The sequence below is a fragment of the Lampetra planeri genome, chromosome 22 (assembly GCF_965212315.1).
Source record: "Lampetra planeri chromosome 22, kcLamPlan1.2.h2, whole genome shotgun sequence".
NCBI classification, from domain to species: domain Eukaryota; kingdom Metazoa; phylum Chordata; class Hyperoartia; order Petromyzontiformes; family Petromyzontidae; genus Lampetra; species Lampetra planeri.
The window spans coordinates 1,703,793-1,764,740 of record NC_136128.1 but is presented as its reverse complement, the minus strand read 5'-3'; the positions used below and the strand labels follow the sequence as shown (position 1 = coordinate 1,764,740).

Sequence of the window (60,948 nt, the reverse complement as noted above, 5' to 3'; positions counted from 1 at the left end):
GCCCCCCTATATTCAGTTTCATTTATTAGGTAATATAGCCCTGTGAGCCATGCGGCTCTTGACTCGGGTGCAACCGCAACAAACAAAACATGAACAAAGAACATTTTAAAAGTGACGCGCAACAAAAACATCCAGGAAAAATAACAGCAAAAATATTCCAGAAAAAAGCACCATATATCAATTATGTGTGCAAAAATCCCAATGGGATCCAAGTCAAACAATAACAACCATAAGACAATTTAGATTAAGTTATCAAGCTAACTCCATACTTCAACAAACATGGCTTAACCATACGTTTTCGAAATAACCAAAATAAAGCTATAAAAATAATATAACAAAAGTGATCATAGGAACTGTGATTCAAATTTAACAATAAACGATATAAATAGTACGTACAATAAACTTTGTAGCCATAGCCACTAGCAGAGGTGTGGACTCGAGTCATGTGACTTGGACTCGAGTCAGACTCGAGTCATGGATTTGATGACTTGCGACTCGACTTGGACTTGCATAACAATGACTTTGTCCCACCTATGAGATGTGGACTCGAGTCATGTGACTTGGACTCGAGTCAGACTCGAGTCATGAATTTGATGACTTGCGACTCGACTTGGACTTGCATAACAATGACTTTGTCCCACCTCTGGCCACTAGCATGAGTTACTCCATAATAGCACAAATATCAGCAGTAGTATCGTACTATATCAATGCACCTTTTTAAATCAGCACACTATAATCAAAACTTGTAAGTCATACTTTGCAGAAATGCAGTGGACATCCGGAGCGATGCATTTAATTTCAGGCCACTCAGCATAGCAGTGGCAGCTAGGAGTGTACAGCTCCTCAAGAGCAGTTTTGAGTGCAGATCTCACAGGGAGTGATCCAAGTTTCAGTTTATTGGCGATAGCCTTCCAGACCCTTGGGGCATCGACAGCAAAGGCCCTTCCTCCAGTATTTGTACGGCAATAAGGAATGTGAAGCTGGTAAATGAGCGAAGACCTTAGGTCACATTTGTTCTTCGAAACAGTGAGGAGATCCAGCAGGTTGTCTGCTGATTTTTTTTATAAGTACATCAAGAATAAATAAGATCTGATGCACAAGCCGTCGATCATTAAGACATGGCAAGTTTCACCCAATGTAAAGATCGCAGTGGTGGGTCCTATATGGGCAATCTTAATTTTGGAGCTTTCGTGACTGCAGGAATTATTCTTTGGTTCTTTCTATGGGCAGTTCAATGCACATCTTAAGGCCGAATGATACATTGGGTCAAGCTTCTTCAGTACAGTACTGGGGGCTGATTTATATACGATGTCATAGTAATCAAGTAGAGGAAGTATGGTAGCTTTGATCAATTCCAAATGGAACAGTGGGGAAGCAATGCTTTTGTCGATACAGAAAACCATTTTTTATTGTCTTTTTACCAATATAACTAATGTGATCTTGAAAAATGTGTTTTGAATCAAAGATGACACCAAAATACTTATAGATCCTGACTTGCTCTATTTGATAATTATTTAAGGAATGTAATTGGGGAAAAATAATTTCCTGCTTGAGTCCTGGTGAGAAGCACCTTGGGGATTTGGAGGTATTCAGGACTAGTTTAAGAGCAACTAGCTGATGTTGTAGTTTGTTTAAATCACACTGGAGCTTAGCAATCATATCATGTGGAGAGCGGCCAGCAGTAATCAGTATCGTCTCATCTGAAAACAGATTTAACCTGGAATGATCCAGGTCAGTGCCCAAGTCATTGCCATAAAAAGATAACAAGAGAGGGCCAAGGATGGAACCCTGTGAAACCCCTTTTTTATCGTAACACTGTTTGACCTCCAACTATCTATGAATAGTTTGGGTGCGAGAAGAGAGGTAATTTTTTAACCATTCCACTGTGTTTGTAGAAACGGAAGCAACTTAGTTTACTAAGCAGGATGTTGTGGTCGACTGTATCAAAAGCTTTGGACAAGTCCAGAAAAAGACTGGTGCAGTACTGCTTATTATCCATGCTACTGTAAATGTGATTTAGAGAGCCTAGTGCAGAAAATGTGGTGCTGTATTTTTTCCAGAACCCAGATTAGTTTCAATGTAAAAGATTGTTGTCGGACAGGAAACTGCTAATTTGGTAGTTCAGTGATTTTTCGAAAAAATCCATCAACGGGGACAAAATTGAGATTGGTCGGTAGTTATTTGGATCATCTTTAGGACCCCCTTTATGAATTGGATGAATATAGCAATGTTTTCATTCTAGAGGTACCGATGCTTCATTGATGGACAGGTCAAGAATATGGGTTATAGGTTTGTATATTAGGTGACCAACAGTTATCAGAGCAAATAAGGAATACAATCCGCTCCGGAAGAGTAGGACCCTTTGAGGTAGGACAGATGTTTCAGAACGTTATTTTTGTGGATAGGCTGGAAACTAAATTTGTTTAATGTTTGTACAGGGGTGTCAGAAATTGCATTAGCAGGGTTTACTCCCTGTAAGAGCCATGAGACAGAAAGTGAATGTATTATTTCTGTGTATACATTTGTTGTACATCTGTCATACATTTGTTGACAGACTGGGCATACTGTTTAGAACTCCCCTGTGGTTAGACGCTCAGTAGATTGAACCCATGTCATCACTTCCGGTCTGACAGTATAAACGGGAAGCCAGGAGAAGAGCCAGGCGGGAGCGAGTGGACAGTCTTTGACCGTGCGATAACGTGATAAAGTACGTGGACAGGTGAAGATATAACTTTGGAAATCGCTCGTTTTTTTACAACTAAGAAATAAAGAAAGTTTGATTTAAGACACGCGTCAGACTTCTTGCTCCCAAAGGTTAAGGCGTAGCTTATTTTTTGGTACAAGATAGCTGCGCCAACACTCCTAATACATTATTATTAAAAAGGTCACCAGCTTCAGAAAAATGAAGGTTAAAATGGAGGCTCTGAAAAAGTCTCCATTTTGGTTAAGTGCAACTGGAAGATTTTCTGTATTAGATGCCTTTTCAATACATTTTACTGTTTTCCAGAAGATCCTTTGCCACGTGATTCCAGGAGAGTGTAGGAAAAGTAATAATTGTTTGCATGCCGAAATTTTTTTACATCTATTTTTCAAAATCCTGTACTCTAGCTAGTCAATGACCAATATACTTTTCTGAGCACATGCCCAAGCCTTGTCTCTAGTTTTCATGAGCTTAGTAATCAAAGGATCAAACCATGGTGGACGGTTGCCTTTAATTTTAAATCTAACCATCGAAGCATGTTTGTCAAGAATTTGCAGAAAAGTGTACCTGAAGGTCTCCCAAGCCGTAGTCTGGCTGACGATCTCACCCCAAATATGAAGGAGTGATCACTAAGGTTATTACCCAGAACACCAGTCAGTGGGAAATTGTGAGGAGCATTAATCAACAGGATGTCAAGAGAGATGACGGTCCCAGGTTTTTTAGGTTGGCTCTTGTGGGGACATTTATTAATTTAAATAGGTTAAATTCATTAGCAAAATTTGTGACCACGGCAGGTGGGTTTAGCAAATTCCAATTCAGATCACCCACAAACTATTTCACCATTAGGGAGGCCTCCAAGAAGCTCCCTCAATGCAGTCCCAGCTTCAACATCTTACCACTAGGTGGTCTATAGCAGCAGACTACCAATATCTGTTGATTATTAGGGAGAGTGATTCTGAGAGCCAGACCTTCAAAGCAACATTTTTTCAACACCGAATGAGCTGGTGAACATGCAATAGTACTACGAACATAGATGGCAATTCCACCTCCTTTAGATCCTCGGTCAAGCCGAAAAAGGTTGTAGTTGTCAATCATAATCTGCAAGTCATTGACAGCAGAGTGTTTCTGTGAGGCAAAAAAATTCCGGGTCCAGATTTGCTACTTCTAGTTTTCGTTGGCTAAATTGAATCACCATCCCTCTGATGTTGACGTGTAGAACACCAACACCTTTTCTACCAGAAAAATCTACATAATTACATGAGTTCTTTACATTTGGACCAGGGTGAAGCTCAATACCTCCCAGAAATAAGAAAAGTAGAATTAATAGTTTGCACTGATACTTTCTGTAAAAGGATGAAGAGCGGCGAACCTTGGACGAATAGCAGCAGCTCGCAGTTGTCGACATTTTTAAGAGCAGAATGAAGTTTGGAAGGCGAGCTGGTGAAGTAATGAGACAGAGATAGGGTTTTAAAGGATCCAATGATGGAGTGTAGAAGTGGCTATGAGCTGTTTTCCTAGCAGATGTAATAGCAAACGGAGCATCAAGTATGGACGAGAAATAATGAGCGTAGTCGGTGGTAGAGTTGAGTGTGGCACTTCATATGGCCGGGAGGGACAGTAGTTGGATACACAATAGAAGGACTGCCCTCTTTAAAATATCACGGGTACACACAGTTAAACACGCAAGTGAAAAAGTACATATTAGCGGAGCGCGAGTAGTTTAACTTTTTGCTGCATACGCCGCAGGCGTAGGGCAGGTCGCCCTTGTCGAAACGCGTGTGCTGTGCCAGGCACTGGGGCCAGAAGGCGATGTGTCTGCCATGTGGTGCATGGTGAGTTCGCCCAACTTGGAGAATGCCGCTCCTGCCGCTGAGAATATATCAGCGACTTTTGTAGATGTGGACATCACTGATGCGGTTGCCGAGAATTGCGCAGGGCCCTGCAGGCGCAGCAGCGCGACGTCGTAGTTGGACGACTGGGTGTCGTAGAGCGAGTGGAAGTAGACCTTGTCCACCATCAGGTAGGGGGTGATCATGGACGGCTGCTCCACCAGGCCAGCATACGCCTTCCACAGGCCCAGCAACGTGTTGAGCAGGACGCAGTGAGTGGCCGTCACCACCCATGAGGGCGCCACGATGAACCTGCCGCACACAAGCGACGCGTCGTAGTGCAGCGACACCTGCCACGGCCAGCAGCCCCCCGCCGCCGGGCGACCCCCCACCACTCGCTGTCGTAGCCCATTGAGCGGCAGCTGAAGCGGGAGAGGGCGTCGCTCCAGCAGTCCGAGCAGGCGAACCCCCACGGCCCATGGGGCCCCGACACGAACACCTGGAGCACGCGGGCAGGGCTCCACACTCGCATGCAAGATGAAGCTACTGTGTTCCGTGTGCCATCACAGCTCACAGCCGTCTGCTTCTCGTTGAGGTAGTAGACGGCGAGGAAGATGCCGATGCCGACGGCCGCCATGGAGAGCATGATGGCAGCACAGGAGAGGTGGCGTTGCAGGGCGTGCTCCTGGCGGCACGCTATTAAGCTGGAGAGACTCGTGTCTTTGGGCGCAGTCCTTTGTGTGGAGCCAGGAGCAGCCACAGCATGGTCAGACCGGCGTGGGGTTTGAATGGAACAGATCGGCTCTACAGTACAGTAGTTGCCATATATTCACAACAGTGGGCGAAGTTTGATGTTGATTGGCGTGGCTCTGCAATCCACTTCATGGGCCGAGTCTTCTGCGCGAGAGTAGGTGTTATCACTGAGCACATGCATCGATAGGTCGATTCTTAATTACAAATGTTTGTTTTGTTCATTAAAAAACTCATGTATATCCACAAAAAAAGGATATTTTGGATTATCCGCAATTTTTTATGATCCTCCGCTGCCACCTCACCCCCTCAATTGGCATGGATAATCGAGAGTCGACTATACTGGCATTGCAAGTGTAATGAGAGCGCCATCTCCTGTATTATTGTGGGGCATACATTAATGTATACAGTCCACGGTTTATCCATAGTGGGGATTAAATCTGGGGTAAAGGTGATGGGCGGATCTACCAGGGAGGCCTCTAGAACGCTCCCGAAAGTTCCAGGAGGGGCGTGGCCAGAGGCGGGGCTTAGCCTCCGGGGAGCGAATATAAGCCGGGGGCAGAGTAACGTGAGGGGTCGGTGTTGAAGATTAAGAGGAGCTCCCCGTCGCTGCTGCCCCGCCATCTCCATCGGCCACATGGCGGCTCGAAACTCCAGCCGCTCAGCCGCTCCCTAGCGCACCGCCAGCCAGCGGCGTTTTGGTGAGCGGGTGAGTGCCACGTGGCGCGGGGCAGCGCAATCACAAGAGCGGCAGACATCCGCGAAGAGAGAAGAGAGACGTGGCTGTACCAAGCTTTATTAATAAATAACCTGAAGTCATTTTCCGTGCCGGAGCCACTCATTACACAAGTAATTAATGAGCAAAATTCGTCAAGTGTAAAAATACGTTGGAAGGTAAAAAGGAAGACGACGTCTATGTGCTTGTTGCCTTTGTAACCAGGTAATTTAGCTTCAAGATAAACGGTTCCATTGGCCTTGACAGACAGGGCCAGGTAGCTTCTGAAAAAAGCTAAAAAGCTCAGTTTAGTTTTAAATAGTTAACATTTTTTGTGATTTGCTTACCCTTCCAATATCTTTCTTATACTTTGTTGATTGTTAACTTTTTATCCCACCCCTATTGGACATCTGTACAAAGAACTTCATAGCTCATCAGATTTCTCCAGGATAAAGAAATATTGTGATTGTGACGGTGGGTATGGGATGTAGATGTACCCCCTATTGTCTTGTCTTGATGACCTAACAACGTAGTATGTTGTATGATCAAAGTGTCACAGGTATCTGTTTGATGAGAACCCTCATCATCGAGATGGCCCCCGAGGAGGACCTGGAGGGCGGAGGTCTGCCTTGTTCCGCCCCGCTCATCCCGAACCTTGCCTTTGTCCCGGCCCGTACTCAGTCCGTGATGGTCTTGGGACTGAAGTGCCAGGTCGCTGCAACACTGTTAGGCCGCAGTGTCTCTAAGCACTACCACAGCTGTGCTGGCGATCACATCAGTATGTTGTTCCATTTCATGGTGAGCGCTTTGGAGAGGCAATGCCGGGTGGTTGGAGGCAGCCTTGCGAAGGTCCTCTTTTTGCCTGGGAATGTGGGAGCATGCAATGACAAGGACAGGAGAGCAGTCGTTTATGGGTTGGCTGGGGGTCAACCCAAAATAAAGCCAACACGAATAGATGAATGTTACAAAATTCGCCCTTCTGTTCCCCACATATGTACGGCCGTGTATACAATAGAGCATGTTTGTTAAATCTTGACTTAAAGCTTTCGTGACTGCAGGAATTCATACTCTTTGGATCTTTCGGTAAAGTCACGTAGATAAAAAATGTATAAAAAAATCACGAAGTTTCGATCGCAACACAAGCAATCGTCATCAGGTGAAAAAATATAGCAAGAGAGCTGCTGAAGCAGGGTGTTATATAGGCCTGAGATGGGTGCAGCCCAAGGGTAAGTGGGCGGGGATAGAGAAGGAAGATCGATGGCACCCCAAAGCTGTTGGGCTGAGATGGGTGCAGCCAAAATGGCTGCACCCATCTCAGGCCTCGATGTGGCGGTAGCTACATTGACATGCCAATCTCTCACAATACAATGGCCAGACAGACAGGGCCAGGTGCGGGGAGAGTGTTCGGGAAGAGGGGCGTGGCCGGATCGTGAGAGGGATAAAAGCCGGCGTGGAACAGGGCTCTGAGCTGCTGTTGTGGGGGAACCAATGGACTGCCGTCGCCATCGTTATCTTGGAGCAGGTCGTCTTCATCGTCCTGGAATGGGCACCTTGTAGTCTTGGAAGGCTGGAGTTATATTGTCTCCGTGACTGCTACGCGTCCGCTCCTGTGTAGCTAGCCAACTACACAGCGAGCGTTGCGGAGAGTCACATAAGTTACCCAAGCGTATAAAGTCACTCGCGGTTACTCGTTAAGTTATCAGTGAGTCGGCCAACTTCATTCATAATAAATATAACTGAACAAGAAGGTGTCTCTGAGAGCTATATTAAACTTGTGTAGTGACTTGTTAGGTCACTACCGTGTGGGCCTACACACACACACGTGACGTCACTATGTGGGAGAGCGTCACTACCTCGCGCGGGTCTGCACGCACACACACATGACGTCACTACATCTGTATGCTGGAATGACGTCACGGCCGGATGGGGGGGGGGGCTCTGGAGGCCGTGGGTGAGTACCGCGGGGGTTGTGTGAGGCCGTGGCACTCTGGATGAACCTGGCTGGACACGTGACCGGATCAAGGTCCGAGCACAAGGCAGATCTGAAACACGACAGGACTAATACCTCCGCCGTGGCTGACCATTGCTATAACGCTGTGGGCTCTCATGATATTGTTTTTTACGAGACCAAGGTGCTCTGCAAACCTTCGGGCTACTATCAAAGGTTTGTTCATGAAGTCATCCAGATATATAAACATAGACATAACTTCAACCGAGAAGATGAATACAAATTGAGCAATCATTGGAAGGATGTTATTAACCAGGTAAAATCTTAACTGCTTTATAGTTTGCATTCATATCCGCATCTCCAGTTTCTTCAGCCTCCTACCCCCCAGCCCCACTCACTTCCCAGCCCCGGCATTTTGTTGTACTCGTGTTGGAGCTTGCACTTCTCCACTCCCCCTACCCCACAACCGCACCCTCTCTATCTCTCCTCCCTGGCTCCTCCCCCCACCTCTCTGACTTATATAGCCTCTTGTTACAAGCAGCCACCTTTTGCCCACTTCAGCAATTGTTTCCTTCTGTGGTTGTCCCACCTGATGACGGGCACTTGAGTTGCGCCCGAAACGTCGTGATTTAATTTATTTTATTTTATACCTACGTGACTTTACCGAAAGAACCAAAGAGTATGCATCCCTGCAGTCATGAAAACTTGAGTCAAGCCTCAAGTCAGCGTGGCCAACCAGTAGCCCTACTGGCTTGTCCACGCTTGTTATATCAGAACGTCAGTGTTAGCGAGTGTTGTGTTAGCAAGGATAGGTCGGTGGTCACCACCCTATGTTAAGAGTTACCCATTGTGTTAATAATAGTGTTGCCTCCCAAATTCTGTGTGTGCGCCTCTATCGAACCATTTCACTTGTAATAATAAAAAATACGAACCTATAGCTCTTTGTAAATTCCTTGCCGGATGAAGGACTCCCCACACTGTGTGAATGAGTTACCCATGATTCACCACACTGGTCAGGGCACATTGGTGAAGTGAGGGGGCAGGACCAGTTCATGGTCTCAGCCATTGTTGGGAATCAAACTCAGGATGCAAGGTTTAAACCACAGGGCGCAAACAGCCGTTCCACCACTACTCACGCCAAAGCAGCAGCCCCGGCAGGACGGTGTAAATCGCCCGGTGCTGGCTCAGCTTGCTGTGGAAGGCGCTGTAGCAGAGGCACGACACGGCGTCACGGTCCATCTGGGGCAGCTGCCCGCGCCCTGCGGAAGCGGTGCCACGGTGATTGGTATCTCCACATGGTCCGCGAGCGTCACACTTCAGCCGCCAATACCTGGGTTCTCACGAGCGGAGACTTCCGCAGCCCTCCTGCCCCTCACGGAATCAATGCTCCCCTTTGCCAATTGATGAGTCGGTGGGTTCAGAGTTAAGCCTCAAGCTAGGTGAGGATGCACAGTGATGCAAACGTGGAATTTATATGCGAAAAGACAATGCTTGTTTAATTTAACAATGGGAAGAACAAAACATGTATTTTAATCTCAAATTTGCTTGTAAAATAGGTATATATATTACTTCGCACGAAAATGTAGCCAGCCTAAGATTACCAAAATTACTTAAAAATTTTGTTTAACCGCACATGGCTGCCCAGATTCAAATTGAGGCTCAGAAATAACGTATCTTGTGGCACACACAGCCTTCTCCCCAATAGCATCTTCAGTCACCCACACGTTGTCGTGATGGCATTTCCCTATGAGTGGTTGGTGTCATTACCTCCCCGTGTAGGATTCACCAGCTCAGATGCATGCTTGACCTGCCCGTAGTACTCTGTGGGGTTAATGCATAAATACGCGCACGTGCGAAGCATTACGTGTGTGTAGACCAGGGGTCCTCAAACTACGGCCCACGGGCCACATGCGGCCCACCGAGGGCATTTATCCGGCCCATGGTCACTAATTGGGCTGCGCTTGTGAGCACTAATTGGGCTGCGCTGGTGAGCACTAATTGGGCTGCGCTGGTGAGCACTCATTGGGCTGCGGTGGTGGGCACTGATTGGGCTGCGGTGGCGAGCACTGATTTGGCTGCGCTGGTGAGCACTGATTGAGCTGCGCGGTGGGCACTAATTGGGCTGCGCTGGTGAATGGTTCAATGGGCCAATTGACTGGACTTGCCCCCCAGGCGTAAGGCTGCCAGCCCTCCCCTGGCTGCGCTTGACTGGCTTTCCCTCCCTCAGCTCCCTCACTTGCCCCTCGGCTCCACTCCCAGTGATATTCCCGTGTGCTGAGTAAATGATAGAGGGGTAATAACAGAGTGATCTCTGATCTCTGGAGGGGCTGCCTGCTGTTTTCCCGTGCTGGTCAGTGACAGACAGCCGAGGAGTAGGAAACCCAATTTAAATGATAGTAAGTGCATTTATATTCTGATCGCTATTCAATTATATGAGGTTATATGTTGTATGTTGTGTAAGCCCCGGTTCATACTGTTGCGATCTCTGAGCAGTGCGAGTTCAGCCATGTGCTTGTATGGCTGAACTTGCATTAGATTCGGAAGAAAAAAGGCACATGTGCCTTCTTTTTTCCTGCAGTGGAATCGGATCGCATGGGTCTTCTCCCCCATGCGATCAGATTCCTATGCGAGTTCGCAGATCGCACTGCGATCTGTGAACAAAACTGCAGGTGTAATTAATTTTTTAATGGCACCCGCACCAGTGTGAGCCTGGGGTAAAAGCGGAGTTCCCCCAATCAGACTGCATTGATGGGCAGTGCAGTCTGTATGTCTCTGTGTGGGCAAAGTTATTGCTGGTATATTGTTTTTGTAGCGCTGTATATATATTGGTATTTTACTAATAGCAATTTTGACTCCCTAGGAAACAATGATGTCAAGAAAGAAAAAAAATTACTCGGAGTGTAGGATATTCAAAAAACAGTGGCCTTATGATTACTTTTTCATGCAGTACAAGGAAAGAGCTGTGTCTGATATGCCAGAATATAGTGTCTGTGTTCAAAGAATACAATTTACGTCAACACTATGAAACTCAACATAAAGATAAATATGATTGTTTGGTCGGAGAAGTGAGAAAAGATAAAATATTAAAACTGAAAAATACATTAACAACTCAGCAAAATACTTTTGTGAAGCAGAAGCAGCTAAATATTTCATCACTGCGAGCAAGTTTTCAAGTTGCCAAGCTAATAGTGTGCACTGGCAGACCATTCGTTGAGGGAGAATTTGTTAAAGAATGACTTCTTTCTGTTGCCAAAGAGATGTGTCCAGAGAAGGCCGATTTATTTAGTACAGTGAGTCTTTCAGGACCTACAATTACACGGAGGATTGAAGAAATGGGAGACAATTTGCATCAGCATTTGCAAAACTCCACAAAAAAACTTTATTATTTTTCCTTGGCACTCGACGAAAGCAATGATGTTCGTGATTCTGCACAACTTCTAATTTTTATTCGTGGGACGAATGACTATTTCGAAGTCACAGAAGAGCTTGCTGCACTGCAAAGCATCAAAGGAACAACTACAGGAGAGGATGTCTATGAAAAGGTTTGCCAAACTGTGAATGGTTTGGAGCTGAACTGGGCTAAACTAGCCAGTGTGACAACTGATGGTGCTCCTAGCATGGTGGGGTCTAAGAAAGGAGTAATTGCTCGCATTAACCAAGAGATGGACAAACATAACCATTCTCATCCAATAGCCATACACTGCCTCATCCACCAACAAGCGCTGTGTAGTAAATCACTGAAGTGGGACTCTGTTAACTTCATTAGAGCTCATGCACTAATCCACAGACAATTTCAGGAATTTCTGTCTGAGCTAAATGTTGACTATGAAGATGTTCTGTACCACACAGAAGTCCGTTGGCTGAGTCGAGGGAGAGTTTTGAAACGTTTCTATGACTTACTTCCACAGATTACAGCTTTTCTGTTTTCAAAAAACAAAGAAGTACCAGAGCTCAATGATGCAGAATGGAAATGGCACCTTGCCTTTCTGACAGATGTAACAGAGCTACTCAACAGTTTCAATGTGCAATTTCAAGGAAAGGGGAAGCTCATCTGTGATATGCAATCACATGTCAAAGCATTTGAAGTAAAATTAGGCCTCCTCATCAAACAAGTGGAGGAGGAAAACTTCTGCCATCTCCCCACAACTCAAAATCTGTTAGCGGAAAAAACCATTGGTTGCATTCCCAAACAAAACATGTGTGGATTCACTGGAAAAATTGCAAAAGGAGTTCCAATTTAGATTTAAAGAGCTTCATCTCCATGAACAGGACATACAGCTTTTCCGTAACCCATTTTCTATTGACATTGAAAATGTGGATACAATTTACCAAATGGAACTGGCTGAACTGCAGAATTGTGACTCTCTGAAAGACGCATTCAAGTCAAGCAGCCTTCATAATTTCTATGCATTTCTCCCCTCTGAGACATATCCTCATCTCAGGAACCATGCACTCAAAATGGCAACTATCTTTGGCAGCGCTTATGTCTGTGAACAAACTTTTTCCAGAATGAAACATTTGAAATCTCAAACCAGATCTAGACTAACGGATGCACACTTGCATCACTTGTTACGACTAGCAGTGACAAATATGGAACCGGACATTGACCATCTCATTAGCCAAAAGCAGGCCCATAGTTCCCATTGAAATACTGGCAAGTTTGTTGATTTAACTTTACTGTTCTTCATTTTAAATATTGTATTTGTTCCCGTTTTGTTTCTTCACTTCAAAAAAAGATATATGCAGTGTGCATAAGAATTTGTTCATAGTTTTTTTTAACTATAGTCTGGCCCTCCAACGGTCTGAGGGACAGTGAACTGGCCCCCTGTTTAAAACGTTTGAGGACCCCTGGTGTAGACGGCAAGAAAACATAATGCAAAATTGCATAGTGAGACACACTTGCACTGGGGCTGAACTGACTCTCTAACAACTGTCTCATTTATATCCTTAACAACTGTTACATTTGTGTTAAGAGACACAACACCAGAACTAAACTAAACGATTACCACTTGCCCAATGCACAGCTGACCTCTGAAAAAATTGTTGTGACGTTAATACAAGTCACAGGGATGTAAATAATACACACACTCAATATAAGAGGCTTCAATAAGCCATTGTCCCAATCCAAGAAGCTAGGCAACAATTACTCGGGTGCTTCCACTAACAGCAAATATTTTACAGACGAGTTTTAGTTTATTATTTACAAGATGTCACTGCAAGGACGTCTTGGAGCAATAGTGCAATTGGTAGCTCGCTGCGCTACGAACCCGAAAACCCAAATAGCGAACATAAGTGACGATTATCTGAACCAGTCCTGGGTTTTCCTAGGTCGACTCAGCCTCAAATGACCACCTGGTGCGATGTGTAAACATCGCCACTCAGGAGACAAAGTTAGCTGGGCATGGTGCTGGCCACCCACCCCCTCATGTGTTCTGCCGGCCTTCAGAGGTGCTCGCTAACAGCACATGTCCATACAGTCTATTAAGGCCATACGGGGGATCTTGTGAGTTAAAGTGCAGTTGAACAGAGCTACTTGAACATCCCATGTGGCCCCGTTCAGGAGAGGCTTCCCCCACCCCTACTCTACAATTTCTTGGTGGGGTGGGGGGTGGCATGGCACAAACACCGAGGTGGCCGCTCGCTCACCTTTGTTGTGTTTGAGAAGCAGTGCAGAGACGCAGGTGGCCGTCTCCTCGACAACGGACAGCAGGAAACCGGGGTTATTGCCAGCCTTTCCGAACAACGGCAGCCGGCGCACGCACGCGTGGAACCTGGCCGGGGAGACAAACACCGCCGCGTCACGCTGCCGACACGCGCGGGAACGTGCGCCTTGACACGTGTCCAAGCAGGCACACATAAAGATCCTCGTGTAGCCTTAACAGACTGTTGGGGTAAGTCCTATTAGCGATGTTTACATACTGCACCAGTCACTTACGGGATGCCCAGGATGGGTTGCGATATACGTCTCTGCTATTCACCGTGAGCGAGAATCGAACTCAGGTAGCCAGGCTCTTAGTGGAGTGGGCAAACTACTGCCCTGCTGCTCTCGAACAACAACAGCCGCCATTCGCCACGATGTGGCGGTGATGTCATCATGGCACTTGTGCCAGGCAAGGTATACCTTGAGGCCACGTGAAGTGAGGAATGCTCACTGGCAGGACATCACAGGAATAGACCAAAGTGCCATGGGTTGACTGACTGAGATGACTGGCAGATGCACCAACTGTGCTCCCCACTGAGACAACTTGCTGCACGTTAGTGTGAACATCGCACCGTTGCCCTCTACTGTTCTTGGAGGGTGACTGCCTCCAGATGCCCCGTCTCATCTCTTAACGGGCCTCCTCCATAGAGGCCAATCTTGACACTATTGGTACCGGTCCCCGGTCCTCGGCAATTCCACTCAGCTCTACATCCTTCTGTAATTACATCTGCCCATCTCTTATCTAGCCCGTGCCATGCCCGTGTAGGCCCCTCTATCTGAGAAAGCAAAAGCTGCTTGGGTAGCTTCCACACAGGGTTACGCAGCTCATGAAAAGATAATGCCGCTCAATTGATCCTGAGCGACCGAGTGAGCCTCATACCAGAACAGCCTCACCTGTAAGCCTGAAGCTGTAGCGTGTGGTACAGGTTTATCACCACTATGAAGAAGCTGTTTATCTATGGGCGCACACGCAGAGCAGACCACGCGTGCGAGAGAAGACACTTAGCTGGTGGGTCATAATGTCTGTCGGCACTTAACCATGTATGTGAATCAATCGCAACACCAACATATTCAAAACTGGACTCCAGTAAAATGTACAATGCATAATTTGACATTGCATTCATAGAGCCGAGAAGATCAGAACTGGACTATCTGCTGTTCTGTGCACACAGTTCTCCGTGAACCTTTCTATGTACACCACCCCTATTACACATGGCCAGCGCATGAGCCACATGCAGTAATAGCAACTGTTGGTGGATAGACTCAGCCCATCATCCCCCTGGATAGTTAAAAGTGAGTACCACTTTGTGGGGAAGTCAACAGTGGTTGTCCTCATGGGAAAGACTCACCCCTGCCAAGGAAATGTGAGATTTCCACCACTGGCTCAAGGCTATAAACATGAGATGAGCACCTCCTCAAACCGTGGCAAATACGTTCACAACGGGATCACACGGCCAAGGCAACAAGGTTTTGGCAGTTTCGCCAACGCGTGAACCGGCCCCGCTGACTTTCCTTTGGCCGCATCGCCTTTTAAATTGGCAACACGTCCTCCATCGTCATCGGGGTCACGCACGACTGCCCTCACCTGCAGGTCCAGGAGGATAGGCTGACACTTGAGACGCAGCACGTGCATGAGCTTGGTGCGCATGGTTTGCCCCGGCTGGGAGGCGAAGCAAAGGCTCATGGTCCAACTGACCTGCACCTTGCTGTAGCTGCAAACGGAAAAGCATTGACGTGTTAGCTCCGTCTTTCTGTAAACATCTGGGCATGAGCAACATTGCAGTTTGTGCCTCGTCACACGGAGGGCGACCTTTCCGGTGGGTCGAAGCTCGTGGAGGTATCATCTCGCATTGCCTCGCACCCACCTAGAGTAGTTTCCCAGCACCTCCAGTGTGCGGGTGTTGAGCAGGAGGCCGCACCATGGCAGGAGCCAGTGAAGAGGCAGCTGCATGAAGCCGCCGCTGCCGTCGCCGATCTCTGGCGCGAAGTTCACCACCGTCTTGTTGCGACTCACCGTGCAGCCATACGTAGGCATGCCGCCAAGCAGCAGCCTACACAAGACAGCACGGTACCGTGGTGTGCGGGGAGGGTAAGCAGGGCTACCGGGAGATAGGGCAACAGTGACGGCTTATACGGGAGAACTCCATGGGCTGGTGTTCGTTTCTCTAAATCAGTCATTACATCCACATTACAATGTTATAACGATAATGGTCTACATTGTCAGCAGAAGGCAGTGCTGCGACATCTATTGTGCCGATCCATGTACCTCAACAGACCACGCTCCACCAATTTAATGTCTCAAACCCGCACTGACCACCGTGAAGTATGGTCAAATATCCCCCACAACCCGCATGCCAAGGGAAGGCCCTCATCCAGCAGGGGACTAACAAAAGAGCGGTTGATTTACAAGAACAATAACGATGATGTTGTTGTCCAGGAAAGCCTCACCGCGTCTCACACTGAACACGCAGCACACACACACACACACAAGGAGAACATTCAGGCACACCACTCCAACGTCCGCAGACAGGTTAATGAGCCCACTTGTTGTGCTGCCATCACCTGGCCACCTCACAGCCAAGCGGTTGGTGGGGTTTTGCAAATCTGCACCATTGACCAACCCTTGCCTCCAAAATGGAACAAATAAGTTGGTGATGTTACTGGGGCAATGGGCATGATGCACAAGCTAAAATAACACAAAAAACTCGTTCGTCAATAACACTGTGGCCTTGAAAGGAAGTATTTATAATAGGCGACGTTTCGGACAATGGCCCTTCTTCAAAACACATCGCGGCACATTCCTCCAAAGTGCTGGCTCATGGGCGTGGTACCAGAAAACAGGGAGACAAAGGCGGAGTGGAGTTGAGTGCTGCACATTTTGCCTGTCACTCACTGAACTGGGTGTTGAACCTACCAGACTACATATGTCAGCATGTGCTAGGAATCAATTTCATCTTGCTGTTGGCAACAGTCAACACCCCTCGCTCTGATCAGCCACAAAACTGTTCAGTGCCCAGGCTAACCTATCGCAATCACCAGGGCTTACCGCTGATATCACCAATAAAACCTCTCAGAAGCGACACATCTCCTAGGATGAGTGTAACGTGTTCCTCATAGTTATTACTACTACTATAATTGTTTAACCAAGAAACCCTCACTGATTCTCAAGCCTAATTTTCAGGAAGGTCCTGCCAAATTTTATATGTGGGTATGTGGAACTTCTTCTGCACTATACATAGCCAACTACGATAATTCGAGCTGCGGGCTAATCAGAGGTGCAGGGGGTGACGTTGCTGCTGTGTGTAATCCCAACTGAGTAAGTAGGTACTGTACCTTTTTAGCATGGGAATGTTTGGCCAATATCAGTTACATTGAATGTGTTTATATCTGCTGCTGGGATGTGTGTTTGTGTGTTTATATCTGCGGCTGTTTGTGTGAAACACGGAACCGGCGTTCTGCTGCCAGGGTGCACCTGTACACCCAGGTGTACGCGCTGGGTTTGTCGTGAAGTCGGGGAGCGGAGGCGCTCACCGGAGGAAGTGGTTTGCCTTGTCCAAGTGAGGAGTCACCAGCAGGAAATCATCGGTGAATCTCATGAGCAGACTGGACAGGCATGGCGGACACACGCATACAAATCATTATTTATCTCGGCATTTAAATGGCGCTGCTTAAATGCCTCAGTAACTCAAAGCACCTTACAATATTTGAAGGGCACCCCCAGTCGCAGCTGTCCCTGTGCGGCACAACGTGATGATTCAGCACCGGGCATGCTTGTATGGGTGCGATGCTGCTACGTGTAAATCCCGATTTAGTCATGTGTGGGTATTTTATCAAATTTGGACCACGCCACCGGCCAACAATGGACGACTCTTTTCAAATGAGGTGGGGATATCCTTAACGTCCACTGTGAAGCAGCAGGTGGTGCGTATATTATGGGTAATACCCACCAGAGTAAAACCTCGGGTGAACGCGCGACCGCTTTTTCACGTCGCCACCCCAGATCTGTGGTGACGAGGAAATGTTGTCACCCTCACCTGGTATGCAGGAGACCATGGGTTTCGATCCTGGACACTTACGATGCCTGTTGTATATTCTGAGGCTGCGTGTTCTCTCTCCCGGTAGTGGTCGCATGTATTTTTTCTGCGGGTCCTCCGGTTTTTCCCTCCAGATTTAAAAACATGCGTTTAGATTATTTGGCTGTAACTATAATCCCTACATATGATGATAAGCAACTTCGATGAGCTATATCATGTGTGGCAAGGTCGCCTTTTAAAAAGAGCTAATAGCTTAGCGGGCTTTACAGAGTAAATAAAATTGTCTATAGTTTACAGATCCAGCATTAAACCTACTGCTGCTGCTCCAGGAGGAGGCACATCTGGCTGTGTTGTTGTAAAGTTATGAGCCACCCTTAAATAAATTGTCTGATTCTGTGTATAGGCTGGGCGAGTTGAGGTTGGAGGGAGGACACACCCTTCCTGCTGCACGGTGGACAGCATCGACCTCTCCATGTGGGCGTAGCACAGGTTGCACAGCAGCGAGGACAAGGGGCTGCCCTGGGAAATCCCACGGCGCTGCCAATAGTACCTGTGGCGACAGCAGCGGCAACGCCACTTGAGAGCCGTGGCAACCACGGCGGTGCCACTCATACGGCGCAACCGTGAGCACCGTAGCACTCATGGCGGTGGCCCTCACGGCAGCAGGTGCAGCTGCAACAAACGCGTGCAATCTGTTTCCGGTAGTGAAGTGCCTTTCGAGGGTGAACACAGCCGCAAAGACACACGGTCACAACGTCACTGTGCCTGCAGGAGTGGCAGTGGATGAAAGAGAAACAATCCTGAAGGGGGCGGTTGGTGTAACAGGTATCATCAGCACTACACTGGTGCCTGCACACGATGCGAGGTTGCCGAGTGGCGGTGTGAAGCCAGGAGGGAGCGGTGCTGGCTGCTCATTAACAATAGGCTATAGATTCACCTCAGACTAAAGGAGGAATCCGATGAGCTATAAAGCTCTGTCCAGTAGGGCCGGGTCAGCAAGTTCCACGTGAAGGTTTAGATATAAATAGATAAACACTGTGCATTTACCGGCAATGGTTACGATGGGGATATATGTTAAGGGGTGTAGCGCTCACGCTTTACAACATGTAGGGGCGGCATGTGGATGGGCTTGGGCCCACGCTCCTCCTGGCCTGTAGTAGCACGTAGCTTATAGTATTCCACCATTGGCCAGATTGTTCATCTTAAAATGTCACCTTTGGTCAATGATGATCACGTTGTTGAGGAGCAGTCGCTCGAGGGTCTCGTAGACCGTAACAGATGTCAGCGTTGTATCCAGCCACTGCAAAGACACGTCACGCAAGGACACGATGTGTGCACATATTTCCTTGACAGCACAAAACATGCATATCCATACACTGTCAACACAAAGACTTTCCCCTATAGCCTTTAACAGACTTTTGGGGCAAGCGCTGTTAGTGAGCACCTATTGAGGCACACACAGCGGGTACTCATTTAAGGCTGAGTCTCGGACTGGGTCAGATGTTCATCATTGAATATTTGTCATGAGTGGGCATTAAACTCGGTCCCCCGGGTTCATAACGCTCCTTACACTGCTCTGGACCGATCCCCACCCAGTTCCCTAACACTCTCCACACTACGCCCCACCACTCCTCAACACGCCCCACCGCTCCCCACACTGCTCATACCACCCCTCATCCATGAGAGTTCTGAATGGGAATTCCTTCTTCTCATGGCAGGGCGAATTTTAGAATTTGAAGATGATTCGGGGAATCATTAATGAGTCATAAGCGTAAGAACAGATTTTAACTGCTGAATAGTTGCATGTCTAATAATCGATATACGATAGGCCACGGTGTCTGACTGAAGAGTTGACCCAGAGTTATCACATCTGGGTAGGATGAGCCCTGCCTTGCTATCTGCAGGTATGCCCACTCTCATATTAGTTATGATACATAAGAGGTTTTTGGGTTAGATCGTGTAAATATATAAATGTCGTAAGGGTTGTCATGTAAACAGAACATGCCAATTCGTCACTAGTACAGCGCACCGGTGTGTTGGAGAGCCAAGCTTCAACATTTACAATCTGAGTATGACATTTCGCCAGTAATTACAACTAGCTTCATCAGACGGCAGCCAGATTTGTGAAGTCTTACTGTTTCGTTCCTTCTATAGAGGCGTAGATGTGTTGACAATGCAGCTGCGCTCTTGCGCCATGTGGGGGGGGGGGGGTGGATTAGTGAGCCAACGTACATTATGCGAGCCCTTTGAACTTGTCCTTCCTCTTTGGTTCTTTCGGTAAAGTCACGTAGAAAGAAAAAATAAATGTAATAATAGCATACGACGTTTCGACTGCAAGCAATCATCATCAGGTACAAATGAAAAAAAACAAACCTAGTAAACTTAGAAATATAATGCAATACAACACAGAGTCGGCTAACATAACAGTCAACACCCTACCTGGTTGATTACGTTCTTCCAAAGATTTCTAAATTTGAGAGAGACAAAACACAGACACGGAGACACATAGACAGACACATAAGCAGAGAGATAACACAGAGACACACAGAGAGACACACACACATAGGGACACAGAGAAACAACGCCTCTGTGTCAAGGCCTTAAATAGAGAGGGGGGCAGAGAGAGGGAGTGGGGTAGAGAAATTAGCATGTTAATGAGAGATTTTGAGCTTTCGTGACTGCAGGAATTAATAGAGCAACAACACGAGGACACACAGAGAGAGAGAAAACACACTTAATCAAACAAACTTAGTAAAATTTGGAAATGTAATGCAATGCAACACAGAGTCGGCTAACACACAGTTAACACATAGCCTGGTTGATTACAATCTCCAAAGATTGATAAAATTAGAAGTTAAGTGTGAAATTTGACAGAGAGAGACACACAGAAGAGGCCGGGGGAAAAAAAGAGCCAATGGACATATGAGAGCCTGGTAAATTTTAGAGAGTGAAATAGTTTGAGAAAACAAAATTTAGCTTCGGGGTGGATTTCCACACATCTCTCTGTGTGTCTATGTTTGTCAAATTTCACACTTAACTTCTAATTGTATCAATCTTTGGAGATTGTAATCAACCAGGCTATGTGTTAACTGTGTGTTAGCCGACTCTGTGTTGCATTACATTACATTACATTTCCAAAAGATTTGCTAAATTTTGTTTTCACAAACTATTTCTCTCTATAAAATTTACCAGGCTCTGATAGGGCCATTCGATCTTCTTTCCCTGGGTCGCTTCAGGGTAGATTAATCGACTTGCTAATTTATCTGCTCCAGCAGCCCCACCTCTCTCTCTGCCCCCCCCTCTCTCTCTATTTAAGGCCTCGACACAGAGGCATTGGGTCTTTGTGTGACTATGTTGTGTGTCTCTCTTTGCTTGTGCGTCTGTGTGTCTCCGTGTCTGTTTTGTCTCTAAAATTTAGTTCTACCTGATGACGGTTGCTTGTGTTGCAATCGAAACGTCGTACTCTATTATTTAATACATTTTCTTTATACGTGACTTTACCAAAAGAACCAAAGAGAGCGTTACCAGAGTGTCAAGTAACTTAATTGACTCGTTTACCGGAACCCTCGTGAACAGAAAGGTTACATCAAAACTTACGAGAATATCATTAAGGTTAAGCTTAATATATTTAATTATATTTACGAGATGTTCAGAGTTTTTGATGAACGAAGAGGTCCTACCGATGTAGGGCTGTATTTGTTTTGTAAAGTATTATGCTAATTTGTACGTAGCAGAGCCTATTGTACTAACTATGGATCTTAATGGGACATCAGGTTTGTGAATTTTTGGTAGCCCATAAAGTCTTGGTGGTTTTGATGCCCTTGGTTTGATCAGGTATTGCTCTTCCTTGGGAATTGATAATTTGGCAATGATTGCCGTTATTTTACATTCCAAGGTGCTGGTTGGGTCTCGTTTAATTTCAAGGTAGGTACCTTCATCGAGTAAATCTTTGATTTTATTATCATAGTCCTCACGGAACATCACAACAGTTGATTGGCCCTTATCAGCAGAAAGATTTTGGATATGTTTACTTGCTCTCAAGTCTCTTAAGGCTTTTGCTTCACTGAAGTAAATATTTGTTTTTTGCAATTTGCTGTTCTCAGCTTGATTATGGGGGAGATGTGTAACTGCTAATTCCACTTCAGAAATTATCTCATCGAAAGGGATTGTACATTGGGCAACAGCAAGGTTAACACCTTTATACAGGACCGAAACCATGTTGCTGGATAATTCAACGTTCGTCATGTTGTTAACCGTTTTGTTGATAAAATGTTCATTTTCAGTTGAGAGTTGTTTGTTAGTCTAGCAAATTTCAAAATTTGGGTAGTGTTAGTTTTGTTAAATACATTATCAGCTGATTGCTGTGTAATTCATCACCCCGCACAGAAATCTGATGCACAAACCAACAGGGCATTAAATACTAAAACCAAATCAAATAACAAGAGCATTGAAACTGCCCAAGTAATTAAAACGATCAAAATACCGTACATTGCGGGAGTAACTGATAAACTAGCCAGATGTTTGGAAAAACAAAACGTCCGAGTCAGATTTGGCACGGTACATAAAATGCAGAAATTAATATCTGGTACAAAAGGTGTATTACCAAAGCTATCAACAGAAGGCGTGTACAGGATTAACTGCACGTGTGGTAAATGTTGTTGGGCAAACAGGACGAATGATCAGCATGAGACTAAAAGAACATCAGAGAAATATTAAATTCTCCCAAACACAACTGTCAGCGGTAGCAGAACATGCGTGCCAAAAAGGACACTCAATTGATTTTGATAATGTTGAAGTTTTGTGCAAAACTAGCCACTACTAGCCAAGACTAATTAGAAAATCTATCGAAATTTAAAGAAATTAAAATAACTTTAACCGTTCGGATAGCTACAACCTTAGTGCGGTGTGGAAGCGAATCATCAAATAATAAATTATTTAAATGCATGCCTACAAAGGGCAGCGTACTTCAATAGGGATTACCATTGGTCGGGCTATTTTAATAAACACAAAAGACAGGAAGGAAAAGTTCAAAGGGCTCGCATAATCCACATGCATAATGTACGTTGGCTCAGTAATCCCCCCCCTACATTGCGCAAGAGCGCAGCTGCGTGGTCAACACATCGATGCATCTATATAAGGAACGAAACAAGTAAGACTTCTCCACAAATCTGGCTGCCGTCTGATGAAGCTAGTTGTAATTACTAGCGAAACGTCGTACTCATATTCTAAATGTTGTAGCTTGGCTCTCCAACACACCGATGGGCTATACTAGTGACGAATTGGCATGTTCTGTTTACATGACAACCCTTACTAGTTGGCTGTGTCGGGTGGTGGCGGGTTTTAACGACACATTTATATATTTACGCGATCTCACCCAAAAACCTCTATTATGGATATTGGTCACTAAAGCCTACGTGTTAAACTTAGTCATGATAATCTGTGCTGTATGTACTGCATGATGCTGCAACTTAGGAGAGTCGACCCACAAAAGCTTGCATTGTCAGGATGGTGGAATGGGCTGAACACACAGAGCTGGGGACTGATCCTGCAGGAAAGAGCTAATTCTGGGTGACCACCTCAAACAGACACCGCAACTTTTTGTGACATCTCATCCAGGCAACCCTGCGCGCCTGTTAGGCTACAGAGTCACGGCCAGCGGCCTCCTCACCTGCTCCACCACGATGGCGTTGTGCAGGGACGAGCATGTCTGTTGCTGGCTCACAAAGCACGACATCTTGGGCTGGAAGTGCGTCGACGAGCACGCCTGTACGGGCACCACGCGCAGCATGAGCACCACTCAACACGCTCACATTGTCCAAAACCCGACACGTGGCCTCACGCAATCAATCCCAGTAGCGCTGACATCCACCGCCGTCCTTGGTTAGTGTGTTGAGCCCGTGCGTCCCACAATGGTAATGGAGTGGTGGCGCAGCGGTTAGCGCGCTGCGCTATGAAGCCAGCTACTCGAGTTTGATTCCCGTTCAAGGTCACCAACACCAGTGATGATTATCTGAACCGGTCCTGAGCCTTCTCAAGGTCGGCTCAGCCTAAAATGAGTACCTGGTGCAGTGGGTAAAGATCACTACTAGGGAGACAAAGGTGGCCGGGCTTGGTGCTGCCCAACCACCCCCTCGTGTGCCGTGCAGGCCTTTATAGGTGCTCGCTAACAGCACTTGCTCCTACAATATTTTAACGCTATATGGGGGATCTTGGTAATGTCGGGCTTCACAGGTTTAGTACCGATTCACGACAAACACAGCTCTAATGGAAACGAACGGCAATCATAAATGTCTCACAGTCAATAACAAGTCACTCCAGTTATGTTTATGTTTCTATGAAGATGTAAAGACAGGAGGTAATGAGAGGGGGATTAGCATGGGAAGAGACTAAGGGCCACAGCGGGTAATGCCAGGTTAAGGAACAGACAGGAGAACGATCTGGGGTCTATGAGAAGGATCAAGAATAGGGGCTGTGGCCAAGTGATAGAAGGGAGCAGGTGCGGATCAATGACCGAGAGCCATCGAGAAGGTTCCAGAGAAGGGGCGTGGCTAAAGGTCAAGGGATGGCCATGCTGAGGAGAGGAGAGGCTCGGGGCTGCTGTTGGAGTTGGGGTCTTCGCCTGTCAAGTGTATGTATCTTTAATAAAGATCATCACAAGAATAGTGTCTCCTGGAGTCGTTACAAATTTAAGAATTTGTGGGCATTTAATGTACTATTGTTGGTCGAGTTTGCCTAAAGGTGCATTCATTATCATGAAATACAATCACTAATTCTCACAAGGACCATTCAGCGATGTAGCACAAGCACGAGGCTGTGGTGGGGGGAGCGTCGATGTGAAGGCCGTCAGGGCAGAGTACCTGCTGCCGGAAGGCTTTCTGCATGACGCCCTGGCGGTTGGCCCACACCACGACGTACTTGCGGATGATGTACCCATCTTTCGTCTGGCGACTGCCGACAATACTTTTTACCACGTCTACAGTCGTATTCTGGGGGATGGAGTCAAAGGCTCCTTTAATGTCCACCTTGGAGGGACGGGAGGGACGGCAGCACACAGATTAAAGGTCAGGGTGGTGCGGACGGCCGGACGAGTTGCAGGAGGGGGGGGCGGAGGGGGGCGGGCAGCAGCTCAGCTGGCGCGAAGGAGCAGTGCAAAGGAGAGCGACCACCTCTCGTCGAGCAGAGGCCACGTGAACGCTGCAGCTGAAGGGCTCACTCAAGGGAGCGGAGGGTGCGATGCTGCCACCTTCACAAAGTAGAGCGGCCGCGCAGGGGATTGGCGTGGGCGGGCGAAGTCGCGCCACTTCCGGTAGATATCGTCGCTCCCCAGCACTGAGGAACCCAGCCAGGCCGGATCCACTGTGACCTCGTGGTTCAGCACCGCAAACACCGACTTGATGGCCCTTTGCACATTCTCGCCCTGCATGGCGACAGAGCCCCGGTGAAGTCACAGCGCGCACACGTGTCCGCTTTGGACGTGTAGGGTTCTTACCTTCAACAGCATTGCATTACGTGTCGGAAGTGGCCAGATAACACCCCACGGGGATAATTTGCATGTCAAGATCACCGAGTCGGCACCACTGAGACTCTGGGCTTAAATGTGGGCACCTACCCAGGGATAAACTGGGTTCTCAACTTCCGAAGTGTAAAACATTATTATTATCAATCTATGGACTCCGATCACTGATTGCACAAAAAAGACCTCCAATTTAGAACTGATTTTGAATCAATTTTAGATCAGATTGCATTAAGTAAGATAACAATTTATTCGTGTTCTTCTGAAGCAGGAATAAACTGGCACGTTTGTTCACATGATAACTTTATTAACTAGCTGTTTCTGATGGAAGAGGGTCACAAAAGCCTACGTTAAAGAAAAAAACACCTACATGTAGCTTCTGACTTATCTTCTTCCAGTTCTGAGAACTATAATGTTGCTTTCCCAGACAACGAGCCGACTTTGCAGGCCACACTGCAAGATGTGCGACCTAAAGCGGGCCTGACTGAAGTAGCTTCAGAAGTAGTTCCGTGGCATCATCTTCTGGGTTTGCCAAGCAAGACATTTTTGTAATGTTCACAACATGTGCATAGATTTGTACACGACACAATTGATTATCGTGCAAATTATATACAAATGTTACATTTAGCCTAGTGAAAAGAACAAGACATTATTAATGAGACAACAAATGAGAACATGTGTAAAAACAAATTCTGTTCTTGAACTAGTCCCACACCTTTCAAGACATTTGACCAGCATGGAGGCATAAGCCAAATACCCTCCAGAGCGCCTCTTCAGAGCTACCTCAAGTCTGGCCTCTTTTGCGGCAGTGGCATGAGCAAGCAATTGCGGGGCTGCACCTTCGCCTTTAGCTCGTATCATTATTATTAATGGAGGTTAGGTAGTGTATGTAGGGCGGCAATAACAAGTCGTGGTTATGCTGTGATGGTGCGGGGGCTCATACCTTCTTCCTGGGTTGCCGACCCAACCTCCTGGGCCGCATGCAGATGATGGGACGCAGCTCCGAGCCGAACTTGGGCAGGAAGCGCAAAAATGACACAGGGATGACAGTGTCCCACCGCAGGACGTTCTGTCTCTCCATGTCCGTCAGCTCCTGCAGCTTCCCCTGGACCACGAATTTCCTGCGCAGTCGCACAGACACGGCAGTCAGCGCTCAATCCCATGCAGCTGCCCATGCAGTTGAGCAACATTTCTCAAAGGGTGAGTCACGACCCCTGGACGGTGCCTACCATCAGACGTGGGCAACTTATAAATAACAGTGATGGCCTCTGCTGAAATAACATAACATCATGTGTTTATACTAGTTTTAACAATTATAAAATAACATTAAGATCACTGGTTGTCAATATTATAAGTTTATTTTGTTTAACCACACGAAGGCCCATAAGACCAGGATAGTCTCATTTGCAAAATTGACCTGGGTCACCAAAATGACAAAAGTAAAAATATAAAAACGACATACAACAATGAAGGAAATATAAATCAGAGAAAAAAAAAACACGTAACAGAAAGAAATGTAAAGTATATCACGAAAAAATATATTTCCTGCAGCGAAAGTTGGTTCAGGCTAATTTTAAATATCGTTCGTAGTAAATTTAAGTTACAGAAACATTAAAATGGATTGAGGGTGATCATTGCACCGGTATGTAAACTGACAGGGACACATGTCAACGGTATGTTTCAGCCAATTCCAGATTTCCCTGAGAAAACCCATGCATGTGTAGTGACTGGGAATGTCACTGTGTGGTGTCGGGCCTGCGAGGCCACGGCGGGATGTATACTGCTGTGTGTACACCCCAGACACAGGGTGTAGTACCAGCCCTAATGGGGGCTTGGGTGAGCGCTGGTTAAGCGCGATGGCACCACGCACAGTGTGCGGTAAGGGCTCCCGTTGAGAGAGCGAGAGAGTGTCAGCCAACTAGGGTTACGTTGTGGGCATGATACTCTGGCTGACCCGGGGGACATGTGACCGGATGATACTGGAGGGGGGCCACCGGTGGAGGGGGCCAAAAACAAATTCTGGTGGTCACATGGTCCGGGAAGAACTCTCAAGAGCCTTCGGGCAAGGGCGAGAGAGATCAAGAAGGTGGGCGGGGCGAGAGGTGGAGCCAGCCCCAGCCCAGCCTAATATAAGGGGGGCCCCTGTAAGGGGCTCGGGGTTCTTACTGTTGGAGAGGCAGGAGATCCACGTCAAGCTTGAAGCCTCAGAGCCACGCGGTCCGAGACCCAGCTTGGGGTCCGGACCGGGATAGCGGAACCGTGTCTAGGTCCGCCGTAGCGTGGTTAGTTGGGTGGTCACCACCCGAGAGTATGTTGTGTTCATCGCCTGGAGTATGTTGTGCAAATAGTTTAATAAAACGTGTTGCTCCCTAAGACAACGTTTGCGACTCAGTTGGACTCACTACACATGCAAAACATTATCAAAAGAATTTTGTACACACAGATCAACAACTTTCCATACTGCGCGCTACTGTACCACCTCATGATTAAGACTGTCAAAGTCTCACGCACACACCAATCTTTGCGTGATCCACCAACCCTACCTCCGAACACCTGGGTTACCGGCGACCGCGACGCTCCCCTCTTCCTCCCCGGTTCCCCTCAGGGTTGCGAGCGTCTCACCTGGAAGCGGTGTGCAACAAGCGTGCCCACGCCTTCTTGCGAAAGTAGAGCAGGTGGTTCTTCGTGAAGTTCGTTATAGTGACGTAGAAGAAGGACCCGATGGCCTCCATGATGAAGTCAGTCATCAGCCAGCTCACGAACTGCGCCAGCAACTCCTCACATTTCCTGTGCTCCGAGGGGGAGGGCCGCCCCCCTCCTGGGAACAAGCGCACCTCCGATTAGCGCGGTCGGCTACGTATGGTGCGAAAGAAGTTCAACATACATACACGGCTCGCGTCGCGCGCATTGTGAAACATCGTCATCATGCAGAGGGGCAGTGACGTGGCCCAGTGGCAGTGCTTTCGCTGTAATTCGGATCCGACAGGCCACCAAGGTCAATACTGCAGGTGTGTGTTAACCATACAATAATGTCTACTTCACTGTGGATGTAAAAGATGCCATTATGTCATTCGAAAAGAGGAAGCCATTGTGTTCTGATATTAAAGTCTACATTTCAAAATGTACTCATGAAACACTTAATTTGGATTATACACAGCAATGTCACCCGCTACATTGAAACCATTGCAGACTGCGTCTGTGAAACACGGCACCTTCGTGACAGAGTTCCGCTTAAGGAATGGCACAAATGTGCTTGTGACTTATCAGCATTTAAAGGGTCCACACGTTTTCACATCTCTCCTACCCTAACCATTAGAAAGCGTATATTAAAAGAGTTTTACAAACATTTAAGATCTTTTAGTGTTAGTGCCTTTATCAACATTTGATAAAAGTGGACATGGAGTGTTACCCCTTACTCTGCTACCATACAGTTTGTCAAACAATTCCTTCACAGAGCTTGCGATGTATTTTAATATATAACTGCACGGCCACCAAAAAAAATCTGATGAAAGTCTGAGTGTCGAGCTGAAAGGAGTGGTGATCATTATCTGTGTTGGCGCCTTCAACCAGCTATGGAAATTCTGCGTTTACAGTCACGAGAAAAAGCCCACCACATAATATTCAAATAGAACTCTGATGCTCCACGAGGCTTGACAAGCTGGTATCAGCCAAGAGATTGGCCACCAATCCAACAGTGGAGAGAGAATAGCCAACGAGTATGTGAACACAGTTTTCCTACGAAAGAGCAAAGACAAGAAGCCTTATCAGCCAGCAAGCCCTTTAGGTGCTTAATCGGAGAGCAAGGATAAGAGTGTAAACAACATCTATCTCAATGCCCTGTACTCCTCAATCCTGCTTGTGCCTACCAATCACAACCCCCTTTTCTTGAGTCTATCTTAATTTTCTCCATTACATTCTATTCAATTACATCGTTCACCCAATGCAGCTATGAGAGGTATAGCATCCTCTGCATGTAGCTATACTTAAACACCGGGAGTGTATTTTCTAGATTGTTTGTTAAGGTCCGGCTCTCTGAACTGCACAGTAACACGGACGTTACTCCGGCATGTTTTCAGACGAAAATCGATCTCACTGCTCTTACAAAGTAGATTACGTAGTCCATCACAACCCCAGCTACTAACACTATTCTCATAAGCCCCTGTTTTATACAACATAGAAACTAAACATACGCAATCTTAATTTTGGAGCTTTCGTGACTGCAGGAATTATTCTTTGGTTCTTTCGGTAAAGTCACGTATAAAGATAAAATAATAAATTAAATAATAGCATACGACGTTTCGATTGCAACACAAGCAATCATCATCAGGTATAATGAAATAGCGACATAAAATCTAACCAGAAAACTATAGACAGACATATAAGCAGACAGATATCACCAAGATACATAGAGAGAGCAACACAGGTACAGAGAGGGGTGATCGTCTCTGTGGGGTGGCCTTAAATAGACAGAGGGGGGCAGAGGCAGAGAGAGGGAGGGGTTAGAGAAAAAATGTACATGTCAATGAGTACGAAGAGACGCGTAGTAAAGTCCGCAGGCTTAGAGGGAGAAAGAACACACTAAATGAAATAACCTAGCAAAGTATCAAAATGTTATGTAAAACGACACAGAGAGTCGGTCAACACACAATTAACGCATAGCCTGGTCGATTACGTATTTCAAAGATTGCTAAGTAAGAATTTAAGTGTGAAAATTCCAAAGAAAGACAAAACATAAAAACAAGAGGAACGGAGACACACAGACAGAGCTGGGTTTTTTGTTCTCTCTCTCTGCCTGTATATTTAGTGTAATTTGTTCTGTCTACACTCGTTTTTTGTCGTTCTTAGGTTCTGCTCCGTCACAGCCCGACAGCTGTATCAAGTAAATGAGAGATTACAAGAGATACCACTCCGTATATATAATGGTTGAGGGGGGGGGGGAGAGGGCCAGGAACGGCACACTTTTTATTATTATGGTAAGGTGCAGTCTATCAGTAACCTGTAATAGTTGTCTGTCAAATAAGATGGTCCAAATAAGTGTAGTTAAATCTTTTTTGCATGATTAATCACATCTTTCCAATGATTACTCAGTTTGTAACCATCATCACGGTTGAAATTATATACAAACACAGACACAATTTCAACCGTGATGATGGTTACAAACTGAGTAATCATTGGAAAGATGTGATTAACCATGCAAAAAAGATTTAACTACACTTATTTGGACCATCTTATTTGACAGACAACTATTACAGGTTACTGATAGACAGCCAGTTTTGTTTTACCAGGTTTAGCTTCTTTTTTCACACTTTTGTTATGTAGGCTAGGCGTAGTCACAAACCGAACCTCTCCATAATAAAGGCTCAGTCATTTGTTAGGTAGTCTATTACCATCTACATGGCAGAGGCTCGGTCTCATTTGCAGCATTTTGTTATGTAGGCTATAGGCGTAGTCACAAACCGCACCTCTCCATAATAAAGGCTCAGTCATTTGTTATGCAGTCTATTCATAGTCTCAAGCCGTACCTTACCATAATAATAAAAAAGTGTGCCGTTTCTGGCCCTCCCCCCCCTCAACCATTATATATACGGAGTGGTATCTCTTGTACTCTCTCATTTACTTGATACAGCTGTCGGGCTGTGACGGTTCCACCTGAAGACGGAAGCTTGTGTTGCCTCCGAAACGTCGTGATTTTTATTTTATTTTACTTTTATTAACTTTACCGAAAAAACCTAAGAATATGAAACACATACACTATACACACGAGCATATGCGTTACATATGCCGTACACGTATACTGTACAGTAGATGTGTACGGTGCGGCTAGCCAATGCTTTGCTGGTGCTCGGGAGGGGGCTGTGCGAGGCGCCGTGCCCCTACCGAGGTGCAGCCAGGTGCAGTCTTTGACGCGCACGCCGGAGAGCATCTCGCGCAGGCCGATCGCGTCGTGGTGGCCCATACCGAGGCTCCGCTTCACCAACCGCATCACCTTGCGCCGGTTGTGAGCCGAGCCCCACACGTCGTGTGGCAGCACACGTAGCAGCAGCTCATGCAGCAGCCCAAACAGCTGCATCTGGCTGCAGTGGTACTGGGGGCGCCTGGGGGTGGCATCGCGACGCCATCGCCGCGATGCGTGGGGGGAGACGCAAAGTGCACGGTCGAGCCAGCCCGCGTCTGAGGCGTCGTCATCGGCACTGTTGCCGTGCGCGGTCTCCGCTTGTGGAGGAGGCGTCTTGCCGGGCGCCGTCACCGTGCATCCGGGGTAAACGCCAGGCGCTCGCCCCGCGTCTTGCAAAGTAGACGGGGTCGCGCACTTCTCGGGTGCCACGGTCGTGCCATGTAAACAAACGACTTTAACTGCGAGCGTGTGTTCCATCGTCGCCGCAGCAATCGGCCGCGTTAAATCACCGAGAATGGTGAATGCCGTCCCCTGAACAATGGCAGCAGGAGGTGGAGCAGCAGCGGCCACTGCAGGAGCAGAGGTCGTCTCGGATGAGGGGACCAATTGCGTTGCGTTGTTGGGGGCGCCCCTACGCTTCCAGGTCAAGTGACTCCTGCTGGGTAGACCCACAGGGCAGTGACGCTGCACGATGTCGAGCACGCGGCACTTCTTGTAGCGCTTGAGCAGCTCGAGGAAGAAGCCCTGCATCTGCACGAAGCGCTTGGGGAGGCGCCTGCACGCCCGCCGCCACGCCGCCTTGCTGACCGCGTCCCCTCCCGCCCCTGCGGAGCTCATGCCCGCCGCCCTGCCACCTCTCGCCACGCTTCGTCCGCGAGCTTTACCCTTGCCAGCCACCTTGCACTTGTTGAGCTCGAAGATCTCCCTCATAAGATTTCGGGCACCGCTGTGGCTCACCTTGAGCCGGCTTAAAATATGGCTCCGAGGAAAACCCTCGCGGTGTCTGCGGGAGTACATCACTTTGTGCCAGTAGAACACGACCCCTGGGTTCGTGCAAGCCCGGCGGCTGCTCCCGCGTGCGTCGTCCTGCGCTGCATTTATGCCACCCCCTCGTCGCCCGTGTACTCGTGGCAGGGCCGCCGGGCTCGGCTTTGCCGGGCCTCCTGCCATCTCCAGGGCCATGGCCCGGGGAGATGCCGGATCTATTGCGTGTCGACCCATTCCAGCTTCGGCGCTGGGGCCTGGCTCAGTGTTGGGAAAAACGTCACCCTCGCCATTCAATCGAGGTCTTTTTGCTTCGGGTAAAGTCTGGAAATGAGGGTACGTAAACAAAACGAAAAACACATTTATTATTACCGTCAAGTAAAAGTGTGCTGCCACACTCAAAAAAGCACTGGGCAATCCTCATCCATTTTAAGGCCTACAAACCAGTGAGTTATGAATAACAGTTGACTTGACTGCAGTAGATGTAGAGTGCACGACTGCACAGCTGTATCCCATTTTCCTTCCATGACATGCTGAGTGTTAACAAGAACTTACATTTTGAAGGCACTAAATCACATAATGAAATGTTAATGCAGGAGCGCACAATGCATAGCTAGATGGTGGTGGAGCACAGCTGCAATGCAGCACCAGAGGCAGCAAGGGTTTGTGGATCACACAAATGTTCTGGCTCAGATTCACTCCTAGATAGGTCAGAATGGGGTCATCTTGCAGTGCTGTCGCAAAAGGACACTTTCAGGGTATACTTAGCGTATGATCCAGTTTAAGTAAGTTTGAATTTGTATGTGTGATGGATTCTATGTAAGATTGATTTATCTACCCACGTAACTTCCTCTGTAATCTGCCATCGTTGACCCGAGCTGCACACCTGTGATAAAGGGCTCATCAGGTCCTTCCACCTTCATCGGGTTCTTCCAGCATGAATCAAATGTCTTCTGCTTATTAAATTATCATAGCTGGAATTCGGCCTAAATGAAAAACAATGAGGTTCTTGTGCAACCATTGATGTACTTATGCAATTTGAACTCATATACTTTATATATATTTAGTGACTGTGAATACATTTAATGACTGAATAAACTAGGTTCTCAAGTTTTCCTATACTGCACCCCTATCGGTTTGTGTATTGTTTGTTATTGCACCTTTCTGACCTGCCCCTACTGGACATCTGTGAAAAAGATCTTCATAGCTCATTGGATTCTTCCAGTATAAATAAAGATTCTGATTCTGACTGATGTGAGACCATCAACTCGCAAGGCTTGAGAACCTAGTTTATTCTTAGGTGACCACCTGCAATGAGCTCCAGGATCTCTGTCGTGAAAACTAGGGCTGAACGATTAATCGATTTCAAATCGAAATCGCAATTTGAAATGCGATTACTTTCTTATTGGAATTGTTTTTTTTTTATTATAACTCTATTTAACTTAACAATTGTTCTATGTTTGATTGTTCTATTTCAATTAAAACATTCTAATAAATACGTGTTGGAAGCAATTCATATATTTTAAGTTCTCATCCTTGCATTAGAATATATAGAGTAGTTCATATTTTGGTGGTATCATGTGGTAATGCTCCATCACGTTTTAAATTTATTGCACAGTGAATATTGAACTGAAGCGTGACTTAAGAAAACTTTAATCGCAAATCAAATCGCAATATCTGTCAGGAAAATCGCAATTAGATATTTTCTCCAAATCGTTCGCCCTAGTGAAAACCCCCGTGCACCTGACCACCACACGCGCTATTCAATGCAAATGTAGAGACGTAAATAGAGTCTCTATGGTGTGTATGCCATCTATGTTCACGAGCAGGTAAATGTGTATGTTATGTACATCTCTCGGGCACCGGCGGAGACATGGCAGGGAATCGGGCCCTAGAGGGCAGGGTCTCGTCATAGAGAGAGAGAGGACATTACCGACACGGGGTAGTGAAGGGAGCCCGAAAATGGGGTTTTTGGGGACACGTGACGCTGGTCCCGGTTCCGTCGGGAGAAACCAAGCAGGGGGCGTGGCCGGAGGCGGAGCGAGGCCACGCTCGAGAGAAGGATGGGGGCGGAGCGATTGTGGTGGTCTGGGTGCGGGAACTCGGTGTGTGCCGGCGCTTCGGTCTTCGGTCAGTGGAGTTACAGTCCTGACCCAGTTACGTAGTGACTCCGGTTGGGGGTCTAGTTAACCGATAGTGTTGTTAAACAGTAGTCCTGTTGGGCTGTGTAATAAACGTGGTGTCTCCAGTTGCAGTGTGCATCTCCGTGAACCCACTACACAAATATAAACCACATGTAAAAGGTCGCCCTCTTCTTGACCACTAAAAGTGTAATTCAATCACAGTATACATATACTGTCGCAAGAAAGTAGGTTGAAGCCATTGGTGGTAATTCCACATTCCCACGGCGGGTCTAGACTCTGCAGAAGATGACAGACTGTTCATTATTTTACCCACCCTGGACAGGTAATGGGCTGAGTCAATCACTGTTGGAATTTCAACTGAGATGCATCTGAGTTTGAAACAAGCACTCCTACCACAACGCCACATCGGGTAAACCATGACGAACACTTCCTTGCTTCTCATCCATCACATTCAGCCCTTCACTCACCTCGTTATCCATCTGAAATTTGTGTAAAATCTGGAGTTGACGTTCGCAGTTTCTTCTGGCTGCTGTCCCTACGTCCGGCCGCTCTGGGTTCATTCGAGCACCTCTCCCTCTTCCGCGACCACCACCACCACCTCGCTGCTTCACGTCTGAGTGAGCCATCACCAGCCGCTGGCTGCACAGACTGGAAGAGGAAGGAGCAGCTTAATCATCAATATGAGGATGTTTTAATATTGGTAGTTGTTTTCAGACTGTAAACTGCCCTCGAATGATACTTGCTGCATGCGTTTTCAGTTGTGCTGTACAGCTCTCCAATATTTTTTCGGGTTGTGCCATGCGGTCTGGCATGATGCCTGACGTTTCGCTCTACGGGCTGCGAGTTTTTTCAGAAAACTATGAATTCTGAATTCAGGTCTTGAAAACAGAGGAAACGTTAGAAATCCTAGGTACAATCCGAAAACATGTCAGAGATCCATGGGATGTTGTAGGTTAAGGGCACTATACAGCCTTGATTGTATTATAATTACTAGCGGGAAGTACCCAGGGTTGCCCGGGCGAAAAGTATATTTACAAAACTCCTCTTAAAAACATAACATACATACACAAATACAGAAACATGTAATGTATGTGTAATGAGCCACTTCCACGACACATCGTGTAGAGGGTACTTCTTATTTATTTCTTACAATGAGCACAACACAGGCCAACACTGGTTCTTCCTCTCACTGAATATAATTCTAGGCAATAATACCTCTACTGACTACACACACAGCCAATCACTCAGTGGGGACCCCTCGCCTTCACTCCTCTCTGCCGCTGGCTGACGGCGTGAAGATGACGGCGATGGAACCCACGCAGGAGATCTTCCACGTGGCCGGATGACGGAGAAAGATGTCGGTGAACAGCGACACACCAGGACCCAGGATCCACACGAGCCCCGAGCTCTGGGTCCGCTCCCCCTTATATCCCCCCAGGCGTGGCTAAGCCCCGCCTCCGGCCACGCCCTCTCGTGAAACCTTCGAGCAGGTTCCCGGAGCATTTCGGCTAACCCCTCCTATTACCTTTGCCCCAGATACGCCTCCTTCCCTGATTGGCAGTTACCTCTGTGGCTGTACCCGTGAAACCCTTCCCAGGCCAGTAGGTGTCACTTTGTCATGTCAGCAGGTGTAACCCTGTCATTATATAATGTATAAAGTATTTGTGTATAAATTGTACGTGCTTAGGAGAATGCAATATAGCGTAACAATTTTTTTTTATAGTCCCCGCTGGCGATGTTTACTACGCATCGCAGCAGTTTCTCATTTATGCTGATTCGAAGTAGGAGAGGCACAGGACTGGTTCAGATAATCATCACAGGTGTGGGCCATAAGCGGGAATCGAACTCGGGACGTGGTGACTTACACACACACACATCGACTCACACACGCACACATCGACTCACACACGCACACATGGACTTACACACACACATACTCACACACACAACAACCGCCATTCGCCACTAAGTGGCGGTGACATCACCACGACTCTTGTGCCACCATGCGGCCACGTGAAGTGTCGAAAGCCCGCTGGCAGGAGGTAACGGGGCAGACCCAGGTGCCACAGGTCGACTGAGATGACTGGCTGATGCACCAACTGTGCCCCCTACTGTGCCAACATGCTGTGTTTTAACAACCCGACGCTCTGCTCGTTGTTGTGATCGTCGCTCCTCCGCCCTCCATTGTTGTTGGAGGGCAACTGCCTCCAACTGCCAAGTAGCGTCCTTCACGAGCCTCCTCCACAGAGGTCGATCTTGACACCCCTGGTACCAGCCATCGGCAAGTCCACTCAGCTCCACATCCTCCTGTACCACATCATTCCATCTCTTCTCTAGCCCGTGCAGCACCCGTTTAGCCCCCTCGATCCTGCCGAACACAAGCTGTTTGGGCATGCGGTGATTGGGCATGCGGGCTACATGGCCCAGTCAACGCAGCCTTGCCTGCCGGAGGATGGAACTTTGTCCAGATCTTTCGAGGATTTGTGAGCTCACACAATCCAGCCTGGTTAAACCCAGGATTGATCGTAGGCAGACCAGTCTAAATGTTTCTAATCGGCGAAGATGAGAAGGGAGGGAATGACTGTAGCCGAGAAGACCCGAAGCTTCGTGCGGAGCGACAGACCAGGTAGCTTCCACACAGCGTTACGCAACCGATGAAAATATAATGCCGCTCGACTGATTCGGAGTGAGACCTCTGCTATTAAACCAGAGCCGGTCATGAGCACACTGCCGAGGTATGGGAAACTCTCCACTCTCTCCACAACTGCCCCATCACCGATTGGAAGTTGTGGGGGTGGAGTGCCCGATGGTACAAAATACCTAGGCAGGTGCTTCGTTTTGGTGGGGCTGATGGTAAGGCCCCACCTCTTAGTGGCACACTCCAATTTCAGCAGCAACGCCTCCAACTCCTCCTCTGAGTGAGCCACAATTACCAAGTCATCGGCATACATAACGTGGTTGACCAATAGGGAGCCATCCCTTGACCGCACCCGGGCATCGATCAGCCTCCCATTGTATCTGTACCAGATGGAAATTACTCCGGTACAGCTACTGAAGACTTCATGAACTACGTGGTCGAAATAGATGTTAAATAATGTTGGAGTCAGAGGACATCCCTGTCGCACCCCAAGGTGAACAGGGAATAGCTCCGACTACCGGCCACGTAGTTTTACACGGGCCCGCTCACTGTCATGTGGAACACGTCCAGTGGTCCAGACTGTTGCTATGATGTCATGTAGGGCAGTCTGTGCACAAACGCCACCCTCCCTCAGCATTTCGCTTGGGAGATCATCACTGCCCGGTGCCTTTCCTGGTCTCAGACTCTGGATCGCCTTCAGTACTTCCTCAAAAGATGGCACCTCAGACAGCCACTCACAGGGGGTATTTGAGGCACTGCAGCCTCAGCAGGGTCATCCCCACTTTTTCCTACAATGTTTTCCATGTGGAGGGATTTCCCCTCCCCCAGGACTTCACAGAAATGCTCAGCAAATCTGCAAACCTGTTCCTGGGGGTCGGAGATTGGATCATCATTTTTTCCCCTAATGATGGTAATAAGTGTGGCGCTGCAGGTTACTTTTTTTATGGAATTAAATAGGGATTTGTGATCGCGGGCCATTGAGGCACACACAACAACAACCGCCATTCGCCACTAAATGGCGGTGACGTCACCACGATGCTTGTGCCATGCCATGTGCACCTTGAGGCCACGTGAAGTGTCGAACGCCCACTGGCAGGTCACGGGGCAGACCCAGGTGGCACGGGTCGACTGACTGAGATGAGGCACACACAGCGACGTACACACACACATGGACTCACATACACATCGACGCACGCACACATGTACTTACACACACACACAACGCACACACATATATGGACTCACACGCACATATGGACGTACACACACACATTACTTTGATATTTACCAACTAGGTTTGTAAATAACAGTTTTGTATGCACGTGACTTGAGCGAAAAAAGCAAGGGAGAGGGGAAAGGCACACGTGTGTAATAAGTAATAAAGAGCGACGACGAGGGTGTTCCGCCATTTTTGTGCAAATATTTGCCACGAGCAAAAGCGGCAAAGAAATGATAGGCAATGAATAATAAATCAATTAATCCTACCTACAACTAAAAGCAGATGCGCAACAATTAAGCATAAGTGTAAATATGTTAGAATGAAGTGTATATCTTGGTTTGCCCCTGTGCAGTCAGTGATATTACGTGGCTGCTTATGCCTCAAGAGTACAGAAAATGGCTATTCTTCCCCTCAAACTTGTTTTTTCTGAGCAGGACAGTGATATCTGGAAATGTACGTATGAAATGGTTCGACAGAGACTTACACACTGAATTTGGGAGGCAACACTATTGATTATTAACACAACGGGTAACTCTTAACATAGGGTGGTGACCACCGACCTATCCTCGCTAACACACATCATCACTCGCTCGGAGGGCTACTGGTTGGCCACGCTGACTTGAGGCTTGACTCTTCTTCTTCACGAGGCATCCTCATGAGGCATCTTCATCCCGGACCCGAGCAGCCCCGCACCAGGTGCGGAGCCCGATTATATGCGCCTCGGCGTGTTCGGGCCACACCCCGGCCACGCTCACCTTCGAGAACTCTCGAGAAGGCTCTTCTTCTGACCACGTGGCTCCCAGGGTGCCCCTGGGCCCCCGGCCCCCACCTTTATCCGGTCACGTGTCCAGCCGGGTTCATCCAGAGTGCCACGGCCTCACACAACCCCCGCGGTACTGACCCACGGCCTCCAGACCCATCCCCGATCCGGCCGTGATGTCATTCGCGCATGCAGACGTAGTGACGTCACGCGCGTGTGTGTAGGCCCACACGGTAGTGACATAGCAGGTCACTACACGTATTTTAAAAGAGAAAACGTGTGCATAAGTGTCATTCTCTCATGTAAAGAGGTGGTCGCTAAAGCAAAGTTTTTGGGGAATAATAGGAATTTTGTACATGACAGTTTAACAGGACCCTGCGGGGTGGGCTGGTAGGAACGAATAACCAAAGAATATAAACATAATGTATTATTACACTTGTTTAGCCAGGAAAGCCCCACTGAGTCTAAAGGTTTTTGTAGGGTCCTGCCAAGTGTTTGCAGTAGGGGGCGATGTTGCTACACCTAATCGGACGATCCGAAGGGAGATTTTGAGGCCTAGTTCTAGGCTTTAGGCCTAGCTGTAGGCTTTAGGGCGCTGTGACTTAATTTTTAATTTAAATGTTTTAATTATTAATGTATAATTTAAATGTTTTAATTATTAATGTAAAAGCTTTAAATGTAAATGTTTCTATTTTAAAACATCAGGGAATGTAACATTGTTAAACATTAACTCCCTTTCACACGCGGGGGTACGATAAGAAGGGAGACTTTGAGGCCTAGTTCTAGGCTTTAGGCCTAGCTGTAGGCTTTAGGGCGCTGTCAGTTTTTTATTTAAGTTTTAATTAAAAGCTATCTCAGGGAATTATAAGGGAATGTTACACGTGTTTAGCCAGGAAAGCCTCATTAATTTAAATGTTTTAATTAAAAGCTATCTGAGGGAATTATAAGGGAATGTTACACTTGTTTAGCCAGGAAAGCCTCACAGAGTCTAAAGGTTTTTGTAGGGTCATGCCAAGTGTTTTCAGTAGGGGGCGATGTTGCTACACGTAATCGGACATCGGACGGACGGACGAAATAATCTATTGTAGGCTGGTCCACTTCGTTCCTACCAGTAAAAGTAGCACTTAGTAGTCAGGGTGAAAATGAGTGTTACTTAGGGTAACTATCATCAAACATTGTTTGAGGCCGGTAAATAAATATTTCATAACGGGAATAGTAAGAGTAAAGAGTCATGGTAAGAAAAGTTTTAAGGGAGCTGTTAATCTGTGTGTTAGTTACCTTGCACAGTGTCCACACGAATGGGAATTGCCCCCTCCCCCCCAACAAAGGCGCGCGACTTGGTAGGAGCCCTCCCCCCCCCCCCCAAACGTGTGTGACTTGGTAGGGGCGAGCATGCACAGACGCGTGCTTTGGCGAGCTCGGAGGTGCGACGTAATAAATAACCAAAAACAGCACTTAATCGCTAATTAAAGTACTTTAAAGGTGACGGACACGAAATCGGAATAGCGTTGGCTCACCACGGGGCTTATGGCATGCTACCTGGGTACTTTTTTTCAACGGTTTTACTTAACTTGATTCTTGTGTCGTGGTCAAATCTTGTAATCAAAATTTTGTCTACTTCCTGTTGTCCAATCAATTCCAAATTTTTCACACGTACTCAAATCCGGTGACAATGCATGCCTGTATCAAAATCAATTAATTCACTACTTTAAAGCAATTTACATTTTGTATGGACGCCTTATTATTTAGATATATTTGTGTAGGTAAAAAACGCCGCGGTCCCTAAACTCTCGAATCGTCTCGCCCAAGAAGCAGGCGCCACTTGTCTCAGGCACGCCTGCTCTGTGTGAACCAGTTACGGAAGTAATACATTAATTCAAGTAAGCGTTGATGTGGGAGCAGGCGCTGCTTCATTGACGTACTTCTCGACCGTGAGTTAAACGAAGTTGTTAATAAAACCGTTGTTTAAAAAAAAAAATTTTAAGGAGTTTATTTAAAGGTAAACCCCATGGTTCACAAGCCAAATCCCTCGCCAGGTAAGATTATTATTACTCAGCGCTTAGCTGGCAAAGGCAGTAAACATGCACACCCGCAACTCCACGCTAACCTGTTGGGTGCAGAGAAGTGGCGGCCCGACACAACCAGGTCATAGATGGGAACGCCGCAGAACTGGTAGTAGCAGGAAGGCGGCACGCACATGAAAAGAGAGCACACCTCCACCAGGTACTCGAAGACCTGGTCCCCCATGCGCTCCATCAAGGTCCCCCAGAAGCTGTCGTTCATCATGGAGGCAGTGGTGTCGTTGGTCCAGTGCGTACGCAGCTTGTGCACGGACGGCAGTGTCGGCTCGCTCGACTCGCATGGCCTCGCCAGCCCAAACGCTACTACATTGCGCTTGCCCCGGCTGTGGATTCGTTGCAGCAAGCGACTCATGAGCTCCTTCTGGCTGGACAGCTGTGGGGTCGAGAACATGGGGCTAGGCATAGGGTATGCGAAGGCAGCTGCCGTGCGGATGCTTCTGGTCAGTCACAAAATAAAACTAACGTGTACAAGCACAGCCCTGTCAATCCACTGCTGGGTAAGTTACCCCATGCCATATGGGTCATGGGAGTTTCACCACGCTGGTCAGTTTGGGTTGGTGACATGAAGGAGCATCGTCGGAGGGTCTAAGTAAAACACAGATATGGATTTTCTTGTACGATCTGCCTATGTGGGCTCATAGTAGCCTATCACACCTGTTTTATGGATGCTGGTTGTCCATTCAAGCACAATCCACGCTCAACCCTCCTTAGTTTCCGAGAAATCTGATGAGACTGGGCACATTACTGATCAAGTTATAGGCTCCCTAAGCTTAAACATCCTTCAAGGTTTTTTTGCAACAAGTCATTCAAGGAGTTCTTACAATTGCACAGTTCATTACCTCCACCGCAACATCTCCTCACTCCGGACCCAACTATAACAGGGTAACCTTGCCTTGGCACACAAGGTGGCCAGCACACGCCCGGCCGTCTTTGTTTCCCAAGTGGCGATATTCATACCTCTCAACCGACACAGTTTACCCGTATTCTTGTACAGGGAAATTTAGTTTGTAAGTACATACGAGATAAAGCCGTTTCAATACGAGCAAACATTTTTTTTTATCAATTTGTGTTTCTCCTTTGTGATGGGAATTTGTAGGATGAACGTTGAGATTTATAAGTTCAGAAGGTGACCACTAAGGTCCTGAATTGTTCTACAATAAGGTAGGCACTGATAAGGGGTTGACAGTTGTGGATATTTACACATCGCACCAGGTACTCATTTGAGGCTGAGTCGACCTAGGCGAGTCCCAGGACGGGTTCATATATTCGTCACTGGCGTTGACCGTGAGCAGGACTCGAAGTCTGGACGCCGGTTTCGCGGCGCCTCTCGGCACAGACACAAAGATCTCCCGTGTCGCCTTTACAGGCTGTTGGGGCAATTGTTGTTAGCGAGCAGCAAATATGAAGGCCGGTACGGCACACGAAGGGGGAAGTCGCCAGAACGGCGCCCGACCGCCTTTAGTCTCCCCATTGTCGATGTTCGCGCACCGCGTTCTCGTCTGAGTCGACTCAGAGGAGACCCAGGACCGGTGCCCACAATCGTCGCTGGGTGTTTGGCGGGAATCAAACTCGGATCGGTCAGCGCTCTTCACTCCGACTCCCCACACACACACGCGAGACCCCACACACACCTCCCACCGACCTGTCTGAGCGAGACGGGCGGCGCGAGGTCCCTGGCCCCGCGAGGCACGCACACCAGCACGGAGGCCGCGAGGCTCGCCAGCCCCGCGTCGTCCCCGGCGCGCAGCAGGGGCCCCCCCGCGGGCGAGCCGGGCTCGGCCGCGGTGGCCGCGAGCTCCGCGACGAACGCGTCGAGCGGGGCGCAGCGCGCGTACAGCCCCCCGAGCAGCCGCCTCGGGGCTTCCGCCCCCCTCGCCACCTCCTCCTCGTAGTGACACGAGCGCGACGAGGTGGAGGCCATGCTTCCCTCGTCAGGGGCGAGAGACGCCGCCCAGACAGGGCCGGATTCAGGCTATGAGGGGCCCGAGTACAATGCATACGGTATTGCAATGTTTATTAAGCAATACAAAAGTGTTTTACCGATGTAGAATTAACACGTTTATTCGACTCGTGGTCAAATCATCAAGCGTGAATCACTCGCTATACCCGTTTCCGTAAACACGCGTCGTCATCGCAATTGAAAGATAAATAATCGCTCCCACGGCCTCGCTGCCGCCGCTCAGCTGCGTTCATTCAATGTGGAGACGCAGCGCCTCGAGGAGGCGGGGGGGGGCTGAGTCGCGATTGGCCCGGGGTGGTTGGCCCAGCCCCGCGCCGGCTGTGGGGCGAGGGGCCCTGGGGAGGGGCGGGGACTCGTGAGAGCTGAACGCGGTGACGCCACCAAACTAAAATATTTGTTTATTTTAGCAGGTATAGCCCACTGAGCTATTGTAGATTTTTTTTCAGAAGAGACCAGTGCCACACATTATAGTCCAACGAAGTGGCTTAGGGGCCCTCCATAAATGACGTCACGCACCTAGGGGGGGGGGGGGGGTCAGACATTTGTGATGCCGTGTGACGAGGGGGTGAAACATCGTCCACAATCGAGTGACGTCATGTATGGACGGCCCCTTATCATCGTGTGATCTTGATTTATACTAAATGTGGAGGAACAAACCCAGACGACCTGGAGAAAAATAAACGCGACCAAGGGGAGAGACGCAATCAAATTCCAAATATTACAGCAGGGGTCGGGATCGGGATCGAACCCACGACCTCCTGTGCACCAGGCGAGGTAGTTAACATCTCGCCACCGATTCTATTTCATTCTTGCACACGATGGCAGCAGCATACATTTGAGAGCTAGATGCCAATGTCGAGATCTGCTGCTCGCCACGAGAACAACGAACGGGCTACAGGGGCCGAGAGCTCATGTAGCTTTGCTTTTCGTCCTTTGAAGGCGCGATAATTTTATCGATGGATGGACTGAGTCAATCTCCCCAGCCAGAATTTGAACTCGCAACCTTGCAAGCTGCTCTGATATCACATATCACCGGTACTTAGAGTTGGCGCGTTTCAGGTGGGCCCATGTGTTGACGTGGTACCACTGTACATGGTCTCGGCATAAGGCATCGGGGTCACTTCGTCATTCTTGAAGAGCCATCGAGGGATTGGCTTCCGATGAGGTGGAGCTGTTGCCCTCCCGTGCCAGCAGTGAGGGTGACGGGCGTTAACCGGGTCAGAGGGCCATTCGCCAGGCAACACGGCAGAGACATCCTAGCAGGCATTTGGGGTCGAAACTCGTTGCCTGCATTTATAACGCCGTGAATTGGGGGCTGAGTTATGCAATAAAAATGATTATTTATAACATGTGCGATGTTGAATTGTCTCTTCAGCACCACGGTTTTTGCATAGAAGCACTCTTACAAAATGGAGCTGTATACCATCCACAAAAGCACCATGCCATGACCTCACAAAGTTCCATCTCCCAGCAGCTCACTTGTATACCCGTTTTTTTTGCTAGAGGCTATGTGTGATCCTTAAATCTACACATTCGTTGAGAACTTACCCCGATTTAGTGAAAAGTGCACATTTTTGAATTTCCCGCTGCAGACCATGTCACTGCCAACCGCACACTCGCCTCTTGCTCACTGATAGCTCCTGATTTGACAAGCCAATTGTTAGACCTACACCATACCGCTTTCTCAGGAAGTCCATGTAACAGTGTCATGTGTTCCAAATTCCGTGAGTTGGTAGCACTTCCAATGCACGTGCAATGATCCTGACATTTAACTGACACTCTCCCCAAGACAGCTCTGCCATAGTCCCCTTACACGATCTAACAACTTCCATACTCAACAACCAGCATCTATCAACCGTGTGTGGGGGGGGGGGGGGTATTTACAATATTAACGTATATGTACACGAAGCAATGTCATTCGGGTCAGCTTTTGTATAAGAATTGGTTTTACCCTTTCTGGCAATAAAACAGGTGTTAAGATGTTACAACACTAAACAAAAGTTTTCAAGGAATCATGTCTGCATTAACCACACATACTTGTGGTGAACATGCAAACAAAAACATCCTCTAGTAATATATGCATTGTCTTTTAAACGGATTGGTCCACACCAGACAGCTTTCTGTATAGCCTAGTCTCAAACAGTGTTAGACCAAAAAACGCCAAAAGGTGAACAGCACAAATACAGCACTATCAGGGCATTTATAGCTCGGGGTGAGCAGCTACATCATAGGAGCTTTCATATCAGGATTCCTTATATCATGATCCCTTGCAAAGGGGTTTTGTTTGGTGTTTTAACATCTTAACCTGTTTTATTGCTAGAAAGGGTAAAACCAATTATTCTATATACTGGCAAAAATGTCCCATTATCTTCAGCTTTTCTGATTCTATGAGCACATTCCTAAATCCCAGGCCTCTGCCGAGATTGTGAAGGTCATAGACTGCTGGCCAAGGGGCAGTGCATTCCCACGGCCTCAACCTCCCAGCACAACTAAGACGAGTCACCATTAATGAAGCAGACAAGTATCTGGGAAATTAGGCACGTGAGATGATGGAGTAATACACTTGAGGGTTTCAGACTTAGTTTATGTGGTGATTTACTTAGGACCCTTTAAAAAAAGGTTTGAACCGCCCTATAAACTGCACCCAGCATGACATGATTGATGATGCCAATGCCATTCTCCAAAATGGCACCATCACACATGGGAAACGAGACCTTTGACCAATTAAGTTATTGCGACGATAATTGAAAGAGTAATCAGTAGCACTACTCGAGTCAATTTTGGCAGTTGCAAAGCGGTGACCAAAATGGCAACTTGGACACTGGCGGAATGCACGTAAATTGGGGTTTTCCACAACAATGTAAAAAAATAGTTAATTTATATCTGAAAACAAAAGAACACAAACAAAAAGACTCCCAAAAAGTAGGCATTTATTTTATTGCAAGGCACATATAGAAGGCAAGCTTGTATGGGCCAGACGTGCCAAGAACATAAGACATTAGACGTTTTCACAAAGTAGCATTTCTAAGATCTTAAGCAGGGCACACGCTGCCAGCGGCTTGAAAAATGCCTACATCACTTGTACAAGAAAACCCTATGACGCTTGCTTCAGAAGGAGTTTGATGTCATCCTCAATGCCAATGGTATGGAACTTCCTGCTGTAGCGCTTGAAAGGCTGCCCGTCGGGCCCATATGATACTCTTAGGGTCTTGCAGGAAGGAGATGGGATCATCAAATGGCAGGGGAAGCTTCTCCTTGATTAATTCAAAGGCTGGGTGCATATCCTTGCCGTTCACCTCACACTTAGCGAACATGGTGAAGTGGGGCTCATACCCACTGCCTGGGCGCACATCCTTCAGGATGTTCAGGATCTTCTCGTTCTGGGTGTTCTCCTATGACACACACACCAACATGATAACGAGCCTAATGCATTGTTCCACCATGTCATCTCACGAGCAATTCAAGAACGTTGCCATTCTGGTTACCAAAATAAACACGTTCCTTCGGAGTGGGCAGGTAGGAACTTGGTTGGAAAGCGCGGCGTTCGGAGGGGGGGGGCAGTTGGATGAGTGGGCATGTTGACCCTTCCCCCCACCCTCCCCGAAATTGTCAACCAATCGCGGCGTAGCTCGGTGTTCGGTGGGGAAGTGCATGGGTGGGCGGAATTCCGGATATGCACGACAGACACATCATTCCTGGTGGGCAGTGTGGAACCTGTTGTTCCTACCTGTATAACACTCTAGGTAACTACGACTCACACACACATACACTCACTCTCACACTCTCAGACTCACACTCTCAGACTCACACACACACTCACCCTCACACTCTCAGACTGACACACACACACTCACTCTCACACTCTCAGACTCACATACACACTCACTCTCAGACTCACACACACACTCACATCTCACACTCTCAGACTCACACACACATACACTCACATCTCACACTCTCAGACTCACACACACATACACTCACTCTCACACTCTCAGACTCACACACTTACTCTCACACTCTCAGACTCACACACTCACTCTCACACTCTCAGACTCACACACACATACAGTGAGGGAAAAAAGTATTTGATCCCCTGCTGATTTTGTACGATTGCCCACTGACAAAGAAATGATCAGTCTATAATTTTAATGGTAGGTTTATTTGAACCGTGAGAGACAGAATAACAACAAAATCCAGAAAAACGCATGTCAAAAATGTTATAAATTGATTTGCATTTTAATGAGGGAAATAAGTATTTGACCCCCTCTCAATCAGAAAGATTTCTGGCTCCCAGGTGTCTTTTATACAGGTAACGAGCTGAGATTAGGAGCACACTCTTAAAGGGAGTGCTCCTAATGTCAGCTTGTTACCTGTATAAAAGACACATGTTCACAGAAGCAATCAATCAATCAGATTCCAAACTCTCCACCATGGCCAAGACCAAAGAGCTCTCCAAGGATGTCAGGGACAAGATTGTAGACCTACACAAAGCTGGAATGGGCTACAAGACCATCGCCAAGCAGCTTGGTGAGAAGGTGACAACAGTTGGTGCGATTATTCGCAAATGGAAGAAACACAAAATAACTGTCAATCTCCCTCGGCCTGGGGCTCCATGCAAGATCTCACCTCGTGGAGTTGCAATGATCATGATAACGGTGAGGAATCAGCCCAGAACTACACGGGAGGATCTTGTCAATGATCTCAAGGCAGCTGGGACCATAGTCACCAAGAAAACAGTTGGTAACACACTACGCCGTGAAGGACTGAAATCCTGCAGCACCGACAAGGTCCCCCTGCTCAAGAAAGCACATGTACATGCCCGTCTGAAGTTTGCCTTGCCAATGGACGTCTGAATGATTCAGAGGACAACTGGGTGAAAGTGTTGTGGTCAGATGAGACCAAAATGGAGCTCTTTGGCATCAACTCAACTCGCCGTGTTTGGAGGAGGAATGCTGCCTATGACCCCAAGAACACCATCCCCACCGTCAAACATGGAGGTGGAAACATTATGGTTTGGGGGTGTTTTTCTGCTAAGGGGACAGGACAACTTCACCGCAAAAAAGGGATGATGGACGGGGCCATGTACCGTCAAATATTGCGTGAGAACCTCCTTCCCTCAGCCAGGGTATTGAAAATGGATCGTGGATGGGTATTCCAGCATGACAATGACCCAAAACACACGGCCAAGGCAACAAAGGAGTGGCTCAAGAAGAAGCACATTAAGGTCCTGGAGTGGCCTAGCCAGTCTCCAGACCTTAATCCCATAGAAAATCTGTGGAGGGAGCTGAAGGTTCGAGTTGCCAAACGTCAGCCTCGAAACCTTAATGACTTGGAGAAGATCTGCAAAGAGGAGTGGGACAAAATCCCTCCTAAGATGTGTGCAAACCTGGTGGCCAACTACAAGAAACGTCTGACCTCTATGATTGCCAACAAGGATTTTGCCACCAAGTACTAAGTCATGTTTTGCAGAGGGGTCAAATACTTATTTCCCTTTTGACATGCGTTTTTCTGGATTTTGTTGTTGTTATTCTGTCTCTCATTGTTCAAATAAACCTACCATTAAAGTTATAGACTGATCATTTCTTTGTCAGTGGGCAAACGTACAAAATCAGCAGGGGATCAAATACTTTTTTCCCTCACTGTACATATCAGTGATGATGATAACAGGCGGTTAGCGCGCAGCGCTATAAACCCGAGGACCTGAGTTTGATTCCTGCTCACGGTCAACACCAGTCACGATTATCTGAAATGGTCCCCGGTCTCCCCTCGGTTGACTCAGCCTCAAATGAGTACCTAGTGCAGTGTGTCAACAATGCCACTCGGGAGACAAAGGCAATTGGGCGTGGTGCTGGCCATCTACCCCTACATGTACCATGCCGGCCTTCATAGGTGCTTGTTAACAGAACCTGCCCCAAAAGTCTCTTAAGGCTATATGGGGGATCTTTGTTGTCGTGTGAGTGATGGGACAATAGTACAGAAAGTGGACAAGTTTCTATACCTGGGCAGTGTGCTTCTAACCAACTCCAGTTTGGCAGCAGTTATTTCACTCTGAATCCGCTGAGCAGCACTGCATTTTTTTTTTCACTATGTGAACAAAAATTAAGTTGAATAATTTGAGGTTCTTTAAAAATTAAGACACTGCCTATAAACATATAAACACATAAAAGCTTAGAATATCATGTCAGATGCATATCGTCGGGACTTTATACAGTGGCTTGTGCTAAGAAACTGCCAGTCAGACGCAAACTTGTCATGCTGGGGTGTTATTTCCAGAAACGCCTTTGTCTCCCCAGCGCTGAGTTTTACCAACCACACCTGGCTTTTCATCACTGATATTGGCCACGACCGGGAATTATGTGAAATTGTATCGGAGCCAGATGACATCCCCGTCGCACCCCACGGTAAACAGGAGGAAATGGCTCTGCCCACCATCATGGTCTTTAATGATTGTGAACAGAGTCAGGGACCCCAAAAGCACAAAGAATAACTCAAGACCGTGACCTCTTATTGGTATTGGAGGTCTTCATCAGGTCAAGAGAGCTTCCTGGTGTGTGCACATGTTCCACTGTTGCGGTGGCCTGCAGTGGCATTTTGGTGACACTTTTATTTTAAATTTGTGGAGGCAATTTCTCCTGCCATGACAAGGTTGGATCTGATGTATGGAGTCCCACTGCTTGCGGTGGTGGGGGGCCAGTGAGCTTCCTGATGGGTTGATCCACGATGAGGCGCTTCTTTGGGATGTTTGCGTTCTTCCAATTGCTTATCCACTCATTCATACCGGTTTTGTGGACATAAGGCAGAGGGATTTAAGAAACGTTTCCACTGATTGCCACGATAAAAGATCGAACTAGCGACTTCTGGATTCTGTACCAACCATTGCGTCACGCCAACGTCCTGTGATATCACGGTTATAGATAAAGGTGGGGGGAAATAACAACCAGGGTACTAGGTGTTAGTGTGTAGTGAGTTTGAGGACACAGTTTCAAAAATAGTTGTTGTTTTTTTTATTTTCTCTCCCCCCATCTGGGTAAAAACAATCAATTACAATGTACAAGGGTTGTGGAGGAAAAGGTTGGTAGGAGAACGCGTGGGACGTGCGCCGAGATCGCCAGCGATCTGTGGCGGACGCCTGCTCACTGTACAAACGCCTCCCGCGGAATCCGTCCGGTAGTCGGACGACAGGAACGTTGAGGGTAGGCGACCGTGGTTTTCAGAGATCCGAGTCAGAGCGGCGACAGTGATGAGGGAAGGGGGGGGGAGAGAGGGGCGGGGGTGGAATGGAAGGGGAGACGGGCGGTATCGTTAGTGATGCTCGTCAAACGCGAATGCGCCCGACCGTTTGCGATCAATCATGTCCATAAACGGTGCGGATGGGACGGCACTCGAGTTCATTTCCATGAGGGTGTTCGCACACTGCTGGAACTGCTAGCTGTTCTCCTGCAGCCACCCGAGAGTGGGCGCACACACGCACAGGAGAGACGTCAACATGACAACCCAGTTTGCCAACCAGGTAGCTAGGTTTAACACGTAGGCTTTCGCGACCAATATTATTCATAATACAACACAACAGGAGTGAATTATCCAACATTTCTGAATCGCTAAAGCATTTACATTTAAATATAAGCAATAGTGTGTCCATGCATGATTGGAATATAATCGATACTATAACACAACAATCGGCTGATAATGTGTTTAATCTAAGAAATGCTAACCAAATTAACAAATTTTCTAGACTTTACAATAAACAAATCCCTATTAAAAATGAACAATTTAAAAACAAAACGATAATGAACTTGACTAACACTGATTTAACCGCTGACATGATTTCTGTCCTTTCTAAAGGCCTTAACTTTGCCGTTACCCCACGCACAATTCCAGTGGATGAGATAATTGCTGAGGTAGAATCAGCAGTAAGACACCTTCCACATAATGAGGCAGAGATGACTAGATACGAGGTTGCCAAAATAAAATTAAAGATTTATTAGAGGAAAGTACCTACATTAAAATTAAACGAGATCCAACTAATACTTTGGAACGTAAGACTACTGCAATCATTGCAAATTCATTAATCCCAAAAAATTAGCAATTCCTAATTAAGCCAAGGGCTTCAAAACCACCTAGACTGTATGGGCTACCAAAGATACATAAAATTGGCATCCCTTTACGACCCGTAGTCAGTACAATTGGCTCTGCCACATCTAAATTAGCAAAATATGTAACTAAACAAATACAGCCTTACATCGGTAGGACATCATCATTCATAAGAAATTCAGAACATCTTGTGAATATGATCAAAGATATTAAACTTAACCCTAATGATATTTTGGTGAGTTTTGATGTGATTTCGCTATTCACTAAGGTTCCAGTGAGCGAGTCGCTTAAATTACTTGATACACTGGTAAAGAATACAGGTTTACCAAAAGATATTCCGAAACTCGCAGACCATTGTTTAAATAACACTTACTTCTTATGGAGAGGCGAATTCTTTAAACAAAGGGAGGGAGCAGCAATGGGCTCTCCTTTATCTCCTGCTATAACAAATTTGTACATGGAAAACTTTGAAACCAGAGCACTTGCCTCGAGCACATTAAAACCATCCTTTTGGTTTAGATATGTGGATGACACTTTGGTTGTCTGGCCACATGGTAAAGATACACTTAACGATTTTCTAAATCATCTCAATGCACAAAACCCGGCCATTCAGTTCACCATGGAAATGGAGGTGAATAACACACTCCCGTTCCTGGATATTTTACTTGGGCATGGCCTAAATGGTAACATAACACACAGCGTTTACAGAAAGCAAACGCACACTGATGCCTATCTGAATGCAGATTCGCATCATCACCCAGCTCAGAAATCCTCTCTTATCATGACGCTCATACATCGGGCTAAAACAGTGTCAGATGGTGAAAGTCTAGTGAGAGAGATTAAACATGTTAAAGAAGCACTAAGACAGAATGGCTACAATAATGCTCAAATTAACAGAGCACTAAATGCCAAATCACGATCGCAAAGCAACACTGCTGAAAGCGATCAGATTATTAAAACTGTAATAACAGCCACAGAGGGTTCACGTGGGGATTGGCTTGCCGGTCCTGCTTGTAGCCAATAAGGGTTGAGATAGGGACCATGGCCCATGCGTCATCATGACAGGCCATCAGGGGGATGGGCTTAGCCATTCGGGGCCCCAGCTAATGGGGAGCCGGATGAGGGGCGTGGTCCCGGGATTGACAGGGAACCATCGAGAATGGTCGGAGCTGTCCATGGATGATTGGCTGGGGGAACCACGTGACGAAGGTGTTAAGAGCGAGGGGAGGAGAACGATCGGGAGCAGACTGGAGCAGGAGGAGAGCAGGGTCACGCGCGGACGGGGCCGGGGGTTGCCACGTGCGCGGCGGGGACTTAGTGGGTGGTCGGTCCTCTCTCCGTTGTCTGCCAGCAACGGAGAGTGAGTGAGCAAGGTGTATCGTGAAGTGAAAATAAAAAGGACCGATTTCGAAGCCGTCTCCTGAAGGATTATTACATTGGTGTCAGAAGTGATTCTGTGACTGTTTGGACGATCGTCAAGATGTCTAAACACCTCAGAAAAAAGAACCTGCCAGTGCCTCTGTCGGAGGAAGAGGCGGAGACGGACGAAGATGAGCTGTTGGGAGCTACAGCCCTGGTGCCGCCGGCCGACGATGCTCGCCTCGACGTCTCTCAGCGCCGACTGGGAGAAGATGCGGCTACTGCGGGATCGAGAGACGAATGGCGGCTGATGGCGGAGCAGATTGAGTCGCTGCGCACAATTCTGCTCAGTTTGGTGACCGCGTTGGCGTCCTCACCAGCCGTTGGTCGCCAGATCGCCGATCAACTGGACGCCGCGGGAAAGGGTCCTACTAAGGAATCGGGCCCCGCCATTGCTCCTGCCACGCGGGAGGACACCGTCGTCTTGGGTGGGGCGGCTGCGTCCGAGTCGTCAGCCGCCATTTTAGGCGCGCCTGCTACCACGCGGCCGCCGGACGCCATTTTGCCTGCACCGAGCGGAGAGCGGGAACGGCGGCCGGAGACACCCGCGGCGCGCGCCTGCCACCGTGGACATCGCCTTCCACACATAAAAGAATTCACCGCCGGAGGTGATTGGAGTGCTTTTACGTGGCGCTTCGAGTCGGCTTTTAGATCTGTCAACTGGACGGAGGAAGAAGCGCTGGCAGCGCTACCTACGCTGCTCGATGATGTGTCTCTGGGGGTCTACCGCGCCATCCCGGCGTCCAAGAAGAAGACACTGCGGGATGCGTTCACAGAGATGGCAGAATTTTACGACCCGCCGACATCGGCCACCAGGAAATTCATGTCGCGTCGCCGGGCACCGGAGGAATCGCCGTTGGCCTATCGGGGGGCGTTGATGGCGATGGCCATGGCCGCCTACCCCGACGCAACGGCCGAGCATTTGGATCCACTCATCCTTTCCCGCATGCTGGAGTTGTCTCAAGAGCTCAACATCTCGCTACCAGTGTGCGGCCACGAACCGCTTTCATCGCGGTGGGTGGCGCGCTGCCTGGACGCTAAGTTTAATATCAAGCGATGGGACCAGATGGCGGCGTGGACGGGGAAACCCGAGATCGACGGGCCGCCGCTGGGGTGGTCTCCGCGACTGGTGGTCCACTGCTCCGACGACTCGGGCGACGACGACATGTTGGCAGCGGCTGTTCCGCGTAGGATTCCAGGCCGCCGGCTGTGCGACCAGCGGGGCGACTACACGGGCCGACCGCGTGCGAGGGCCGGGTCGTCCGACCGCCGGCCGACGTCGGCCGCGTGTTTCAAGTGTGGTAGACGGGGCCACTTCGTCCGTGATTACCGCTGCCGACCTCTGCTATCGCCTCCTCTGCCAAGGGGACCTCCATCTCCTCTACCTGCCGCGGAGCTGCAACAACCTCGGGCGAGTCGGCACAATACGGACACCCGGCAGGTCGTGTCACATCATTCATCCACTTGCACTCATTCGTACACTCCTAGAGCCAATTTTACTTCTGCTCCATTGACACGCTCTGCGACACAGTGGAAGAAATTGGCTCGCAGGATTGTGGCTGCGGCGTCGGGCTCGTCGACGGTACGTGGTACCATCGACGGCGTTGACGTCCGTATCTTGGTGGACACTGGCGCGTCGGCTACCATCATTTCGGATGTGATTTTCCATTTGTTGTCCATTCCTGCGTCGAGGATACGCAAGGTTAATGATGCGTGTGTTGCCGCCAATGGGGGGAGTATGGGTATCTGCGGACAGGTGGATGTGAGCATAGCTATTGGAAATATCACCGCCGCAGGACCTGTATTGATTTCTCGCTCGCTAGCTGTTCCATGCTTGTTGGGGACGGATTTCCTGCGCCGGATGCCGTTGCGAATACGGGTCGACCAGGACTGTTTGGAAATGCCGGGGGGTCGTAGGATGGCGTTCCTGCCTTCCCTGCTGGCCAAGGCGCCTACAGGTAACGCAGTTACTGCTGTAGTTGCAGCTACTGTGGAAGTTCCATCGGGAGCGCAAATGCTCATTCCGCTACGTTACCAGAAACCGCTTCAAATGGGAAGGGGTGCGAAAGGCGTGCTGTTATCCCCATCGAATTCCGTATCGAAATCTTTTTCTTTGGCGGCGGCACAAACGATTGTGCGCCCGGGTCAGGCACCTTTCATGCAAGTCTTGAATGGGGGACCTGATCGCGTTGTTGTTCCGGAGGGATCGGTGCTGGCTCACGCCACTACCGATTTCGCCTCTTGTGAGAAACCGCCGCGCGTGCGGATGCCTGCTCATGGATCTTCGCATGATCGTTCACAAGAACGCTAGATCGCGGATTTATGCGGAGAGAATTCGTCCTTGTCTAATGAACAGAGGAACGCCTTGCGTTCGCTGTTGCTGCAGTACGCGGATGTGTTCAGCAGGAATGATTTGGACCTCGGACGCACATCGCTTTTGTCGCACCATATTGAAACCGGTGCATCGCCACCTCTCTGTATGCACCCTCACCGCATGAGCCCCGCGGAAAGGGAACACGTGCGTGGGGCGGTAGATGAATTACTGGCGGCGGATATTATCTCGCCATCCAATAGCCCTTGGGGCGCGCCCGTTGTCTTGGTTAAGAAGAAAGATGGTAGTACGAGGTTTTGCGTTGATTTCCGCCGGTTGAATAAAATCTCGGTGGCGGACGCATACCCCTTACCGAGGATGGATGACTCATTGGATGCGTTATCGGGTGCTAAATTCTTTTCCACCCTTGACCTGTCCTCGGGCTTTTGGCAGCTTCCCCTTGATGACGAGTCAAAACCCAAAACGGCATTCCGCACACCGCAAGGCCTCTTTGAATTTAATCGGCTGCCGATGGGCCTGAACGCGGCCCCGGCCACGTTTCAGCGGCTAATGGAACTGGTGTTGGCGGGACTGCAGTGGGAATGTGCCTCATATATCTGGACGATATAATTGTCTTTAGCCGCACGTTCGAGGAACATCTCCAAAGACTTGAGACAGTTTTTCAAAGAATGCGTGCGGCTGACCTTAAGTTTAAACCGAGGAAGTGCCACCTCTTGCAACACTCCGTCCGTTACCTGGGTCATATTGTCAGCTCGGACGGTGTATCTACTGACCCTCTGAAAACGAAGTGTGTACGTGAGTGGCCCACACCCACTTCAGTGGGTGATGTTCGGCGGTTTATTGGATTCGCTTCCTATTATCGCCGCTTCGTTAAGAACTTTGCGACGTTGGCAAAACCATTACACGTTCTGACTGGCAAAAATCAAAGGTTTAAATGGGGGGCGGAGGAAGAAAATTCCTTTAAGGCACTTCGGGAACACCTCGCCACGGCACCTATGTTAGATTACCCTGATTTTTCACAGCCGTTCATCCTTGATACGGATGCTAGTGATATCGGCATAGGGGCCGTTTTGTCGCAGCGCAAAGACGGGGTTGAGAGGGTGGTGGCGTATGGCAGCAGGGTTCTGTCCCCTGCGGAAACGCGATATTGCGTGACAAGGCCGGAACTTTTGGCAATTGTCCATTTTGTTCGATTGTACCGACCGTACCTGTATGGACGGAAATTCTTAGTCCGCACTGATCATGCGGCTTTGCAATATTCCCTCAAATTAGATCAGCCGTCAGGCCAATTGGCCCGGTGGTTGGAATCGTTACAGGAATTCTCCTTCGATATAACGTACCGAAAGGGAGCCCGTCATGCGAATGCTGATGCGCTCTCAAGGCTGCCGCCCGCTCCTCCTTGCACTTGCCTGACGGGCACGCACCGCTGCGCCGTACCGCCCACGTCGCCCTGCCCGGTTATGGGGGCAATAGCGAATGAGGACGACGCAGGGGCGAAAGCGAAAGAGAAGGACCAGCAGGTGTCGGTGGACACCGATGACACCTTACGGTTGCCGCACGCGGTCTGGTTGCGCGAGCAGGAGGCCGACGCCTCGCTGTCTCCACTACGTAAATTGGTTGGGAAACAGAAATCGCGATTGGGAGGCTGGATGTGGCAGATGTTTCGGGGTAAGTCGGGATTGCTAATGTGCACCGACGGGGTGTCTGACCGACCACGCTTGGTGGTGCCTACTTCGCTTCGCTACGACCTGCTCCGTGCTCTGCACGCTGACAAATTGATGCACCTCGGTGTCCAAAAGACTGTGGCCGCGATGCAAAAGGATTTTTTCTGGGCCGGTATGACGGCGGACATCAATGATTTTGTCCGCTCGTGCCATGACTGTGCGAAAAGGAAACCGCCTCGGAACCACTATGTGCCACCGTTGCGTTCCATTGAAGTGTCCCGTATTAACGAATTAGTGGCTCTCGACATTCTGGGGCCGTTTCCCCCGTCGGCTAGGGGCAATAAGTACCTTCTGGTCGGGGTGGAATATTTTTCTCGATGGCCGATGGCCTGGCCTCTGCCCGACCAAACGGCGGCGTCCATCACCGACGCTTTCTTGAACGGGTATGTCATGGACAAGGGGGCACCTGAAAGGCTGCTCACAGATCAAGGCCGGAATTTCTCCTCTAAATTGCTTAGGGAAGTTTGTGACGCGCTGGGTACAAAGAAAGTTCGCACTTCCCCATACCATCCACAAACAGATGGTATGGTGGAACGATTCAACCGTACCCTTTCCGCTATGCTTTGTCACACGGTCAGTGAAAAGCAAACCGATTGGGACTTGCACATACCAGGCGTCTTGGCGGCATACCGCATGGTTCCGCACACGTCCACGGGATACTCACCGTTTTTTTTATGTATGGCCGTGAAAATGTTCCACCCATCGATGTGCAACTGGGTACGCCGGCTAAACAACCGTCCCGCTCCCTGCCTGACCACGTGCGTGACTCGATTGAACGAGTAACGGCGGCGCGAGAGGCCGCCCGGTGTGCGACGGGCCGTGCTCAGGCAAGGAACGAACGGTACGCGCGTCGATCGCACACTCGCATGCCTTGGTCGGTGGGAGACCTGGCGTGGCTCCACTGCCCCCAAGTACCGGCGGGCACGTCCCCTAAACTGCACAGGCCATGGCGGGGGCCTGTGACGCTCGTAGATATTCGGAACTCGCAAAGTATCCGTGTTCAATACGGCAAACGTCGGTGGTACGTTCATTCCTCGCGACTTAAACCCTATGTTGATGCGCGCGTCGGTCCTTCATCCCCAATAGCTGACCTGCCGGGTTCTGCTGGGCCGACTACGCCGCGTGATACGCCCGTTGATCCCAGGGGGGATTGTGTTGTGCCTCCTGCAGATGAACAGGTTCTGAGGGCTGAGGAAGCCCCCGCTGCCCCCCCTCCAACGGGGCCCGCCCTGGACGCGACCGAGCACCAACAACCGACTTCTTCTTTGAACCTGCCACCTCCTGTCCATCCGGAGGCAAAGCGACCTTGCGCTGGGAGCGGAGAGGGTCCCGCGTCGCGTACGCGGTCGAGATCTCTTCCGTTTCGTTAACGTCTGATCGTTTTGCTAATTCCCTGTCGTTACCGCGCTGCAGGGGCGCCCTAATGTATGTTGTGATTTTTTTTATTATTATGGGTGATTGTTGAATGTTGTTAGGCGCGGAAACGCTGGTTCACCCTCAAATTGTTAAATGCACCTTGGTGCCCTAATAAAATTTTGCGGAATTGGTTCTTCACCCCTTTTCCAGCCGAGACGGCTACATTTTTTTCACCGGGGGGGGGGTGATGTAATAACAGCCACAGAGGGTTCACGTGGGGATTGGCTTGCCGGTCCTGCTTGTAGCCAATAAGGGTTGAGATAGGGACCATGGCCCATGCGTCATCATGACAGGCCATCAGGGGGATGGGCTTAGCCATTCAGGGCCCCAGCTAATGGGGAGCCGGATGAGGGGCGTGGTCCCGGGATTGACAGGGAACCATCGAGAATGGTCGGAGCTGTCCATGGATGATTGGCTGGGGGAACCACGTGACGAAGGTGTTAAGAGCGAGGGGAGGAGAACGATCGGGAGCAGACTGGAGCAGGAGGAGAGCAGGGTCACGCGCGGACGGGGCCGGGGGTTGTCACGTGCGCGGCGGGGACTTAGTGGGTGGTCTGTCCTCTCTCCGTTGTCTGCCAGCAACGGAGAGTGAGTGAGCAAGGTGTATCGTGAAGTGAAAATAAAAAGGACCGATTCCGAAGCCGTCTCCTGAAGGATTATTACAAAACAATAAAAATACCATTTATCTCAGGAGTAACTGACAAATTAGCCCGTGTTTTGCAAAAGCAAAACATTACAGTAAGATTTGGTACAGTACACAATTCAACAACTAGTAACGTGCACTAAAGACGAATTACCTAAATTATCAACAGAAGGTGTATATCGGATTAATTGTGTATGTGGCAGATGCTATATTGGACAGACAGGGCGTAACGTTAGTGTAAGACTAAAAGAACACCAGAGAAATATTAAATTATCACAAACACAACTGTCGGCAGTGGCAGAACATGCATGCCAACAGGGACACTCAATTGATTTTGACAACGTTGAAGTGTTGTGTAAAACTAGTTACTACTGGCAAAGACTAATTAGAGAATCGATTGAAATTGAGAGAAACAGAAATAACTTTAATCGCTCAGACAGCTACAGGCTTAGTGCGGCCTGGAAGCGTATTATTAAATAAGATACATTACAATTCCTTATAAGGGAAACAAACACTAACTGATTACTAATGTAGCACAATCACAATAAAACACATTCCAAATGATTACTAATCTACAACTCGCATCGTAACAATAGCCTGATTACTAATCTAGTATATAATTACAATAACTCCCCCCTCAAATATTTGCACCTGATGAGTTAATGATGACGTCACCCTGCTGCTGCTCTATATAAGAACGGGAGACACAGCAGAGCCTCACCATTCTGGCGAATTGCCCGATGATGCTGGATGCAATTACCAGCGAAACGTCGTACTCAAATTGTAAATGTTGTGGCTTCAACACACCGGTGGGCTAAAGCAGTGAACTAATTTGTCTTTTGTCAACGTGACACTTTTTTACTGATTGGCCGTGTCGGGTGGTGGAGGGTTACGACACATTTATAAATAACGCGATCTAAACCCATAAACGTTGATTATGAACAGGTAGCTAGACCTGGCCTGGATGCCCATGGCAGCCTGAATGGGCGACGCCGCTCCAAGTGGGTCATGTAGGCCCCTTACATTGTGTGGCTTTGCTCAATTTCCTATGGGAGCTGCACGTTTGATGATGGCCGACTTCGGAAACGGTCATGATGTCACAGAGTCAGTGCACAAGAGGCCCAACTGTTAAGTTGCTGCTGACTAAGTTCAAGTTTATGCCAATGTTTTGTAAAATAAAATGGTGGATATGTAAACAAATGATTGATTACAGCTTGGTATATGCTTAAGCCATTTCAAGCCTACGTTAAACCTCTTTAATAAGAATAATTTTAAAATAAATATTTTCCCTTTCATCTGGCTGTGGACAAAATAGAGGATGGGAAGTTGTCGGAGTAATGACAGGGTTGTGGCCAAAGAGCCACTTGGCCCTCGATAAGTTGAGAGAATAAATGTTGCTCATTGTTGCAGCGAAGCATACCGTGATGCTGTGCACCACCACAGACGTGGAGGGCACCGCAGGTGTAAAGGGCACTGCAGGCGTAGACGTGCGCAGCTGCGAAAGCATCTGCCCATCCTGATGGTGACAATGGTGAAGGTAGTGGTTGTAAAAAGTGGTATAGATCATGGTGATAATGATTGATTATAGTGATGATCGTGATTATGGTAATAGTAGTCGTGGTGATGAATGGTAAACATGGTAATGATTGTGGTGGTGGTAGTAGTTATGGTGAAGGGGATCATGGTGATGATGGAATTACATTATGATGTTGGCGGTCAGGATGAAGATGACGGCAATGGTGATGGTGTTTGTGGCGATGATGATGATAGTGATGATTGTGGTAATGATGGTAGATGTGTGACGAAGAGAGTCAAAGATGGTGCAAGAGATAGATGATGGAGGCGATAAGTGATGATGTTGATAAACGCCAGCAGGACAAAAACAAAAAACAGATAACGACATTCAACAGCTGCTACTGTTCCTCTGTGTCATCTGTAAACTGCACGTAACCTTTCTTAAGTTAACTCTTATACAAACAGTTAAGAAACTTAAGTAGGCTCAGGCAGGACACGTCATTAGAAGGGTTAATGGCTGATGATCAAGAATGCAGCAATGAGATGGAACCCGTTTAACAGTTGTTCATGGGCAGGTGCTAGGTGGGTTATTACAATTTCACAATCATGAGAAATTTCCATGGCTTAGAGGAGGTATTCATCCAGCAGTAGTTTGACCAAGGAAGGTGATGATAACCTTCTTCAGAAGTGTTTTACTTGGTGCATTTGGCCAAATCCTCTGATCACAAGCACTTTTGCACGTGTGGGGAAACTGGAATGCACGGAGACACATATCACAGAGAGTGAGGATAGCTTGAGGGCCGACATCTGTGGAGGGTCACTCACCAAGATCACGAGCTGTGGAAAGTGTTTTCGCACGAAGCTGTTGACACACACACACACGCGCAGTTAGAGATGGGACACAAAAGGCCAAGGGAGTGTGTGTGGGTGGG

At 48.1% G+C, this 60,948-nt stretch overlaps 3 protein-coding genes across 9 annotated transcripts in view; all 3 read right to left on the bottom strand.

The window, feature by feature from the left end:
• Positions 1-652: 652 nt before the first annotated feature.
• LOC144724927 (transmembrane protease serine 2-like) lies at positions 653-5,356 on the bottom strand (the record flags this gene model as incomplete). Its single annotated transcript, XM_078604244.1, is given in 2 exon segments — positions 653-4,932; positions 4,935-5,356. Coding segments are annotated over 2 exon segments (933 nt in total), but the record flags the coding sequence as incomplete, so codon positions are not given.
• A 704-nt stretch (positions 5,357-6,060) lies between these two features.
• Positions 6,061-43,126, bottom strand: TERT (telomerase reverse transcriptase). Of its 6 annotated transcripts, XM_078604238.1 has the most exons (19): positions 42,556-43,126; positions 40,940-41,286; positions 34,683-34,863; positions 31,069-32,395; positions 27,814-28,009; positions 26,135-26,312; positions 24,922-25,095; positions 24,536-24,700; positions 23,347-23,442; positions 18,893-18,978; positions 18,115-18,228; positions 17,176-17,247; positions 15,510-15,695; positions 15,230-15,356; positions 14,539-14,600; positions 13,590-13,714; positions 9,711-9,764; positions 9,080-9,202; positions 6,061-6,857 (listed from the first exon to the last, which is right to left on the bottom strand). In XM_078604238.1, exons 1-19 carry the CDS (start codon positions 42,832-42,834, stop codon positions 6,766-6,768), a joined length of 3,984 nt encoding a protein of 1,327 aa, XP_078460364.1. In that variant the 5' UTR covers positions 42,835-43,126; the 3' UTR covers positions 6,061-6,765. The 6 variants fall into 6 exon arrangements, with proteins under 6 accessions (XP_078460364.1, XP_078460365.1, XP_078460366.1 ...); XM_078604239.1 differs by lacking the exon at positions 9,711-9,764; XM_078604240.1 differs by lacking the exon at positions 24,536-24,700.
• A 6,739-nt stretch (positions 43,127-49,865) lies between these two features.
• LOC144724925 (uncharacterized) overlaps positions 49,866-60,948 on the bottom strand; it is an 18,685-nt gene continuing 7,602 nt past the window's right edge. The window contains exons 8-10 of one of the 2 annotated variants that reach the window (XM_078604235.1): positions 60,842-60,878; positions 59,922-60,017; positions 49,866-50,012 (exon numbers count right to left, since the gene is read on the bottom strand). In XM_078604235.1, coding sequence (XP_078460361.1) covers positions 50,010-50,012; positions 59,922-60,017; positions 60,842-60,878 — 136 coding nt within the window. In that variant the 3' untranslated portion in view covers positions 49,866-50,009. The remainder of the gene's footprint in view (positions 50,013-59,921; positions 60,018-60,841; positions 60,879-60,948) is intronic. The other variant, XM_078604237.1, reaches the window with a different exon arrangement.

What these genes read in the sequence shown, in the direction of transcription:
- TERT (XM_078604238.1), bottom strand. Translation starts at nt 42,834, where the DNA reads ATGGCCTCCACCTCGTCGCGCTCGTGTCACTACGAGGAGGAGGTGGCG. An exon ending in GTCGGCAACCCAGGAAGAAG is followed by an intron (nt 25,096 to 26,134) that starts GTATGAGCCCCC and finishes GTCGCCATGCAG; the next exon opens with GGCGAGAATGTGCAAAGGGC. An exon ending in GTGCTGGGAAACTACTCTAG is followed by an intron (nt 15,357 to 15,509) that starts GTGGGTGCGAGG and finishes TTCCGTTTGCAG; the next exon opens with CTACAGCAAGGTGCAGGTCA.